The sequence below is a fragment of the Hemiscyllium ocellatum genome, chromosome 35 (assembly GCF_020745735.1).
Source record: "Hemiscyllium ocellatum isolate sHemOce1 chromosome 35, sHemOce1.pat.X.cur, whole genome shotgun sequence".
In the NCBI taxonomy this organism is placed as follows: Eukaryota; Metazoa; Chordata; class Chondrichthyes; order Orectolobiformes; family Hemiscylliidae; genus Hemiscyllium; species Hemiscyllium ocellatum.
In genome coordinates this window covers 18,648,095-18,720,183 of record NC_083435.1, presented here as the reverse complement: position 1 = coordinate 18,720,183, position 72,089 = coordinate 18,648,095, and the positions used below count along the sequence as shown (strand labels likewise).

Sequence of the window (72,089 nt, the reverse complement as noted above, 5' to 3'; positions counted from 1 at the left end):
TCCCCTTTTATATCCCTATTTCTCCTGTAGCACTATTAAAACTTCCTTTGTCTTTTGCCCTGGGCAGTCTGTTCCACTTGCTCCTCCTCCCCCTCTGCCTCCAGCACTTTCCAGCCCTTTCAATTTCGGAAAAATGAGTCATACCAGTTTACATGCTTCTCTCCACAGATGCTGCAAGACCTGTGGAGGATCTCCAGCACCTCTATTCTTGTTTTTAATTTCAGGTTTCCATTATCTGCACAATTTCGCTGTTCACAAGATAGAGAAAATTGCTTTATCTCCTTCCCAATCTCAAGCTTCCTGACAGTCCAGGAGTGATGCCCCCTGCTGGCTGAGAGAGTAAGGTGAGGTTGGAGAAGCTGAAGATGTTCTCCCTGGAACCATGGAGGTTGAGGGGCGATCAGGCAGAGGTGTACAGTGTGAGATGGTGACAGGTTTAGATAAAGCTCCTCCTGTCAGCTCCCCTGCACAAGGACTGTATGTCAGTACAGGGAGCAGGGACAGAGACTCTGCTTATCTAAGGTTCTCACAGACAACTCAAAGAGGCATAGAGATGTAGAGCACGGAAACAGCCCCTTTGGTCCAACTCATCCATGTTGACCAGATATCTTAAATTAACCTAGTCCCATTTGCCAGCACTTGTCTCATATCCCTCTAAACTCCTCCTATTCATATCCCCATCTAGATGCCTTTTAAATATTGTAAGTGTACCAGCCTTCACTACTTCTGAGGTAATGGTATCTGGTCGGCATGGACGATTTGGACTGAATGGTCTGTTTCCATGCTATACATCTCTAAGAGTCCCTCTGGCAACTCATTCCATACATGCACCACCTTCTATGTGAAAAAGTTGCCCCTTAGGACCCTTGTAAATCTTTGCCCTCTCACTTTAAACATATGCCTTCTAATTTTGGACTCCCCACCCTCAGGAAAAGGACCTTGGTTATTTATCCTATCCATGCCCCTCATGGTTTTACAAATCCCTATAAGGTCACCCCTCATCCTCCAACACTCCAGGGAAATAGCCTCAATCTATTCAGGCTCTCCCTACAGTTCAAACTCTCCAGTCCCAGCAACATCCCTTGGATACCTTTTCTGTACCCTTTCAAGTTTAACAACATCCCTCCTATAGCAGTGAGACCAGCAGTATTCCAAAAGACTCATTATACATTCTCCTGTTGATTTGGCAACAAACAGGATATAAACAGCAGTGTTAATAATGAAATTAAGTTTATATTTAAGGAGGGTGATGTGGAGGAGCTGCTGTTGGACTGGGGTGGACATTAAAAAAATCATGCAACACCAGGTCATAATCCAACAGGTTTATTTGGAAGTTTGTACTTACAAATAAAAGTGTTGAACTATAACCTGGTGTTGTGTGATTTTTTAACTTTGAAGGACAATGGGAGACTAGTGAAGAGAACACTGGGGAAGAAGAGACTGAGTGAAGGGAAGGCTGGGCTATAGAATGGACAAATATAGTATTACAGCAACGGAATGTGGTTATCCTTTATACTACAATTTTGGGGTCAGACATTCATCTCTGAGAAGTGTGTGAAGGTTAGAGGGCTGATTAACCACACTCACATAAAGTAGAGTAATAATGTTATGTTATCTCTTTCATTCATTATATCCCACAAAACCACTGTCAAAACCATGCAGATTCCAAAAATACTATAACCATAAGGACCATATAGTCACATGAAGAACTGAGGGTGTAATAAATATTGTTCCATCGGCAGTACACAATTCAACAAAAGCACAAATGGGGAGGTCAACGATGAAGGATTGGAGATAGCCTGTCTTGAGATTTCCAGAATGTTATCTCAAAGAAAAAGTCATTTTAATCACGTTTATATTGTAAAATCTTTGGCTATAATGCTATTTTAAAAACAGAGCAGTTGACCTGACAATTCTATTATCAACAACAATGACTGATCCAGCAATACATCCTTAGTTATTCTCACATCTCCGGTATGCTCTGGAAATAGTTCATAAAAATATTCACCATGTTCCAACTTCCCCCTCACACAGACACTGACCCCCATCCAACTCCCCCCTCACACTCAGACAATGACCCCCATCCAACACCCCCTCACGCACAGACACCGACTCCCACCCAACACCCCTCACACAAAGACACTGACTCCCATCCAACACCCCCTCACACAGACACTGACCCTCATCTAACTCCCCCTCACATGCAGAGACTGACCCCCATCCAACACCCCCTCACACACAGACACCGACTCCCATCCAATACCCCCTCACACAAAGACACTGACTCCCATCCAACACCCCCTCACACAGACACTGACCCTCATCTAACTCCCCCTCACATGCAGAGACTGACCCCCATCCAACACCCCCTCACACACAGACACCGACTCCCATCCAACACCCCCTCACACAAAGACACTGACTCCCATCCAACACCCCCTCACACACAGACACTGACCCTCATCTAACTCCCCCTCACATGCAGAGACTGACCCCCATCCAACACCCCCCTCACACACAGACACTGAGCCCCATCCAGCTCCCCCCCTCACACACAGACACCGACTTCCATCCAACACCCCCCTCACACAAAGACACTGACTCCCATCCAACACCCCCTTACACACAGACACGGACCCTCATCTAACTCCCCCTCACATGCAGAGACTGACCCCCATCCAACACCCCCCTCACACACAGACACCGACTCCCATCCAACACCCCCTCACACAAAGACACTGACTCCCATCCAACACCCCCTCACACACAGACACTGACCCTCATCTAACTCCCCCTCACATGCAGAGACTGACCCCCATCCAACACCCCCCTCACACACAGACACTGAGCCCCATCCAGCTCCCCCCCTCACACACAGACACCGACTTCCATCCAACACCCCCCTCACACAAAGACACTGACTCCCATCCAACACCCCCTTACACACAGACACGGACCCTCATCTAACTCCCCCTCACATGCAGAGACTGACCCCCATCCAACACCCCCCTCACACACAGACACCGACTCCCATCCAACACCCCCTCACACAAAGACACTGACTTCCATCCAACACCCCCCTCACACACAGACACCGACTCCCATCCAACACCCCCTCACACACAGACACCGACTCCCATCCAACACCCCCTCACACACAGACACCGACTCCCATCCAACACCCCCTCACACAAAGACACTGACTCCCATCCAACACCCCCTCACACACAGACACGGACCCTCATCTAACTCCCCCTCACATGCAGAGACTGACCCCCATCCAACACCCCCCTCACACACAGACACTGACTCCCAACCAACACCCCCTCACACACAGACACTGACTCCCAACCAACACCCCCTCACACGCAGACACTGACCCCCATCCAACACCCCCTCACACGCAGACATTGACCCCCATCCAACACCCCCCTCACACGCAGACACTGACCCCAATCCAACACCCCCTCACACGCAGACACTGACCCCCATCCAACACCCCCTCACACAAAGACACTGACTCCCATCCAACACCCCCTCACACAAAGACACTGACTCCCATCCAACACCCCCTCACACACAGACACGGACCCTCATCCAACACCCCCTCACACTCAGACACTGACCCCAATCCAACACCCCCTCACACGCAGACACTGACCCCAATCCAACATCCCCCTCACACTCAGACACTGACCCCCATCCAACTCCTCCCTCACATTCAGACAATGACCCCCATTCAACACCCCTTCACATGCAGACATTGACCCCCATCCAACTCCCTCCTCACACACAGACACTGACCCCATCTACTCCCCCCTCACACACTGACCCCCATCCAACTCCTCCCTCACACTCAGACACTGACCCCCATCCAACTCCCTCCTCACACTCAGACACTGACCCCCATCCAACTCCCTCCTCACACACAGACACTGACCCACATCCAACACCCCCCTCACACTCAGACACTGACCCCCATCCAACTCCCTCCTCACACACAGACACTGACCCACATACAACTCCCCCTTCACACTCAGACACTGACCCACATACAACTCCCCCCTCACACCCAGACACTGACCCCCATCCAACTCCCTCCTCACACACAGACACTGACCCCCATCCAACTCCCTCCTCACACACAGACACTGACCCACATACAACTCCCCCCTCACACGCAGACACTGACCCCAATCCAACACCCCCTCACACGCAGACACTGACCCCCATCCAACACCCCCTCACACAAAGACACTGACTCCCATCCAACACCCCCTCACACAAAGACACTGACTCCCATCCAACACCCCCTCACACACAGACACGGACCCTCATCCAACACCCCCTCACACTCAGACACTGACCCCAATCCAACACCCCCTCACACGCAGACACTGACCCCAATCCAACATCCCCCTCACACTCAGACACTGACCCCCATCCAACTCCTCCCTCACATTCAGACAATGACCCCCATTCAACACCCCTTCACATGCAGACATTGACCCCCATCCAACTCCCTCCTCACACACAGACACTGACCCCATCTACTCCCCCCTCACACACTGACCCCCATCCAACTCCTCCCTCACACTCAGACACTGACCCCCATCCAACTCCCTCCTCACACTCAGACACTGACCCCCATCCAACTCCCTCCTCACACACAGACACTGACCCACATCCAACACCCCCCTCACACTCAGACACTGACCCCCATCCAACTCCCTCCTCACACACAGACACTGACCCACATACAACTCCCCCTTCACACTCAGACACTGACCCACATACAACTCCCCCCTCACACCCAGACACTGACCCCCATCCAACTCCCTCCTCACACACAGACACTGACCCCCATCCAACTCCCTCCTCACACACAGACACTGACCCACATACAACTCCCCCCTCACACCCAGACACTGATCCCCTCCAACTCCACCCTCACACCCAGACACTGACCCCCATCCAACTCCCTCCTCACACACAGACACTGACCCACATACAACACCCGCCTCACACACAGGCACTGACCCCCATCCAACTCCTCCCTCACACTCAGACACTTACCCCATCTACTTCCCCTTCACACACAAACGCTGACTCACATACAGCTCTCTCCCCTTATACAGATGCTGAATCCTCCTCTTGCACCATTTGTGCCCTGCTCCACATGAAGAAGAAACGACATCAATTCATTTGTGTTCGTCATTCAGGGTCAATTGATAATTGGCGCCGGCCTGTCGAGGATTGTGTCATGTGAAGCTGGGAGCTGAGTCTTTGAGGTGACTCATGATTTCTCAAATCCAAGTCCCCTCTCCATTTTGTGCAGTTGTAAAACTTTACAACTCTGGTTTAATTCGGTGTTTGTTCCAACGTCTGAGCACATGTTTTAATGACTTCTACATTTCCATTCCAGACATGATCCTGTCTTTAGTCCATTGACTCCTTCTTTCATCCACCTATGTAGCTCCCCCTTAAAGAATGGGCCATGATCCAACAATCTTCCCAACAATTAGTTTCCGTTAGGTCATCTCTCTGTTGATGCTTTCAGAACCTTGTGTTTTCCGATGTTTAGTAGTGGGTGCTGTATGCATCACCCACTCACCTCCAGAGGCCTCACTATTGGCATCGTGGTAGTGTTATTAGACTAGGGACTAAGTACATCACTTAATATTCAGGGGAGAGAGTTCAAATCGCAATTGGTGCTGGTTGGTGGAATTTGAATTCAAATAATTCAGAATCTGGGCGAAAAGTCTATTTTGCTGCAGGACTCTCAGATTGTTGTAAAGTCTTACCCTTAGGTAAAGAGTCTTGCATGTGACTTTACTGCTCTCACGACCGTACCTGTGATGGTGTATTCCGATAATCCCTTGCAGTATGATCAGTGGTCATGGGACAAACGAGGGATTATGCTTTTGTCCTCGGATGCAGGGGAACTGCTCGTGTGTAGGCGCCCTAACTCCCTAACGGGAGGTGAAAGTGAGGACTGCAGATGCTGGCAGTAGGTGGCGATGTAGACTGCCCTTTCTTCAGATTCCTTCACCGAGGCTCATTCTCCAGATGTTTTGCTGTCAACTTGTCTCTCGGGAGTCAAATGGTCGGAGCCGCACATCCGAAGGAGCTTCAGCGCAATTGTCTTCATAAATTGTGTTTTAAAATTGTTCAGATTTTTTTTCCCCTCCTGCTACAGTTATAAGGAGAAATATATTGCGAATGGTCATAAAAGTGATACAATCTATGGTTTAACACTCGGGCACGAATCCCTTATCTGTTGCCTGGATTCTTTCATTTTATAACTTAATACCACACAGAGCAATTATCACTTGTGCTGAAACATAGGAGGAGGAGGCCATTTGACCCCTTGAGCCTGTTCAATATGACCATGGCTGATTATCCAACTCGATACTGTTCTCACTGTCTCTCCCATATCCTTTGATCGCTTTAGCCCTAAGGTCTAATTCTAACTCAATTTGGAGTCATAGAGCATGGAAACAGACCCTTTGGTCCAACTCGTCCATGCCAACCAGGTTTCCCAAACTAAACTAATCCCATTTGCCTGTGTTTATGCCATAACCCTCCAAACCAATGCTTTGGTTTCAACCGCTTTCTGAGGCAGAGAATTCCGTGAGGAGAAATGTCTTCACCCAACAGTAGGGAGCCTGTGGGATTCTCTTCCACAGAAAGCAGCTGAAGCCAAAGCATTGAGTGTTTTCAAGAAGGAGTTAGATATATCCCAGCGAGGCACTGTGTTGAGAGTGTGCTGCATCATATCCTAAACGATTCCAACTCGCAATGAAAGGATGTACTGGATGCCGAGAAAGTGGGTGAACAGGAACAGGAGGAAGGCAGAAGCTTCCCAGTGTACAAAAGAGAGCTCAGCTGCATTGGGTTTGATAGGTTGGACAGGAGCTGACTTTGACACCCAGTTCCATTAGGTGAAGGCTGGGAAACGCAACTTCAAATAGTCATCGGTCATCATGCCAAGGTGCACTGTTGCTTACACTGCGAGGTGGTAACTCCAGCCTCTAGTCAACTGGCTTGTATTGACTTCTGATAACTTGAAAGAAAAGCTCACCTTTGGAAATGTTCAAATGCTCGCCTGTCTGTGACGGTCCTCCAATGGACAATCACAAGCTGCTGGTGTGAATTAGACACAGTGGTAGGATGGGATGTGGCTAAGGACAAGAACGTTAGTGATTAAACAGCAAACATAGCATGAAAGTGGTGGATGCACGTACCAGGAAGTATTGTGGGTCTTCCAGAACAAGGAGTTGACCCTAGCCGAATGCTGCAGACTGTTACATCCCAAGGTCCAGGACTACGTGCTGAGGAACACACTAAAGCTTGGGGCAGCTGCTACCAAGGGGCAGTGGGGAAAGACCACAATCTGAGGGCTTCAGGCTGAAGGGAAATAGGGGCCTCAGATGCACATAAACATAATCCTGTACAAGGAACAGATGTCTTTGGTTTTTTTGAGTCCAACTCCAATGTTTGTTCTGTTTTCTTATATGCTATTGTTCAAAACTGAACTGCTTTAGTAACTACGTTTGTACATATAATTTTTTAATGAATGAAGTATATTTTTGGAATAAAGACAAAGTACCAGGAGGTAGCTATCGTGCTGCATAATGTGCTTTGGGTCAGTACGTTGCCAGTCTAGGGTAACTCCAAATTGCCAATTCTTGGCTGGTCTTCACCAAAATTTAAAATCAGTGATAGCGCAGTCTATTCAGGTGAGTGTTAGACATGTTCAACTAAGGTGAGGGGCTAGAATGAGGCTTGCATTGGAAGTGAGGGGTGTTATCTCTAAGATTCCTCTTTTTTAATAGATATTTTTATTGAAAGAAAGATTTTTTATAAAATTACAGAAAAAAGTTTCAACACCAACAAACGAGAAAAAAAGAGACATTACTCTATATGTATATAACAGCAAAAGAAAAAAACACAACAATACTCATATGCAAAGTAGGCAGATCAGTAAAGATAATAAATAAACAGCTCAGCACAACAAAGCATTAGCTCCCAACCTCTGAGAGCGTTAAAAATAAGGTTCCTTTTTAAACAAGTTACAGACAACTCCGACCACAATGTTACGAATGAATTTTAACCCGGTGTCCCACAATACCAAAGCAGTTAAATCACTACAAAGACAGGAGCCAGTACCAAACAAAACAGTCTCAACTTTATTAGGAACAAAGTTCTAATCCTATTTGGTCCCTTAAGGTTGCAATGCTTCCTGAATCTCTTGTAGAATTACTGTGTGTGTGTGTGTGTGTGTGTGTGTGTGTGTGCACGTGCTCTCCTCCTTTCTCTCTGAATGGTCAGCTGGTCTCTACCTCTCGCCAGGCTGGTCTGCTCAGAAGACCTCAGACGGTCCCAGTGCAGTTCCAAGAGATTGCAAGGGAGGTCTGTGGGTAAACCCTGTTTTCTGAAATTTTCTACCATTCTGGTGAGTCAGGGAGATACACTTAATAGTTTGAAACGGTTAAAAACACCAGGTTAGACTCATAGAGATGTACAGCATGGAAACAGACCCTTTGGTCCAACCTGTCCATGCCGACCAGATATCCCAATCCAATCCAGTCCCATCTGCCAAGCACCCAACCCATACCCTCCAAACCCTTCCTATTCATATACCCATCCAAATGCCTCTTAAATGTTGCAATTGTACCAGCCTTCACCACATCCTCTAGCAGCTCATTCCATACACGTACCACCCTCTGCATGAAAAAGTTGCCCCTTGGGTCTCTTTTATATCTTTCCCCTCTCACCCTCAACCTATACCCTCTAATTCTGGACTCCCCCAACCCAGGAAAAAGACTTTGTCTATTTATCCTATCCATGCCCCTCATTATTTTATAAACCTCTATAAGGTCACCCCTCAGCCTCTGACGCTCCAGGAAAAACAGCCCCAGCCTGTTCAACCTCTCCCTATAGCTCATAATCTCCAACAGGTTTATTTGGAAGGTCTCCTTGGATGAAGGAGTGGCACTCAGAAAGCTAGTACCTCCAAATAAGCCTGTTGGACTATAACTTGGTGTTGTGTGATTTTTAACCTTGTCCACCCCACTCCAATACTGGCACCTCCAAGTCATAGTTTGAAACAGAGTCAATCATTTGGATGGCATGCTAGTGTTAGTTTCTTTATGCAGCAGACCTTTCTGAATGAGCTGTCTTTTGTTTTGTGGATAGGTCTGGCCAGAACACATTATGCTAATGCAATTAGCATTTGCCTGCTGTGTTTGCACTGTGGTTGGTGTGTGGATTTTGTGAATTCAGAATACTTGGCCAGTGTACCCAGCATCCCTTGCTGTCCAGCCAAGTTAACAATCTATCTGTGTTTTACACGGGGGCATGGTTGATAGTTTTTTTTTGTAGATATTTTTATTGAAATTTAACATTCTTGCAAATTTACAAAAATAAACAAAACTCTCAAATACAAACATTGATGTACAATTAAATCATATATACAATAGTCATAATTTAACAAAGAAAAGAGAAAGAAAGAAAACAAAAAAAGAAAAAAAACCGAAAAAAGTAAGGAAAAAAAACTCAACTTTCTACTAATCTAACCTATAACTAACCAGAGTGTATACATAAGTCTCTTACATGCTCGAAATGTATGAACATCAAATATAATAAAACCCGTATTCGCGCAGGATTCCTCTCCCAAGGGGCCCCGGAGCAGCCCGGTCTGAAATCTTCACTAAATAAAAGCCCTTGTTAGGATAGCCGAAATATCTGCATTTATATAATTCAAAAAGGGCTGCCATATTTTATAAAATAATTCAGTCTTTCGGTGCACCATATTTGTGAGGAAGTCAAGGGGGATATATTCCATAATTAATCCGTGCCAATTTGAAAGTCCAGGGGGGCCCTCAGCCACCCAGTTCACCAAAATATTTTTCCTTGCACAGAAAGAGAGAATAGAAAATAGTCTCTTCCCATGCATATCCAGAGATGAGAGGTTCGAAAAGCCCAAAAGGAGAGATACAGGGTCCACCCTAATTTCCGTTCCTAAAATTTCTGTCAGGGTATTTGCCACTTTAGTCCAGTATCTGCGGATTTTCTGACAAGTCCACAGACAATGTACAAGAGTACCCACCTCTATTTTGCATTTGGGACACATTGGAGATGCTCCTGCCTTAAATTTTGCCAGTCGAGCCGGAGCTATATGGGCCCTATGAAGTATCTTTAGTTGGATAGCCTGAGTTCTGTTACAGATAGCAATTCTTCTAGCATTTCCCCAAATGTCATTCCACATATCCTCAGAGATTTCTAGCCCCAAGTCCTGCTCCCATGTTTTAAGCAGGTCATCCATGTCTCCTGAGACTCCATCATGTAGTAAATGGTATATAGTACTAACGGAGGATGCCCCCGCTGGTCGTAAGACATTACGTTCTCTGTCTGATTTATAAAGACTATCTATTAATGTAGTCTTCCTCTGTATATAATCTCGAACTTGGAAGTATCGAAAGAGATCCCCATTAGGTATTCCGAATTTCAGACGCAGCTGCTCAAAGGACATCAGGATCCCATCTTTAAATAGGTCCCCTAAGCATGAGATGCCCCTGGATCTCCAGAGTTTAAAGGTGGCATCTGTAATCCCCGGTTGGAATCCCCATGCGCCTACTATTGGTGCATGGGGGGGATGTTTTATGTGAGTTACCCTCATTTTGCCGCATTATATTCCAGGCCTTAATTGTGTTTAATATTATGGGATTTTTACAGTGGTCTGTAATGATTTTCCTCTTATCTGAAAATAAAAGGTTAATAAGTGGGTATTTTACTTGGGAGGCTTCGATATCCAGCCAAATTGATTGTGGATCAGATGAAACCCAATCAGCTATGTAACTTAGTAGGGAGCTTAACTGATATTTCCTAAAGTCTGGGAAGTCCAGTCCTCCCCTTGCCTGTGGAAGCTGTAGCTTCTTCAGCTTAATAAGGGGCCGTCTATGGTTCCAAATAAAAGAGCCCAACCAGCCATATAATTTACGTAGGGCTAGCCTTGGCAGCATCAGCGGGAGCATTCTCATAGGATATAAGAGACGGGGCAGAACATTCATTTTAATTAATGCTATTCTCCCTAGCCAGGAAATCGGAAGGTCTCTCCATCGCTGGAGGTCCTGCCTTATCCTTTCCATTAATTGTACAAAATTAGCCCTATACAGCTGATCAAATACTGGCGTGATAAAAATACCTAAATATAAGAAGCCCTCCAGGGACCAACGGAAGGGAAAAGGGGATCCGTCCATTAAGTGGGGTATCATAGCCAGACCACCCATTGGCATGGCTTCCGATTTTGAAAAATTAATTTTATAGCCTGAGAATGCACTAAATGTATTAATAACTTGAATTAGACGAGGCACTGACATTAAAGGATTACTGAGGAATAAGAGAACGTCATCTGCATAGAGGGTAATTTTGTGTTTACCTGTACCAATCCTCGGGGCCATTATATTAGGATCAGTCCGGATGGCTTCTGCTAATGGTTCGATTATCAGTGTAAACAACAATGGTGAGAGAGGACATCCTTGACGGCAGCCCCTACCCACACTGAAGCCATCCGATCTTAACCCATTAGTAATAACAGCTGCTTTGGGGTCATTATACAATGTTGAAACCCATTTGGTAAACACCTGTCCAACGCCAAACCTTTCCAATGTGTAAAATAAATATGACCATTCAACCCTATCAAATGCCTTTTCCGCATCCAATGAAATTACTACTCCTGGTATCTTTCCCTGATGACAGGCTTGGATCATATTCAAGACCCTTCTGATATTATTGGATGATCTGCGGCCCTTAATAAATCCCGTCTGGTCCTCCTTTATAATATATGGCAGTACCCTTTCTAGTCTTAGTGCTAACATTTTTGAGAGAATTTTAAAGTCTACATTTAGTAAGGATATTGGTCTGTAAGATGCACAATCTTCTGGGTCTTTTCCTTTTTTGAGGATAAGAGAAATATTTGCTTCTTTCAGCGTGGGCGGGAGACAGACCTGACTATGCGCAAAATTATACATATCCATAAGTGGGTCAACCAATATTCCTGTAAATTCTTTATAGAATTCAGCTTGAAAACCATCCGGGCCCGGTGCTTTTCCGCTCTGAAGTTGCCTAATTGCCTCAAGTATTTCTTGGACTGTTAAAGGGGTATTTAGGGCCGACACCTGTTCCGGAGTCAGGCCCGGGAAGGTCAAATTTTTAAAAATGACTGCATCCTCCTAATCCTATCTTCACAATCCTGCGATCTATATAGTTCAGAATAAAATTCTTTAAAGGTCGCATTGATCTTTTTATGATCATGAGTCAGGGTACCTGTACTTTCCTTGATGGTCGGAATAGTTTGAGGGGCTTTCTTTTTCTTTGCAAGAAATGCTAAGTATCTACCCGGTTTGTCGCCATATTCATATAATCTTTGTTTCGCAAATAATATTTCCCTTTTAGCCGTTTGAGTAAGCGCGGTGTTTAAAGCTGTCCTAAGAGCTGTAATCCTCTGCAATTTTGTGATAGAAGGTCTATCAGCGTATGCTGTTTCGGCTGCTTTTAGGCGAGCTTCGAGCAGACGCTGTTGCTCTCCCTTCATTTTCCTCTGGGTCGCTGAATAGGAGATGATCAAACCTCGTGCATAAGCTTTGATGGTCTCCCACATCATTGACGGATTGCTAGCCGTACCAGTATTAATTTCTAAAAAAGTTTTAAGTTCTTGGGAGAAGTACTTTAAAAATTTGCTATCTTTTATCAGGAAGGGGTCCATACGCCAATGCCGAGCAGATGTCCCATTGTTCTTTACCTTAGTTTCCATGTATACAGCGGCATGGTCAGAGATTGCTATAGTACCTATTTTACAGGTTGCTATAGAGTTTAGAAAAATCGATGGGGCAAAAAACATATCAATTCTTGTGTGACATTTATGTGGATTAGAGTAGAAAGAAAAATCTCTACCCTGTGGATGGAGACATCTCCATACATCTACCAATCCTAATTCTTTATTCAGGTCCGCCAGTTGTCTAGATCTGGGAGATACTCCAGCGGCACTCTTGGGAATCCTGTCTATTTCCGGATCCATAATACAATTAAAGTCTCCCCCTATAATTGTATGACGGGCACCAAAGGCCATCAGTTTTGAAAAAGCTTCCGTTATGAATTTAAAGGGGTGTGCCGGGGGGCAGTATACATTTAAGATCCCATATTCCTCTCCATTTATGAGGGCTTTAATCAAAATATATCGTCCAGATTCGTCTTTTATCTGATTTAGAATTTTCAAAGGGAAGTTCTTCCGGACAAGGATAACGACTCCCCTGCTTTTTGAATTAAAAGAGGAAAAAAAGGCCTGATCAAATCCGCCCTGTCGTAATTTTAAGTGTTCTTTATCCGACAGGTGTGTCTCCTGTAGGAGAGCTATATCAACTCTCTCCTTCTTAAGATTTGATAATATTTTCTTCCTTTTAACTGGCGAATTACTCCCCCTGACATTCCAGGTGCACCACTTAACCGACTGTTCAGCCATAATCATCTGGACAGATCCGAGACCCCTCGGGAGGGGAAACCCTATCTAGAACATCCCGAGCATGGAGCATACAAGATTTACAAAAGTAAAGATTCTCTGATACACTCAAAACAATATAACAAAAAACTCTTTCTAAGTATAAAAAATATAAAACATTCCGAATTGGAGATTTTCTCCCTTGTTCCCAGGGAGCGTCACTTCCTCTCCCACAGTCCATCTTACCCTCTTCCAACCAGTGCCCCACCCTTGACCCAGGTGTTCCTCAATAAAATGAGGAGTATTCAAATATAATATAAAGCTAGAGTTAACAGTGAACACCCCACCCCCACCCACACCCACATCTAAATATATTTGGGAATATTAATACCATATATAACTATAAGATTACAATCTCAACACGTAATACTTAAATATAATACCACAAAATAACAGGGGAAAGAAAAACAACCCCGCTCCTAAAAACAGAAGTAAAATAGAATAAGGTAACCACCTCCCCCCATCAACATTAACCAAACGCCCCAACATATATATATACATACACACATAGGGGGAAAGATAAGAAAAGATGAAGGGATGTAAACCAAAATAATGGGAAAGGCAGACCAGCGTCCACACTCTCTTACAGCTTATTTAAGAGAGTCCAAGAATTCCTTAGCCTTCTCCGGTGATCCGAAGTTATATATGGATCCTTCGTGGCTAAGGCGTAGCGTCGCTGGATATCGTAAGGAGTACTGGATATTTAAGTCCCTTAAACGCTTCTTCGCCTCATCGAATGCCTTCCTCTTTCGGACCAAAGCTGGGGAGAAGTCCTGGAACAGCATGATCCTGGATCCTTTGTGGGTCATAGCTTGGGGATCTTTTCCCAGATTTCTTGAGGCTTCCAGGAGCATCTGCCTCTCCCTATAGCTCTGCAGCTGGAACAGGACCGGGCGTGGGCGCTGGGTTGAGCCGGGCCCACGTACTGTGACCCGGTAGGCCCATTCTACCCTTACCTGGCCTGATCCAGCCTGCAGATTTAAAAGTTGTGGCAGCCAATGCTCTAAGAATGCTGTCAGCTGGCCTCCCTCTTCCTGCTCGGGAAGGCCCAACAACCGAATATTTTTTCTACGACATCGATTTTCGAGGTCATCAATGTGGTTTTCTAGGTTCTGGACTCGATTCTCGAGAAAACGGATGTGGTCGGCTGTTGATTTTATCCCAATCTCTGAGGCTGCGGCCTTCGACTCCACCTCTCTGACTCGGCACTCCAATTCCTGAATGTCTCTGCCCTGCTTCTGCAGCTCGGCTGATAGTGCTTCTCTGCTCTGCCGAGACTCATCGATAAAAGCATCAATCTTCGCCTCCCACCTGGCAAACATCTCCTCAAAGCTCATCTTCATTGGTAAATCTCCTGAAGTAGCTGAAGACACCTTTGTTGCAGCTGAAGAGGGAGAGGGTGGGGGAAGGGGTCCCTGCTTTCTTAGAGCCGCCTGTTCTCTTCCCTTTACTCATTTTCCAGCTAGTATTTGTGGGCGGCACGGTGGCACAGTGGTTAGCACTGCTGCCTCACAGCGCCTGAGACCCGGGTTCAAATCCCGACTCAGGCGACTGACTGTGTGGAGTTTGCACGTTCTCCCCGTGTCTGCGTGGGTTTCCTCCGGGTGCTCCGGTTTCCTCCCACTGTCCAAAGATGTGCGGGTCAGGTGAATTGGCCATGCTAAATTGCCCGTAGTGTTAGGTAAGGGGTAAATGTAGGGGTATGGGTGGGGAGCGCTTCGGCGGGTCGGTGTGGACTTGTTGGGCCGAAGGGCCTGTTTCCACACTGTAAGTCTAATCTAATCTAATCTAATCTATTAGACTATTTAAATGTACTAATAGGTAACTACTTAAGGTTAACAACTATTATAAATGGTTTAGTGAGTGTGGTGGGGGTGGATAGCCCACTTTTCCCAAGTTTTGGGTAGAGCACTGTGGACTCAGTCTTGCTGGGTCGCCGCCATCTTGGATCCCCCATGGTTGATAGTTAATGGGACGATATGGCAAGAAACCTGACCAGGCCTCACTGAGAAAAACCCTTCCTGAATTTTGCAAAATTGATGTTTCTAGCCAAAGTATTGTAAGATTCACCTTCATGCATGATATTTCACTGACAACTCTCTGTTCAAGGGAGTGAAAGGGGATCAGAGTTCTCAAACAACTTCTGTTTGTTTCAGTCACTGCAGATAGTCCCACAGATCTGGATCCATCCAATCCAACACATTTTTTTAAAATATGCTTTATCCATATAAGAAATGTTTACACATATAGTCATGAATGCAGTACTGTTCTGTACAGTAGCACATCAAGGAAACAAACAAACACATCCACCCAAACTAAAGGCCATCAGCAGCTACAAATGATGTAGAGGAGCCGGTGTTGGACTGGGGTGGACAAAGTTAAAGCTCACACAACACTAGGTTATAGTCCAAGAGGTTTATTTGAAAGCACTAGCTTTCGAAAGGAACAGCACTGTAAAAGCTCCAGTTTCCAAATAAAGCTGTTGGACTATAACCTGGTGTGCAATATTTTAATTTAGCAGCTACAAAAGCATTCTGCCTCCTTAAGCTAATTCACACACCTTTAAATGACAATGAGAAGAGTCTGACCCAGCGTGACTTTCATTCCAACAGATGCCTAGGGCAACTTTCAAGTCACATGACTCTAACTTAAGGGAAATAATCTCTCATTCTGCCTCAGAAAATTACTGCTGACACTCCACTGATCTCATTTTTTATTTCAAAAATATACTTTATTCATCAAATTATTTTGATATCTATACAATTGGTGATGCCATTCATACAAATACATTCCATTTCTTTTCATACAGAGGTCGGAATTAATTGTTCGTATATACAAGTCTCTGTGTTGACCATCCAGATATTTAGCTGAGGTGTCAGCAGGGCCCAATTACCTGTTCTTCTTAGGCAGGCAAATCTTACACGGTGGTCTTTCCCTACTGCGCCTTGGCGGCAGCTGCCCCAAGTTTCCAAGCGTCCCTCAACATGTAGTTCTGGACCTTGGAATGTGCCAGTCTGCAACACTCAGTCGGGGTCAACTCCTTCAGCTGGAAGATCAACAGGTTTTGGGACCCTCCACTGATGTCATTGCCCAATGCTAGTAATGTAATAAAACTGTCACCCTATCACTGAAGTTTTACAGTCACAGAGATGTACAGCACGGAAACAGATCTTTCAGTCCAATGCACCCATGTTGACCAGATATCCTAAATTAATCTCATCCCATTTGCCAACATTTGCCCCACATCCATCTAAACCCTTCCTATTCATGTACCCATCCAAATGCCTCTTAAATGCTGTAATTGTACCAGCTTCCACCACTCCCTTTGGCAGCTCATTCCATACACACACCATCCTCTGTGTGAAAAAGTTGCCCCTTAAGTCCCTTTTATATCTTTCCCCTCTCACCCTATACCTATGCCCTCTAGTTCTAGACCCACACTCCAGGGAAAAGATCTCGTGTATTTACCCGATCAGTTGGCTGGACAGCTGCCTTGCGATGCAGAGTGATGCTAAAAAGAACGGGCTCAACTTCTGCACTGACTGAGGTCACTACAAAGGACTCTCCTTGTCAAACTTACCCCTTGCCTGAGGAGTGGTGACCCTCAGGTTAAACCACCAACACTTATCTCTGGGACTTCCTATTGGTTTCATCTTGACATCAATTAGCATCAACCAACATGCAATTGTTTTCATTCACAAATTTCCTTTCATCTTTTACCAACCAGAGATTCAATCTAAAGTCTCACCCAGTTGTCACCACCCATGTACTTTGTTTGATTTTGTTATCAAACTTGATGTTTTAAAGTCTTGAGTTCCCAATGATGAATTATCCAAGTTTGTATGAGACTCAACCATAAACAAGACTGAATACTTCTCCTCTACATTGGGGAGACAGGATGCCAATCTGCATATCGTTTCAGAAAACCTCTCTGGGACACCCACACAAACCAACCCCACCGTCCTGTGGCTGGTCACTTCAACCCCCCAGCCCACTCCGCCAAGGACATGCAGGTCCCGGGACTCCTCCATTGCCAAACCCTAACCACCCGATGCCTGGATGAAGAATGTCTCATCTTCCACCTTGGGACCCCACAACCACATGGGATCAATGTGGATTTCACCAGTTTCCTCATTTCCCCTCCCCCCACCTTATCCCAATCCCAAGCCTCCAACTTAGCACCGCCCTCTTGACCTGTCCATTGTCTTGCCCGTCTATCCACTCCACACTCTTCTCCAACCTGTCACCTTCTCCCCCATCTCCATCTACTATTGTATTGTCAGCTACCTTCACCCCAGCCCGAACTCCCTCCCATTTATCTCTCAGCCCCCCGACCCACAAGCCTCATTCTTGATGAAGGGCTTAAGCCTGAACTGTCGCTTCTCCTGCTCCTCAGATGCCGCCTGACTTGCTGTACTTCTTCAGCACCACACTCTCGACTCTGATCTCCAGCATTTGCCATCCCTACTTTCTCCCAAATGGTTCAGATGGTCAACTCAAAAGGTTTATTTAACATTGAGCAGTCAAAACATTACAAGTTAAGGATGATAGGTGATAGAATTCAAAGTAACAGTAAAAAGAGAAAACTCAACTTAAGAACAGATTTTCATGACTAAAGGCAACAAACCTGACCAACCTTTAAAAAGTACATGGATGATCCCTTGAAATTTCATAACATTCGAGGCTATGGGCCAAGAGCTGGAAAATGAGAGTAGATTAGATTCCTTACGGAAACACGTCCTTCAGCCCAACAAGTCTACACCGACCCTCCGAAGAGTGACCCACCCAGACCCTTTCCCCTATATGTACTCTGACTAATATACCTAACACAATGGGCAATTTAGCATGGTCAATTCACCTAGCTTGCACATCTTTAGTGAGAAAGGTTGGCACAGACCCACTGAACTGAAAGGACTCTGTATGCTCTGACTCCACGACTTCCTCAGGTGATCAAAATGAAGCCTCTCTCCCATTCCATAACAAAATGGCTGCCTCTCAACCTCCATTTTATATATTTTCCAAACAACATTTCTATACACAACTCTGGAGAAGGTGGGATTTGGTCCTGTGCTTCCTGACTCAGAGATAAGGACACTACTGTTGCACCACAAGTGACCCTCCCTACCTCGATTTCATAATTTTATTTTAAATTTAACCTATTTTTATAATCTACCTGTTCACATTTTATTAGACACCTCTGGTGGTAGCTGGGACTTGATCTTGGGCCTCTTGGCTCAAGATAGGGGCACGACCACTGCACCACAAGTGCCCTACCTCCCTCCATTTTAGATCGTTAACTGGCCTTTTTCTGACCTCACATCAGCCTTTCAAATGGTAAGTGATTAACCCAACTTGCTGTTTAATTTCAATTGGCTTCTGACATTCACAAACAGCTTTTCTTACTTCTATGTGTATTTTCCCCACACAACGAGAGATATTTTGTAATTTCAGAAATATTACAATGAACTCCTGGAATCCAGACTTCCTGGCTGAGAGGAATGGCTGTTACCATTGCACCACAAGATCTTCCCAATGCAGTGCTGTGTTGGCTGTACTCAGAATGTTTCCATCTAATTTTTCTATATTCCTTGAATAACGACCTATTCTTTACCCTATTTAATGAGATGTGACAAATTCATTCATGGTTTTATCTTAACATTTCGCTGGCCTGGAAATCACCATTTTACAAAATAAGGATCCACATTTGTGGACGGCACGGTGGCACAGTGTTTAGCACTGCTGTCTCACAGCGCCTGAGACCTGGGTTCAATTCCTGACTCAGGCGACTGACTGTGTGGAGTTTGCACGTTCTTCCTGTGTCTGTGTGGGTTTGCTCCAGTTTCCTCCCACAGTCCAAAGATGTGCAGGTCAGGTGAATTGGCCATGCTAAATTGCCTGTAGTGTTTCGAGTACACTACCACTGCACCACAAGTGCCCTACCTCCCTCCATTTTAGATCGTTAACTGTAGTGTTTCGAGTACACTTTCGAGGAGCTATGAACCTGCATTCCAAGGTCTCTTTGTTGAGCAACACTCCCCAGGACCTTACCATTAAGTGTATAAGTCCTGTTCTGTTTTGCTTTTCCAAAATGCAGCACATCGCATTTACTAAAATTAAACTCCATCTGCTACTCCTCAGCTCATTGGACCATCTGATCAAGATCCCGATGTACTCTGAGATAACCTTCATCACTGTCCACAACACCTCCAATTTCTGTATTTAGTTCTTGTCACTATGTGACGCAAAGAGGTGTGAGGTGCCTCAGTGAGTGCAGAGGTGATTGACGATAATCATAGACTTGTGACAACATAATACGAGGCCATTTGGCCCTTTGTGTCTGTGCCAGGTTCCCAATGAGTAGTTCAGTTACTTAGTGCCATTCCCTCCATCCTCCCCATAACCTGACACATTTTTCCTTTTCAGATAACAGTCCCTTTGAAAGCTGCAACTGAACTTTCCTCCACCACACTCTCAGGCAGTGAATTCCAGACCCTAATCTCTGTGTCAGAGAGATTTTCCTCCTGTCACTTTGGTTTGTTTTCTTGTTTTAAACCCATACTCTCCACGTTGATTCTTTCATGAGGGGGAGGCCGAACTAGTGTCCAACACAAGTTCAACACAGAAGTTTCGTTCTGGTCCTCTGTGCTCCTACTAATAAAACCCAGGACACTGTACATTTTATTAACTGTGCTCTCAGCCTGTTCTGCCAGCTTCAATTACCTATGCAATCACACTTCTCAGTCTTCCTGCTTCCCTTTAAAGTTGTACCCTTTAGTTTACATTGTGTGTCCATGTACTTCCTGCCAAAATAGATCATGCCATGTTTCTCCCCTGTCACTCATTCACTTATTCCACAAATGTGTGTACTCATACTTTATAAGGCTTCCACATTTTGGCATGGTGGTTCAGTGCTTAGCACTACTGCCTCACATTGCCAAGGTCCTAGGTTCAATTCCAGCCTTGGACGACTGCCTCTGCAAAGTTTGCACAATCTCCTGGACTTGTGTCTGTGTGGACTTGCTCTGGTTTCCTTCCACAATCCAAAGATGTGCAGGTTAGGTGAATTGACTATGCTAAATTGCCTGTAGTGTTCAGGGATGTGTAGGTTAAATGAATTTGTTAGGAGTAAATGTAGAGTAATAAAGTAAAGGAAATGGGTTTGTTTGGGTTGTTCTTCGGAGGGCCAGTGTGGACGGGTTGGGCCAAAGGGCCTGTTTCCACACTGTATGGAGCCAAATTTCATACAATCTTCACATTTTAAAACTGTACCTCCCGAGATCCAAGTCATTAACATGTTAGAAAGAGCAAAAGTTCCAACACTGATTACTGGGGAGCTCTGGTACCAGTGGCTTTGAGGTGAAGGAGTATCTGGTCAGCATGAACGGGTTGGACCGAAGGGTCTGTTTCCATGCTGTACATCTCTATGACTCTATGGAGAAGTCAGGGTTGTTCCCCTTGGAGCAAAGCAGATTGAGGTGTACAGAACAACTGAACAAATTGAAAAGAGGACTCAGGAAATCAGGTTAATGAATGTTTATATCATGTGGACACAGAGAGGGGCTAGATTTATCACTGGGATGTCTAAAACTACAGATTCCTCACAGATTTATACCCAATATATGCATTGCAATTCACACCTTTCTGCTGTCGTCTCATGGTCTCCATGGTATGGTGGTTATCACCTTCCCTTCACATAGTAAAGATCACCAGTTCAAAAGCACCATGAACGCTCAGATATCAGCAATGGGAACATGCATGCTCTGTTTATCTCTGTAGCTAGTTGACCATACAGAGGATGATAGTGTCCCTACCTCTGAATGTCTAGAGATCTGAGTGCGAGTCCCATCTGCTCTGTAAGTGTGTAATAGCACCTCTGAGTAGATTAATTCAAAGATACCAATATAAGCCTCATCTCTGCTACATCTGAGACTGGTAATGTCTTGGTACTATAATGTGGTTTGCTAGTCTTTTGACACCTGTAGCAGCCAGTTGCTTTGTGATTACTGACAGTATGGGTAACGTTTTAATCCTTAAGCCCTTGGTAGTACGAAGAATCCAAGAGAAGGGGGATGGAGGTGTGAAGAAGAAAAACCTGTAGCTGAGGGAGGAATACAGTAACCTAGAGCTTGGGGAGGGGAAATACAGTAACCTGGAGCTGGGGGGGGGGGGGGGGGGGGGGTGGGGGAGGGGGAATACAGTAACCTGGAGCTGGGAGAGAGGAGGGAATAAAGTAACTTAGAGCTGGGGGTGGGGAGGGGGAATACAGTAACCTGGAGCTGGGGAGGGGAGGGGGAATATAGTAACCTGGAGCTGGAGGAGGGGGAAATAAAGTAACCTGGAGCTGGGGGAAGGAGGTATTTAATCTGGATTCTAGGGATGGGGATGTAGCAGGAAGTGGTAACTGGAGGGTGAGGCGATGAGTTGGAGTGGGTTCCTCAGCACAGGATCTGTCAGCTCAGCCTGAGATCTGGCGGGGGGAGGGATTACTGTCGATTCCGGGGTGAGCCTCACCCCGCCCCTCGCTCTCTCTCTCCCTGCCTGGTTATCCTCTCTCCGCGGCGGGAAAGCCAGAGCTGACTCTGGATCGCTGCCCCCTCAGCCCAGCCCAGGCGCCTGGGTTTGTTTTTCCCCAGAAAGCGGACGGAACATCCCGGGGACCGAGGATGGATCCCCGATCTCCTCCGGTGCTGCTGCTGCTCGGCTTCCTCCGGGGGATCGCTGCAGGAGGTGAGGACCTGCCCTCATTGGGGTTGGGACGGGGATTGAATTCCCCGCAGGATCTGCAGGGAAAGGGGCTTCGACAATCCCAGGCGAATCCCAGTCTCCTCCCGGAGCGAGCCGTGAGCAGCTCAGGCTCCAGAATCTCCTTCTGTGTGTCTCTGCAGAGACATGTTCAGGATCGAGAAGGCGCTGTTTAATTCCCGTCACGTTGGGGCTTGCCAAGACAGGAAATGTAAGTCGTCTTGTGTTCCCTCCTGGGTCAGGCAGGTTCCCCCGCCACCCCCACCCCCGACGGGGCATTCCTCTCCCTCCCAGGGCTCTTCAACTACACCTGTTCCCTCATCCCGGTCATTGCAGGAAGTTCCCAGCCAAACCTCTACCGCTCACCCCATTCCCTACACTACAGGACTAATCCCTCCCTTCCTGATCTCCACGGCCCTTCTCCTTCCGACCACCCCCTCTCTTCCGACCACCCCCCTGTGCCTTTTAACCCCCCATCTCTGTGCCCCTTCACCCCTCCACACTCTCTGTGCCCCTTCACTCCAACCCACTCTCTCTGTGACCCTTCACCACTCCCATTCTTTCTGTGCCACTTCACCTTCCCACCCTCTCTGTGCCCCTTCATCCTCCCACCCTCTCTGTGCCCTTTCACCCCCACCCTCTCTGTGCCCCTTCATCCTCCCACCCTCTCTGTGACCCTTCACCCCCACCCTCTCTGTGCCCCTTCATCCTCCCACCCTCTCTGTGCCGCTTCATCCCCACCCTCTCTGTGCCCCTTCACCTTCCCACCCTTTCTGTGCCCCTTCATTCCTCCACACTTTGTGCCCCTTCATTCCTCCACACTTTCTGTGCCCCTTCACCTCCCCACCCTCTCTGTGCCCCTTCATTCCTCCACACTTTCTGTGCCCCTTCATTCCTCCACACTTTCTGTGCCCCTTCACCTACCCACCCTCTCTGTGCCCCTTCATCCCTGTGAGAAACTAAGCTCACACACTTCAATAATTTCGGTCCGAGACAAAATCTGAATCAGTAGTGTCGTTCATTTTACTCTTGCAAGAGGGTGTGATGTCCACTGTCTGTCTACAAGGCAAGGGACACACACACACCAAATTCAACGAATACTCCATATTTATATAATTCGGTTTCTATATTTTTTTTATTTCATTGCTCCTCCCCTGTTTACATCCTACACTTCCCTAAGAACGGCACCCATTACTCCTGTTTATCTCTTGCCTTATCCAGCCTTGTCTGTGACAAAATGCTTATTTCTGGCCTCTCAAGGCCGTTTGACCTCATCCTGCTCTGGGTCATTGTTAGACCTTTCCTTACCATTATCTACTCCCTCCATCTGTGCCTCCCCTCTCATACTGATCGTTGAGACCCTTTTAATTGGGGTTTGTTCCTGTGTTTCTGTAAAAGTGGGAAACAGATGTTTATACCTATTGTTTGTACAGGCGTATCTAGCTTAACTGCCTCCCCTCACAGCACCTTATCTATTCGCCTGTAATATCTACCATTGTTTTGCAGTCACGTTTCATTCTTGCATACACTTTTAGCTAATAGAAAAAAACAATTATACATTTCCTCCACATAGTTTCCATTCTTGTTGACTCACCTCTTGGCTGAAACAATTACACACTGGTGTGAGTTCATTTGCTTTGTATAAGTAATTATAATTGCAGAAGTAACACTACTTTACCTATATCCCACACCCCCATTCTCTCTGTGCCCCTTAACACCCCCATCCTCTCTGTGCCCCTTCACCTCCCTACCCTCTCTGTGCCCCTTCACCTCCCCACCCTCTCTGTGCCCCTTCACCCTCCCACTCTCTCTGTGCCCCTCCACCCCCCCACATTCTCTCTGTGCCCCTTCACCACTCCCATTCTCTCTGTGCCCCTTCATCCCCCTCTCCCCCTCTCTGTGCCCCTTCACCCCCTCCCACTCTCTCTGTGCCTCTTCACTCCCACCCTCTCTGTGCCCCTTTCCCTCATTCTCTCTGTGCCCCTTCACTCCCACCCTCTCTGTGCCCCTTTCCCTCATGCTCTCTGTGCCCCTTCACCCCCACTCTGTGCCCCTTCACCCTCCCACTCTCTCTGTGCTCCTTCACCCCCCATTCTCTCTGTGCCCCTTCCCCCACTCCATTTTCCTCCCCATTCTCTCTGACCATTCACACCCCTCACTCTCTCCACGCCCCTTCACCCCATGCCTTTTTCCATTTCTTCCCATGCTCCTTCACCCTCCTCCCTGTGTTCCTACCACTTCCTTCCCCATGCTCCTTTGCCCCTCCATCTCCCCATGCCTCTTTCTCCAATAGTCCTTTTCCATTGCCCCTCCATCTCCCTAATAGCCCTTTCCCCTTGCCCCTTGCCCTTCTCGGTGCCCCTTCTCCCCATCTCTCTAAAAGATGCAGTGGCCATTTCAGCCTTGGGCTAGCTCCTCCTCATTAAAACATGTTTATTGGTCATGGTGACATTTCTGCTTTGTGGGATCTTGCTGTGTGAAAATTGACTGTCATGTTTCCTATCAGTGACTTCACTTCATGAAACACTTTGCTGGCTCTGAAAGAGATTTTGCAGAGCCAAAATGAGAGTTTTGTCATTTATATTTTCTGAATAACTTAAGCTTCACTTCTATCGTTAAAATGTTGTCCGAAATCCTCAGCTGATCTGGCAGCATCTTTGGAGAGAAACAGAGTTAACATCTTAGGCCTTTTCATTTAGTATTGTAGAACGATGGAAAATATAAATGCCAGTTGTGAGGGGAACAGTGTTATGGACTAGGCCAGACCATCAAAATATTCTTAAGCAGGCAGCCCAGACCATAACTTTGCAATTTGTTCCAGTAAGTGAACAGTTAAAAGTACCGGGATTAGGTTAGCTATGTTCATTACCAGGTTTTAAGCAGACAAAAACTTATTCACAAAATTACACAAAGAACAGAATAAAGAACCCTGACAGAATTCAGTCTATCCAAACTAGACTTAATTATGCTGTTGCAAATATATGCAACAGTCCCAATAACAAACCCCCTTAAAAAAAACAGTAAAATTGGAACAAATGCTTACAGGTTTAAGTTAGAAAGGCCGAAGGAGAGAGAGAGAGAGTTTTGTAGCCTGTTTCCACACAGCTGAACTCCTAACTAGTTCTGGAGTGAACTACTCAGCTAGAGAGCTGACCACTCCCCTTTCATTGTACAGGTCACTTCTGAAACATGACCACTTTGGCCTGATGTCTCACCTATTCACATAGAAACAAAAGACCTCATGAAATCCTTTATCATCTCTGTACCAAACTTGACTAATCGGAGCGAGGAGAGTTTTATGGCCCCTCTGAAAAAAAAGATCAAGGACACAGTATCATTGAGAAAAGGAACAGTTTTTAGAAAAAAATCGAGGAGCTTTGTGACACCTCCCCCCTTTAAAAAAAACCCATCAATATCAAAAGAGGGCTTCATTTTTTAAATACTACCAAAACAAACTGGTTAGTAGTCTAGAACACACATGTACACTGTACTAACTATAAACATGCATAACCACATGCAAATTCAGGCCGTGGTACACCCCTTACCGAACGCCAGCGTATCTCATTCGAGTCTTGCTATTGCATCGGCAGTCCCATTTTCGCAACCTGCCACATGCACAATTGTCAAACTGAATGGCTGCAACAACAAGCTCCATCTGAACAGTCTAGCATTGTTGTCCTTAAAGTTTTCCACAAATGTTATGGTCAGTGTATACGATTGTCTCAGATGCATTGCTGGTAATATAAACACTGAAATGTTGCAATGCAGACACCAAACTTAAAGTCCGTTCTCCATCGTTGAATATTTCTGTTGATGAATGTTCAAACTTCCTGAAAAAATACCCGATGGGTCTTCAGAACATAGAACATAGAAAAGTACAGCACAGAACAGGCCCTTAGGCCCACAATGTTGTGCCGAAGTTTAATCCTAATGTAAAATATAATAACTTAACCTGCATACCCCTCAACTCACTGCTGTCCATGTGCATGGCCAGCAGTCACTTAAATGTCCCTAATGACTCTGCTTCCACCACCGCCGCTGGCAATGCATTCACAACCCTCTGACATCCCCTCTATACCTTTCTCTTAATATCTTAAAACTATCACCCCTCGTACCAGTCAATCCTGCCTTGGGGAAATGTCTCTGGCTATTGACTCTATCGATTCCTTTCATTATCTTATATACCTCGATCAGGTCTCCTCTCTTCCACCTTTCTATCCCCTCATCATCCTCCTGCAGGGCACTGCACCAACACCCACCTCACTGGCATCGATAGCCACCTTGAAAGGCTTGGTGTCATCCAGTGTGGTGAATACCGAGCAGTGGTTAATACAGTTTTCAGGCCGTCAAATGCCTTTTCACTGTCCACTGAAACTTCTTGGCCTTTTTTAACAGTTTGGTGAGTGGAGCAGCCACATTGCTCTCATTTGGTAGAAACTTTTGGCAAAATCCACTCAACCCCAGGAACATGCTCTTTTTGTCGACAGTGTGGGAAATTAGCCCATTACTTTCGTTTTCACATCCCGTGTGGCCATTTGTGCATACTCAATAACATGGCCCAAGAAGGTGACTTGGGCTTTGGCAAATTCACTTTTAGCTGGGTTTACCACCAAGCCTGCCTTCCGAAGTCAATCAAACAAGTCCGAGAAATGCTGTAAATGTTCCTTCCATGAGTGGCTAAAAATCACCAGGTCATCAATATACACCACACAGTTGGGTAATCCAGCAATGACCTTATTAGTCAGTCTCTGAAATGTGGCTGGAACGTTTTTCATACCAAATGGCATGACTTTGAGCTGATATAGAGCTGAAAATATGTTGCTGGTTAAAACACAGCAGGCCAGGCAGCATCCTAGGAACAGGAAATTCAACGTTTTGGGCCAGAGCCCTTCATCAGGGATTCCTGAAAACACATTTTCAGCTCTGATCTCCAGCATCTGCAGACCTCACTTTTTACTTTGAGCTAATATAGTCCATTTGACCTTACAAAATCCGAAAGTGCTTTTGCTCTCTCTGACAGAGGCATTTGCCAGTAGCCTCTGAGCAAGTCCAACTTAGAAATGTGAGTTGCTTGTCCCACTTTTTTGGCACAGTCCTCCAACCGTGGAATTGGATATGCATTATTCTTTGTAACGGCGTTGACTTTGAGATAGTCCACCCAGAACCGTTGGGTACCATCTGGCTTTGGCACCATGACTATGGATGAGCTCCAGTCACTGTAACTCACTCCGATTATGCCATCTTGGACCATGCATTATATCTCCTTCTGAATCTGTGCCAACCTTAGAGGGTTATACCTATAAGGATGTTGTTTAATCGGAACAACATCTCCTATCTCTACCTCATGTACTATTAGGTTCGTACTTCCCAGTTTATTTCTGCATATCTACCCATGTGATAGTAATAACTCTTTCAGTTTATTTGATTTTCTTGTGGAAGGTAACTCAATAGTTTATCCCAATTTTTGACAACTTCCTCATTGTCCAAATTGATTTGAGGAATGTCCAATTCAGAATCCTCTGAACATGGTTCTTCCTTCTGTGCTGTAATCATTAACACCTTCTCCTCTTGCTTTCCTTCCCTTTCAAAATACCTTTTGAGTACATTCCCATGACTCTGTGAGATTTCTTCCTGTCTGGAGTCCTTATCAAGTAGTTCACCTCACTCAATTTCCCCTCAATTTGATACAGTCCGCTAAACTTGGTTTTTGAAGGCTCACTTGTTACTGGAAGTAACACCAATACTTTATCCCCAATTGCAAATTGGTGATTTCTTAGCCACTTCCTGTTTCATTGGATGCTGTGATACTTTTAAATGCTGTCTCACCATTTAATGTCCAACTCAATTTAATCAATCTCTAAAATTTGACACATAGTCAAATGGGTGGTCTCTGAGTTCTGACTTATTAATTTCTCCTTAATCGATTTTAACAGTCCTCTTACTTAATGTCCAAAAATTAATTCAAATGGACTGAATTTCGTCAATTCATTCAATGTATCTCTGATTGGCATAAAGTACAAACAGAATTCCCGAATCCCAGCCATCTGGATAATCCTGACCGTCAGCCCTCAGCATGGTCTATAGTGTTTGATGCCATCTCCCTAGTGCTCCCTGCGATTCTGGATGGCATGTGGTAGATTTGAATTACTTTATTCCCACATTATCTATAACCTCCTTGAATAGTTTAGATAATTTAATTCTTGATCTGGTCGGATCTCTATTGGTAGTCCATATCTCATAAAGGATGTGAGTAATCCTTCTACAACCCTTTTAGCTGTGATATTGTGTAATGGGATTACCCCTGGAAATCTAGTCGATACGCCCATGATTGTTAATAAATACGTATTCCCACGTTTTGTTTGAGGTGAGGCACCTATGCAATCAATCAAGACTTGTGGGAGGTTCCTCAAATGCTGGAATAGGTATTAACGGTGTACGTTTTGTTACTGCCTGTGGTTTTCCGAAAAGCTGACATGTATGACACATCTGGCAAAATTCAACTACACCCTTGTGTAGTCCAGGCCAGTAAAAATGTCTTTGTATTTTAGCCTGTGTTTTCCTCCCCCCTAAATGACCTCCAAGTGGTCGCTCATATGCCACTTGCAGCACCTCTTTTCGATACCCCATTGGCAAAACAATCTGATGAATCTCTGTTCATTTCTGATTTGCTTGAATGCGTGACGGTCTCCATTTCCTCATTAAGACATCATTCGTTAAGTAATAGCACATAGGACTGCCTTTTGACATAACTGCTTTAACTCCTCATCTTTTTGCTGTAATTCAATCAGCTTAGCAGAGCTAAAGATGCTAGCATGTTTACCTATTTGCTCCTGCTCTGTCCCACTGATCTGATCAAAGAGAGTTTCGGATAACTCGACGTCAGCTTCCTTATCTGTGCCTTTTGATCTCTCCTGTTTCAGCTTGTGCCTCTCTGATCTTGTGACCAACAATCAGGGACAATTCCTGAATAAACTTACTGCATTGCTTCAGTTGCCTGTGTCTCCACTGGCTTTTCAACTAGAGTAGGCAGCACGCCTACCAGCGATATCATTTGCAAGGACAAATTGTACTCCTGGAGCTGAGAGTTTGTCCAGTACTCCTACCACCAATTCTCCACTCTTCTCTGGAGTCTCTGGCCTCACTTTACATAACTGAGCACTTTTTGTCTCACCATGAATTTCTGTTACCAGTACCTTTCCTGACAATAGTCCTTCAGGAGTACATATCTCCTCATCCTTCAGCATCACAAACTGAGAGGATCCTGTGTCCCTTAATACTGTAACCTCCTTATTTATTACTGTTTATTATTTATGTGAATAAACATTACACTTGCATTTATATTTTTTAAGCAAATCTGGCACTTCCTCCGTAACCAGCCTCTGATCATCGTGTACACTCTGAGGCAGTTGTGCTTTTTGTACTAGTCCAACAAAACTCCCAGGTTTATCCAGTTTTCTTACATCTGGCTTTCTCCTAATCTACCAACACTGTGATTTTGTGTGACCCACTTTATTAACAATGAAATCACCAGAGCTTTTTAACTTCTCTGTCCCCCTGAAGGGTTTACTTTTTTACCCTAGGGTGAGTTATCCTTCTGATCTTCACTGAGATCTACCTTTCCCTCTCTACGAGGATCTCTCTTTGCATCAGTTTCTATCCCCGTGGACTGAAATTGATTGTGAAAGCCAAACTGTGTTTTATGGACCAGCTCATAATCATCAGCCGCCTCAGCTGCTAACCTTGCGGTTTTAACTCTGCTGTTCCACATGAGTTTGCACTACTTCCTCACTGCACCTACCCTCAGCTTTTATCTCCTTTTAAGCTGACTTTCCTTTTGAAGTATCAGTTTCTGAAGTTCAATCACTCTCTCTTTTTCTGTCTGTTCTGCTGCTCTCACTTTTTCCTTCTCTTCAGACTGTTTCATTTCTGTTGCCCTTTCTTTATCGCTCACCTCTAACTTAAGCTGCTTCATTTACAATGAAATTTTTGCCATCACTACAGATTCTGATGGTTTCTCCAGCAATAATTGCTGAGCTGCTGCTGTAATTATCTCTCCTTTCCTCACAGAAGTAGGCCGTTCCAATTCCAACTTCTCTGCTAATTCCTGCAGCTTGGTCTTATTCCCCTTTTGTAAAACTTCCAAAGTCACTGCATCCACTTCCAGAAAACGTTTGGCGACTGAAAGAGCCATTACTATCCAAGCTTTTGTCTGCCCAACTAAACCAACGCCCGAAATAAAGATACTAGCACCCATCACTCACGATTTAAAATCCCGCAAAGTGCTCCAGTCTGTTATGGACCAGGCCAGACCACTCAAAACATTCTTAAGCAGGCAGCCCACACCATAACTTTGCAATTTGTTCCGGTAGGTGTACAGTGAAAATTACCCAGAGTAATTTAGCTGGGTTGACTAAACCAAACATTGATTCACAAAATTACACAATGAAACACAAAGAACAGAATAAAGGACCCCGACAGAACTCAGTCCATCTAAATTAGACTTAATTATGCCATTCCGAATATACACAGCAGTCCCAATAAGCAAACCCTCTTAAAAAACAGTGAAAATGGGACAAACGCTTACAGGTTGAAGTTAGAAGGGCAGGAGGAGGAGAGAGAGAGAGAGAGTTCAGCAGCCTGGTTCCACGCCGCTGAACTCCTAACTAGTTCTGGACTGAACAGTTCAGCTAGAGAGCTGACCACACCCCTTTCATTATACAGGTCACTTCTAAAAGATGACCACTTCATGTTTTAGAAGTGGCATGAAGTCTCAGCTGTTTACATAGAAACAAAAGGCCTCTTGAAATCCTTTTTCATCTCTGTACCAAATTAGTCTGAATGGAGCCAGGAGAGTTTTATGACCCCGTCTGAAAAAAATCCAGGACACAGTATCCTTGAGAAAAGGATCAGCTTTTAGAAAGAAGGGACCAGGTTGTGACACCTAGAAGAACAAAACAATGCTGGAAAACTATGTTCTAATCAACTCATTTAGAGGTGTTATTACTTGAACCTGGGTCCTCCTGCCTCAGAGGTAGAGATGCTACCACTGTTCCACAATAATGCTGCATTCCAGTGCTTCACTGTCACATGTTAATGGATTACATTTGTTTTTACTTTTCATGTCAATCAGCTGGAGGGACCGAGGTGTTGGCTGCTATTGGTTCATCAGTTTTACTGGATCCTGAACACGGAGCTAATCTCAGCAACAGTCAGGTTGAATGGACGTTCACCGGCAGTGATGGAAAACTTGTCACTATTCTGGATTATGCACCAAATTCCCCAATACAAAAACCGAATGATGCCTTCAAATCCCGTTTACATTTTAATACAACCAATGGATCAGTGACGTTGACCAATCTGAATTCCAGTGACCAAGGAGTTTATACCATCACTGTGGGTAGTAACTGGAAGAGGAGTATGGATCTGAAACTCATTGGTAAGCGATTTCAATACTTTTATCACTTGAACTGAATTTATTGTCACGTGTACCGAGGCACAGTGAAAAGCTTTGCCTTGCGAGCAATGCAGGCTGATCACAGAGTTCAATAGCACAGATAAGTAAATGATAGGTAAGCAGCAGCAAAAACAAAAACACAGGTACAAGCGAATGTTAAGAGTTTGTGAGTCCAATCAGTATTCTAACAACAGTTGGGTAGAAACTGTTGTGAAAGTGGCTGGTGCGTGTGTTCAAGCCTCTGCACCTTCTCCCCAATGGTAGAGGTTGTAGAAAAAAGATTGAAAGTGATGCAGGTCAAACAGTCGGCCTGGGACTTGGAAGTTTCAGTTGACTGAGCATCAGTAGCTTCTGGCTGTGTATTTACTGTAGAGAGTGTGTGTGTATGTGTGTGTGTGTATATGTGTGGATGTGTGCTTGCATGTGTATGTGTGGGTGGGTATGTCTGTGTTTGTGTATGCGCTAAAAGCATATGCTGCATAAACGCTCTAGGTCTAAGTTTAAATCTTTGCCGTTTTGGTTTGGATTCTCCCACCAGGTGTAGTTGTGCCCTAATCCAGTCAGGAAACATCACAGAGTTTGATGAGGTTGGGACAGGAAAGCCTTTTCAACAAATCACGCACACAAGCATTCGAATAAGGCCATTCAGCCCCTTCTACCTTCTCCACCATCCGACTAGGGTCACAGCTGATACCTTTGAGCTTTGAATTTGACCGTCCCATCTGGCCCTGATAACACACAGGTCCCCTGCTAATCAAAGCACTCTCCACCTCCTCCTTAAAACTATCCACTGACTGACCCCTTCATCCCCTTTGGATCTGCATTCCAAAGTCACTCAATCTTCTGGGAGAAAAGATAATCTCCTTATGAAAGGCTGAGCCCTAACTTTAAAACAGTGCTGCATAGCTCTGAAAACGGGAAGCAAGATCTTACCTTCAACCCAATCGCACCTTTCCTATCTGAAATCTGGTAAAACCTGACAGTGTCGATGTAATGGGGACCGCATCGTGGTATTGGGGACGATGCCGTGGTAATGAGGACGGCGTCGTGGTATTGAGGACAGCGTCGTGGTAATGGGGACGGTGTCGTGGTAATGGGGACGGTGTTGTGGTATTGGGGACAGTGTCGTGGTATTGGGGACAGTGTCGTGGTAAAGGGGACGGTGTCTGGTAATGGGGACAGCGTTGTGGTATTGGAAACGGTGTCATGGTAATGGGGACAGTGTCGTGGTAATGGGGACGGTGTCGTGGTAATGGGGACGGTGTCGTGGTATTGGGGGCGGTGTCGTGGTAATGGGGACGATGTCGTGGTAATGGGGACGGTGTCATGGTAATGGGGACGGTGTCGTGGTATTGAGGAGGGTGTCGTGGTACTGGGGACGGTGTCGTAATGGGGACGACATCGTGGTAATTAGATTAGATTTACAGTGTGGAAACAGGCTCTTCGGCCCAACAAGTCCACACCGACCCGCCGAAGCGCAACCCACTCATACCCCTACATTTAACCCTTACCTAACACTACGGGCAATTTAGCATGGCCAATTCACCTGACCCGCACATCTTTGGACTGTGGGAGGAAACCGGAGCACCCGGAGGAAACCCACGCAGACACGGGGAGAACGTGCAAACTCCACACAGTCAGTCGCCTGAGTCGGGAATTGAACCCGGTTCTCAGGCGCTGTGAGGCAACAATGCTAACCACTGTGTCACCGTGCCACCCACGGTAATGGGGACGGTGTCGTGGTAATGGGGACGGTGTCGTGGTATTGAGGACGGTGTCGTAGTAATGGGGACGGTGTCGTAATGGGGACAGCGTCGTGGTAATGGGGAAGGTGTCGTGGTAATGGGGACGGTGTCGTGGTAATGGGGACGGTGTCGTGGTATTGGGGATGGCGTCGTTGTAATGGGGACGACATCGTGGTAATGGGGACGATGTCGTGGTATTGGGGACGGTGTCGTGGTAATGGGGACAGCGTCGCAGTAATGGGGACAGCGTCGTGGTAGTGGGGACGGTGTCGTGGTCATGGGGACGGTGTCGTGGTCATGGGGACGGTGTCATGGTAATGGGGACGGTGTCGTGGTATTGGGGACGGTGTCGTGGTATTGAGGACGGTGTCGTGGTATTGTGGACGGTGTCGTGGTAAAGGGGACGGTGTCGTAGTAATGGGGACGGTGTCGTGGTATTGGGGACGGTGTCATGGTAATGGGGACGGTGAAGCGGTAATGGGGACGATGTTGTGATATTGGGACGGTGTCATGGTATTGGGGACGGTGTCGTGGTAAAGGGGACGGTGTCGTGGTAATGGGGACAGTCTCGTGGTATTGGGGACAGTGTCGTGGTATTGGGGATAGTGTCGTGGTATTGTGGACGGTGTCGTGGTAAAGGGGACGGTGTTGTGGTAATGGGGACGGTGTCGTGGTATTGAGGAGGGTGTCGTGGTACTGGGGACGGTGTCGTAATGGGGACAGTGTCGTGGTAATGGGGACGACATCGTGGTAATTAGATTAGATTTACAGTGTGAAAACAGGCCCTTCGGCCCAACAAGTCCACACCGACTCGCCGAAGCGCAACCCACTCATACCCCTACATTTAACCCTTACCTAACACTACGGGCAATTTAGCACGGCCAATTCACCTGACCCGCACATCTTTGGACTGTGGGAGGAAACCGGAGCACCCGGAGGAAACCCACGCAGACACGGGGAGAACGTGCAAACTCCACACAGTCAGTCGCCTGAGTCGGGAATTGAACCCGGTTCTCAGGCGCTGTGAGGCAACAATGCTAACCACTGTGTCACCGTGCCACCCACGGTAATGGGGACGGTGTCGTGGTAATGGGGACGGTGTCGTGGTATTGAGGACGGTGTCGTAGTAATGGGGACGGTGTCGTAATGGGGACAGCGTCGTGGTAATGGGGAAGGTGTCGTGGTAATGGGGACGGTGTCGTGGTAATGGGGACGGTGTCGTGGTAATGGGGACGGTGTCGTGGTATTGGGGACGGTGTCGTAATGGGGACAGCGTCGTGGTAATGGGGAAGGTGTCGTGGTAATGGGGACGGTGTCGTGGTAATGGGGACGGTGTCGTGGTATTGGGGACAGTGTCATGGTAATGGGGACGGTGAAGCGGTAATGGGGACGATGTTGTGATATTGGGACGGTGTCATGGTATTGGGGACGGTGTCGTGGTAAAGGGGACGGTGTCGTGGTAATGGGGACAGTCTCGTGGTATTGGGGACAGTGTCGTGGTATTGGGGATAGTGTCGTGGTATTGTGGACGGTGTCGTGGTAAAGGGGACGGTGTTGTGGTAATGGGGACGGTATCGTGGTAATGGGGACAGTGTCATGGTAATGGGAACGGTGAAGCGGTAATGGGGACGGTGTCGTGGTATTGGGGACGGTGTCGTGGTATTGGGGACAGTGTCGTGGTAAAGGGGACGGTGTTGTGGTAATGGGGACGGTGTCGTGGTAATGGGGACAGTGTCATGATAATGGGGGCGGTGACACGGTAATGGGGACGGTGTCGTGGTATTGGGGACGGTGTCGTGGTATTGGGGACGGTGTTGTGGTATTGGAGACAGTGTCGTGGTATTGGGGACAGTGTCATGGTAATGGGGACAGTGTCATGGTAATGGGAACGGTGAAGCGGTAATGGGGACGGTGTCGTGGTATTGGGGACGGTGTCGTGGTATTGGGGACAGTGTCGTGGTAAAGGGGACGGTGTTGTGGTAATGGGGACGGTGTCGTGGTAATGGGGACAGTGTCATGATAATGGGGGCGGTGACACGGTAATAGGGACGGTGTCGTGGTATTGGGGACGATGTTGTGGTAATGGGGATGGTGTCGTGGTAATGTGGACGGTGTCGTAGTATTGGGGACAGTGTCGTGGTAATGGGGACAGTATCGTGGTAATGGGGACGGTGTCGTGGTATTGGGGACGGTGTCGTGGTATTGGGGACGGTGTCGTGGTATTGGAGACAGTGTCGTGGTATTGGGGACAGTGTCATGGTAATGGGGACAGTGTCATGGTAATGGGAACGGTGAAGCGGTAATGGGGACGGTGTCGTGGTATTGGGGACGGTGTCGTGGTATTGGGGACAGTGTCGTGGTAAAGGGGACGGTGTTGTGGTAATGGGGACGGTGTCGTGGTAATGGGGACAGTGTCATGATAATGGGGGCGGTGACACGGTAATGGGGACGGTGTCGTGGTATTGGGGACGATGTTGTGGTAATGGGGACGGTGTTGTGGTAATGGGGACGGTGTCGTGGTAATGTGGACGGTGTCGTAGTATTGGGGACAGTGTCGTGGTAATGGGGACGGTGTCGTGGTAATGGGGACGGTGTCGTGGTATTGTTTGTGGACAACCAGGAACATGAATTTGACTGGGAAAACACTACCATCATAGGACAAGCCAGACAGAGAACAGCCAGGGAATTCCTAGAGGCATGGCATTCATCCACAAACTCCATTAACAGACACATAGACCTGGACCCAATATACAAACCACTACAGCTGAAACTGACACACGGAAGCGGCAAGAACAGCCATCAACAGACACATCGACCCGGACCCCACATACAAACTACTACAGCTGAAACTGACACCCGGAAGCGGCAAGAACAAACCACTATAAATACTGGAAGAAACATCAAAGCAGCGCTTCACAGGAGGCTCCAATAGCACTGATGATGTTCCCTAGCCAGGGAACGAAACGTTTGCAGCAAAAACTTCCAGCTCAGCGAACAGAACCACAACAACGGACACCCGAGCTACAAATCTTCAACCAGACTTTAAACACTTACGGGAAAGGATTTTGCCAGAATAGACGCTTGATGAACATGGCAGATGTTTAAGAAAATTATTTCGGAAAAAAAAAGAGAAAAAAAACAGGGGACATATTAATGGGAAACCAGGAAATGGCAGATTTGAATAAATACTTTGCATCTGTTTTCATGGTGGAGGACTTGAATGACAATTAATTCCAAAAGTAATAGGTCATCAAGGGGAGGGGCAAGAAATAAATATAATAATTATCACTAGAGAAAGCACACCAGGAAATCTCATGGGACTAAAGACCGATAAGTCCACTGAACCAAATAAATTGCATGCTGGGATAAGTGGATATCCTAGGAGCAGTCTTCCAATGATTCTCATATAATGGAAAAATCCAGGAAGATTGGAAAACTACCGAATGTAATGTCTTATTCAAAAAGAGAGGGAGAGTAAAAACAAGTAACTTTAAGCCAGTCAGCTTAACATCTATCATCAGGAACATTTTAATGTCAATTACAAAGGATTGAATGGAGTCTTTATAAATGTATAATATAACCCAGTAGAGTCAGCATGACTTCACAAAGGGATAAGCCACTGTAGTCCCAGAGGACCTATGAGATAGAGCTGACAGGTTGTTGTTTAATGTCTAGATTCGAGTGGTGCTGGAAAAGCACAGCAGGTTAAGCAGTATCCGAGGAGCAGGAGAATTGATGTTTCGGGCAAAAGCTCTTCATCGATTTTCCTGCTCCTCAGATGCTATTCCTGATGAAGGGCTTTTGCCCAAAAAGTTGATTTTCCTGCTCCTGGGATGCTGCCTAACCTGCTGTGCTTTTCCAGCACCACTCTAATCTTGACTCGAATCTCCAGTGTCTGCAGTACCGACTTCTGCCAGGTTGTTGTTTAACCTCAGCCATGGGCAACGGTCAGGAGGTGGGATCGTCATGGTAACCTCAGCCAGTTGGAGAATTGGACCCACATTTGGCATCATTCTGGCCCTTGCAAACCAGCTTAGATTGTCAAGCTTAGATTCCCTACAGTGTGGAAACAGGCCTTTCAGCCCAACAAGTCCACACCGACCCTTCGAATAGCAACCCACCCAGACCCATTCCCCAACATTACCCCTGACTAATGCAACTAACACTATGGGCAATTTAGCATGGCCAATTCACCTGACCTGCACATCTTTGGACTGTGGGAGGAAACTGGAGCATCCGGAGGAAACCCACGCAGACACGGGGAGAATGTGCAGACTCCACACAGACAGTTGCCTGAGGCGGGAATTGAACGCGGGCCTCTGGCACTGTGAGGCAACAGTACTAACCATACGATTCCAGTTAGGGGAGAGGATTCAAAGGTTATTGTGTACAGATGGTAATATGGCATCTGGAACACAAACGGATCAATCATCCTCTTATTGAAAAACAGAGCAAGTTCACCATCACGATTTCCGCTCCTAAGTCAGATGGTTGTTTCTATCAGGTTTGAATCAGTCAAACCTGGAAGCGGGACGGGCTGCCGGGTGAGTGTTTGAGTTAGGCTGATGTCAGGGGCAAGATGGAGAGTGAGTGAAGGCAGTCGTTGTGATATGTGGGACTTAGAATCCATAGAATCGCTACAGTGTAGAAACAGGCCCAACAAGTCTATGCTGACCCTCTGAAGAGTAACCCACCCAGACCCATTCCCCTACCCTACTGCTCTACAATAAATGCAACAGAGGATCCATCTAGACTTCCTTTCACCTGAACAAAGCAGTGAGGAAACATTAGGCTGTTTTGTCCATCTAGAATCATGGAATCCTGACAGTGTGAAAACAGGCCGTTCAGGCCAAACAAGTCCAAACCCTCCCAAGTTTATCCCACACAAACTCATTCCCCTACATTTACCCCTGACTACACGACGGTTGGAGGAAGAGCGCCTCATCTTCCGCAAGGGATGAACTCAGATTTCTCCAGTTTCCTCATTTCCCCTCCCCCCACCTTGTCTCAGTCGATTCCCTCGAACTCAGTACCGCCTTCCTAACCTGCAATCTTCTTCCTGACCTCTCCGCCCCCACCCCACTCCGGCCTATCACCCTCACCTTGACCTCCTTCCACCTATCACATCTCCATTGCCTCTCCCCAAGTCCCTCCTCCCTACCTTTTATCTTAGCCTGCTGGACACACTTTCCTCATTCCTGATGAAGGGCTTATGCCCGAGACGTCGATTCTCCTGCTCCTTGGATGCTGCCTGACCTGCTGCGCTTTTCCAGCAACACATTTTCAGCTCTGATCTCCAGCATCTGCAGACCTCACTTTCTCCCCTGACTAATGTACCAAGCCTGCAAATCCCTCAACACTACAGCATGGCCAATTCACCAACCTGCACACCTTTAGACTGTGGGAGGAAACTGGAGCACCCAAAGAAAATCTGTGCAGACACGGGGAGAATGTGCAAACTCCACACGGACAGTCATCTGAGGCTGGAATCGAACCTGAGTCCCTGGTGCTGTGAGGCAGTAGTGCTAAGCACTGAGCTACCATGCCATCCCTTGGAGCTTAAGTCCATGGAACATGGTATGTTTAAAGAACAATGCTTGTGAGTGGCACAGCTGCCTCACGGTGCCAGGGACCCAGGCTCGATTCCAGCCTCAACGACCGTCTGTTTGGGGAGTTTGCACATTCTCCCTGTGTCTGCGTGGTTTTCCTCCGGGGTGCTCCGGTTTCTCCCGCAGTCCAAAGATGTGCAGGTCAGGGTGGAATAGCAGTGGTTTGGGTCAGTGCAGACTTGATGGACCCAATGCTGTCTTCCACACTATAAGGGGGGTCTCAGGTGGGTTTTCAGGCGCTGTAAAATTTTCAGGAAGTGGCCCAGCTTTCCCGAATGTCAAAGCCACACCCGTGCTTCCAATCCTCTTCCCCCCCACAGCCTCTCTGTCTGTTATTAAAGGCAGTATCTGTTGGAAGAAGCCACCCCAATCAACTGCACTGGCCTCTGGAGCTCCTCGTAGGTAGACCTCCAATATTGTGCCTATGGGCACTGTACATCGTGGGTATTTGACATACCTCTGTGAGTCAGCATTTTCAACACTAGCGTCCATAGGGAGGGAGAGCTCGTCAGCAGAACGAGATTTGTGGGTGGCCTTCTCATCAGTTACTCCCTGAGCCAAAAGGATGTGCACACACTGGCAATCATACTAACCCTGTGTCATGATCTGATCTGTTGTTCGTGAAGAGTTGGAAATAGTTGAGGTGAGCAGGTTTTGAAACTGTGTCTGCATTCCCAGTCAAGGACAGTGTATTATTTTTTCCGGTGGATTTGAAACGTTAAAGCTTTTGGTCCCTCTTTAGCTTGTTGTGTGCACTAGGTGCAGACCAAAGGTAGGCAGAAGTGGGTACTGCAGATTAGAGTCAAGAGTAGAGTGGTGCTGGAAAAGTACAGCAGGTCACGCAGCATCTGAGGAGCAGCAAAATCAGGGCTTTTGCCCAAAATGTCGATTTTTGTGCTCCTTGGATGCTGCCTGACCTGCTGTGCTTTTCCAGCACCACTCTGACCTTCACGCAGGCCAAAGATATGCAGGTTAGGGTGGATTGGCCACAGTATCCAGGAATGTCCAGGCGAGGTGGATTAACCACAGGAAATGCAGGGTTACATGGGTAGGGGAAGAGGTGAGTCTGGGCATGGGATGTTGTTGAGAGGGTCGTCCTGGACTCGATGGGCTGAATGTGAAGATCTGAACCCCTCCCTCAACCTCCTCCCTTGGATTGGGGGGGGGTCTCTCTGTTCCACGATTAGTCAATAAACAGTAGCCATTCGTCTGGTTCTGTAAGATTTCACACTTTATTCAATCTCGGCTGGGCTCAGTAACACAGAGGTTAAACACTTCTGTGTTCCTTGGAGAAACTGCGCATATGGCTGAAGACAAAGACATTTTTATAAATTTTTTTGAGAGAAGTCCAGAGCATTCAGACAATTACCAATCAATTTTAATAAAATGGCTTTACTGACAGTAACTTAGCCCAAAGATATTTCCTGGGAACCAACCTTACTTTTCACATCCTAGCACACCCCTACCTTGCGAAAATAGTCTCTGCACCTGAATTGAAAATGTGTTGCTGGTTAAAGCACAGCAGGTTAGGTAGCATCCAAGGAACAGGAAATTCGACGTTTCGGGCCAGAGCCCTTCATCCTGATGAAGGGCTCTGGCCCGAAACGTCGAATTTCCTATTCCTTGGATGCTGCCTAACCTGCTGTGCTTTAACCAGCAACACATTTTCAGCTCTGATCTCCAGCATCTGCAGACCTCACTTTTTACTCTGCACCTGAATTTGCAAGGTCAGTTAGGATGGCCAGTCATGTCTTATCCAGTCTAGTTATTTCTACGCTGTAAAGGAAGCATTGTCTGTTAATCTTTGTTGAGACGGACTATGGTCAGTTCAGCTTTTCGCAGAGTTAAAAGCCATTTTATGCAACTTTAAGCAAAATTGTCAATTTGCAGCCCAGAAGCCATTTTGTCATGTTACTTGCAATAAGAAGCCATTTTATTGCTGCCTGTGTTAAAAAAAAAGAGCATGTATTAAATGGGTTGTTCCTGACTACAATTAGTTACTGCAGCCTGTATTCAGATTTCAGATCCTCAAATGTAGTGATTCTGTGTAGCAAACCTCTGTCATAAATGCAAGAAATTGTGATGTTTGTAAGCGATCAATTCAACTGAGAAGAGTGTGTGTGCTGTCGAGCTGTTTGTCTCTTTGAAGTGTGCCTTGATACTGAAAACATTGGGATCCATTGTTCTATAACCTTGGGAACTATTGTTTTATAATACATGATGAAGTATGATTACATGAACATAATGTGAAGCAATAATGTTATCTCCTTTTCAGAGCTGTTTAATTGCGTTCAGGAATACTGTCTGCACATTTGCTCACATTAATTTGACCTGTAAATGATATCTAGTTTGTACAGGGTTCTGACGCTTGTCCTGTACCCTTGCAGCAGGAAGTGTGCTGTTTCTTAACCACGAAGAGACCTTTTACTATCCTTAAACGATTGCAAAAGTTCCTGTTTATATTTTTAAAATCTGGTTTGGCTCACACAATGACGTGCTTCTAATATTTCCATTTCAGGCCTTACAGGTCTGCACCATAGCAATTTGGCATTTTCTGTCGCGGCCTTGGTTACTGTTAGTATCACACTGATCACTGCTGTTGCATCCTTTATGGAGAGAAAGTCAAGCATGAACAAGGACATAACAAAACGTGAGTGAAAATTGTTCTTGCATAGTTTTATATTGAAGGTTCAAAACTTAGAACTTAACACCACAGGTCCTGCAAAACCTTGGAAAATGATACCCGTGCCCCGTTCAGTATCAAACCCCCATTCTGAGAATCGATCCTTTGATTGGGTGAACATTCTCTGCTCGAGTACTATTGATATCAGTTTGCATATTTTTCCAGGGCGCCAGTTTATTCGAGAGAAGATGCAGCATTTGTTGAAGGCTGCACCGGTGTTATCGTTCATCTTCTTTTCTGTTGCGTGCGCATGTTGGATGCTGAATGAAGGTATCGTATGCTCGCTCCCTCGTATTTTTCTCATTTCTTAGCAACTGCATTTCCAGCGTTCTTCAGACACGCTGGGCTGGATGTTAGGGCACACGGTGGTCACCAGCTAAAAGATTGGCAGGGTTTGGTTGGGGGGGAGGGAGATGGGAAAACCTACCTACATTGTCGCTGCTGTTCCACAGCAATTTAACACCGGGAGCAGTATTAATGGCCCTTGGGGCAAGACTTCTGCTCTTATTTCAGCAGGATGTCTTGCCTCAGAGAGCAGTTGTCCAATTCACTCACTGGCAGCTCTGTTCCAGAACAGAGTCCAGACTCCAGACAGTCCATGAGGAAGAGGAGCCCAGAGAGTCTGGATTGACTGGTAACTCCAGGGTATCACCAGTACAGACCCCAGTGAGAGAGAGGTCGGAGGGGGAGATTTGAGAGACTGGGCTGAGGGTAAAAGGGGGCTGTAGGATTTTGAGGAGCACCTGTGGTACACCTGTGTCCCCTGCAGCCGTTACAGTAAAGTTACTGCAAAGCATGGGCCTTCCCGTGGGTAAACAAAGTTGGCAGAGATGGGCCGAGGCTCCTTAGACCAACGGCAAGGAGGGAAGAAAGCCATTTGATGCCAGACAGGGGTCAGGTTCCAGAAAGGCACCAAGCTGGCTTCAAAGCAGAAAACAGAAGTGGTTAAGAGGATGGCACAGTGGCTCAGTGGTTAGCACTGCTGTCTCACAGCACCAAGGACCCGAGTTTGATTCCCTCCTCGGACAACTGTCTGCGTGGAGTTTGCATGTTCTCCCCGTGTTTGCGTGGGTTTCCTCCCTCAGTCCAAAGATGTGCAGGTTAGGTGGATTGGCCGTGCTAAATTGCCCACAGTGTTCAGGGATGTGCAGGTTTACGTCGGTTAGCCAAGGGAAATGCAGGGATAGGGTGTGGGGACTGGATGGGTTGCTGTCCGACTGTCGCTGGTGACACAGTGGAGCCAGTGGCATTTTTTCACACAGTAAGGATTCTGTGTTTCCAAGAACAGTGACAGAGTCTAGCTGAAAGTGGAAAATGATGGAGAGCCGTGTTCTGACAGCACTGCACACCACTGAGAGCCTTGAGAGGGTGGTTTGTGGGTGAGATGAGGTGCCTTAGTGATCATCTTCTATATTTGCATATAATGTTGGGAGCTGCAATTTCTGTAAAGATGCTTTTTGACTTTTTTGGTTCGCTTTTTGCTTGAAGTGCAGTCTGAATACGAGGAAAGCTCACCAGCCCTTGAGCATTACTCAAGAAAAGGAGACTTACTGTTACTCCCTTTGAGATGTGGTATTCTTGCATTTGTCCTGATGAGTGCAGGATGAAACAGCTCAATAGCATGTACTTTGTTTAATTATTCATTGGACGAGTGCATCACTGGCTAGGCCAGTGTTTTTTGCCTATCCCTAATTGACCAGAGGGCTGTGGATCTGGAGTCACTTGTAGACCAGACTGGGTAAGACCGGCAGTTACCTTTCCTAAAGGACATTAGTGAATGAGATAGGTTTTTTTACCCCTAACAATTGACATCATTAGATGATGATCTAATTTTTTGGAATTAACATTAGAGTGTTAATTCCAAATATTTGTAGAATTCAAATTCCACCATCTGTGGCAGCGGTTTCGAACCCTGGACCCAGAACATTGCCTGGGTCTCTGGATTAACAGTCCAGCGATAATACCACTAGGCCATTGCCTCCCCTATTCCTCAGGAATGTTCAAATTCTGTACTACCAAGCTTCTGAACTTCTTAGGAAATGGGCTCCTTTTACCTTTAACTGAGAGGGAGTAAGGGACCTTGGCTCTCCATCTCACTGGAAAGAGAGTTCTTTCCTTCATGAAGTGCTGTCTCAGTGCTTTGCTGAATTGGAGCTTACCTTATTTAGATTAGATTGGATTAGATTACCAAAAGTGTGGAAACAGGCTCTTCGGCCCAACAAGTCCACACCGACCCTCCAAAGAGTAACCCATCCAGACACATTACCCACTAACTAATGCACCTAACACTATGGGCAATTTAGTATGGCCAGTTCACCTGACCCGCACATCTTTGGACTGTGGGAGGAAACCGGAGCACCCAGAGGACACCCACGCAGAATGTGCAGGGGATTATGTGCTCAGCTCTCTGAAATGGAGCTTCACTCTCAGACCTTCTGACCTTGGTTTATTATTTTTGCGAAACACCAAGGCTGGCTGTACCACACGTCCATGAGGGAGACTGCCTGATTTTCACTAACTGAAATGGATGGAGAATGGACTGGGCTTCAACAGGAATGTGCCCCTACTCCCATCCAGCTTTCCTGGGCTCGGTGCTCCTGAGCAATCCAGATCCAGGAAGAGGAAGTCTTCCCCCAAGCATTGCTTCACCAGTTGCATTCCCTGGAGGCAGACAGGCCGGGGTTTATTTGGTTGTCCGTGTGTGTGTTGTTTATTCCCCCCCCCCCCACCGATGTTGCTCTCTGACTCTTCCTGTTTCATTTGTTCACAGTTTGCCTGGACAAGTCCCGTACACTAACTTCAGTAGCTCCAATCATCAGGAATTCTATTCCGTTTGTTGGTGTAATAGGACATGCGGGTAAGTGCTTCATTGTAAAGTCGGAGCCGGCAAATGGTTTCCGAAAGCAACAACCCACAAAGAATCATGCAGTTTGAAGAGGCCAGTCACAGCCGTGGGTTTAGAGTTGAGAGCGTGGTGCTGGAAAAGTGCAGCCAGTCAGGCAGCATCCGAGAATCAGGAGCAGGAAGATTCTCCTGCTCCTCGGATGCTGCCTGACCTGCTGCGCTTTTCCAGCAGCACGCTCTCGCCTCTGATCTCCAGCATCTGCAGTCCTCACTCTCTCTCCCAGCCGTAGGTTTAAACTTGCTGTTGAATGAAGAGGGAGATCGTCAGGAAATCCTTGACTTTGAGAACTGTTCCAGCAAGCTATACTTTTATTTAAAAGAAAGTTTCCATTTAAAAGATCAGCGTGTCGCTGGCCAGTGTGGCATTTACTTTCTGTGTGAAGGTCGAATTGAGCTGGCTTTTTGAACCACTGCATCCCGTTCACTGGAGCTGGTGTTGTTCTGTTCTCCTCAAAGTAGGGACCATTGCATCATCTCAGGGAGAAAATAAAGCATTGTGATTCTGCTTAGGATTACTCTAGCAACACACCGATACAGATTTAAAGGGCCACGTGCCTGCCTTCTCTTCTTTGAAGACCTAAAATTAGGTTAAACAGGCCCTGATTGTAACAGAAAGGAAGTGAGCACTGCAGATGCTAGAGATCAGAGTCAGAGAGTGGGGTGCTGGAAAAACACAGCCGGTCAGGCAGCATCTGAGGAGCAGCAGAATCGATGTTTTGAGCATTCCTTATGCTCGAAATGTTGACTTTTCCAGCACCCCTCTATTTGGCACTGTATCAGAAACGCAAATGAACAATTGAAGGAAACTTGCAAAAGACGAACTGGAAACTTAGGAACTCTAAAAAATGTTGACCGCGATGGGTGATGGGCTCCAGTCCCGCTCAGTGCCCACTAGTCTCAAAAACACTCCTCGTACTCTGTCTTCATGGACTCCTGACCGTGGACATTAACAGTAAAAGAGGGGCAGTCAGTCCAGCATGGTGACCTTTTCCAGGGGCTACTGCCTGGACTAGTTATATATTTACACTCTGATCTTTGGCCTCCCGGTTTCCCACAACCTCCCGATACAGGGTGCCTGTAGATCAGGAGCGTGGGGCTGAAATTCATCCAGAAACTCGGGAGCAGCCCCTTTCCAAAAATTAAGGAGGGGGTTGCAATTGCAACGTTCAACATAAATGTGAATGACCTTTTCCCCCCACCCCAGGCCACAAATACTACACGTGGCCTAGCAACCAGTGTACTTATTGCTGACTGTATTCTTTTTTTGTAAGAATCCATCAGTCTGTAATTTCATAATTGCCTGAAGTTAAGTCTAATTTTCACAGTTATCCCTTTGTTGACCTTTGTAATTTTGTGCGTCTTTTGTTCTTTCAGCAGGGCACTTGGGAATCACTGGAATTCTGTTTGCGTTTTTGATTCTCCATCTCGCAGTGATACTTTCAAATTGTCATTTCATCAGTGACAAACGCATATTGAGTAAGATCATCGCGAACAAAGGTAAGTTAATAATTGTCGTTATTAATCTCAGTCTTAACAACATCTTTCCTTCAACTGAATGAAATTTTCATCGGCAAAGTCCCATTAATTTTATCCCAGTACACCGCACCTAATGCCCTATGATTTGAAGACTTTTCCTTTGAGCCCTATCAGCCTATTGCAGTTGGCGTGTTGGTGAGATCTCTATGGCCGTGTCACCCCACAGATAACTTTAATCAACCCATGACTGAGGCAGTGAGCTTTCATAAACTTCAGTTTTATTCCCTCTCTGTTTTCAAGATGCAGTCGTTTTGTTTGGGAGTGAGATGTGGCAGGACAGCCACAGTTTATGCGGCTGTCACTCATGTTACTCTAACATAGAGTCATAGGGATGTACAGCATGGAAACAGACCCTTCGATCCAACCTGTCCATGCTGACCAGATATCCCAACCCAATCTAGTCCAACCTGCCAGCACCCGGCCCATATCCCTCCAAACCCTTCCTATTCATATACCCATCCAGATGCCTCTTAAATGTTGCAATTGTACCAGCCTCCACCACTTCCTCTGGCAGCTCATTCCATACATGTACTATCCTCTGCGTGAAAAAGTTGCCCCTTAGGTCCCTTTTAAATCTTGCCCCTCCCACCCAAAATCTATGCCCTCTAGTTCTGGACTAGAGGAAGAGACTTTGTCTATTTACCCTACCCATGCCCCGCATGCTTTTATAACCCTCTACAAGGTCACCCATCAGCCTCTGACGCTCCAGGGAAAACAGCCCCAGCCTGTTCAGCCTCTCCCTGTAGCTCAAATCCTCCAACCCTGGCAATATCCTTGTAAATCCTTTCAAGTTTCACAACATCTTTCCTACAGGAGGGAGACCAGAATTGCGTGTAATATTCCAACAATGGTCTAACCAATGTCCTTACAGCCACAACATGGCCTGTTGAATGGTGGAGGAGATTCAAGGGAATGGATGGGTTACACAATAAACAGGGTAACTGTCCAAAGAACATTAGTCAATGTATGTCTTGGTGGGACTGGTGTTATCCTTTATGTTTTCCAACTGCCCACGCTGATTTTCACATCCTAACTGTGATTCGCTGTCTAAAGCTACACAGATAACTCGACAGCCTTGTTATTGTTTCTACTCACCAGGGCCTCCATTCTCTTGCTATTTTGTTCTGCACTTCTATTAATGTTATCCCAAGTATATTTGGTCCATTGTCGAACAGCTTTACATGCTCGCACTTGCCTTTCCAGGAAGTGTTGGGTTAATAGCTGGTTATTCACTGGTGACTCATGTCTTTTGCTTTAAATGTACATCCTGACCCACTAAAATAGAACGAAGAACTGAGGATCCTTGTAAATCTTTTCTGAACTCTTTGAGGTTTCACAACATCTTTCCGAGAGGAAGGAGACCAGGATTGCAGGCAATATTTCAACAGTGACCTAACCAATGCCCTGTACAGCCGCAACATGACCTCCCAATTCCTCAATACTCTGACCAAAAAGGGAAAGCATACCAAACGCCTTCTTCACTATCCTATCTGGGGCCAGGCAATGTGCAGGTGCAGCAAGCTGGGGATGTAAACCGACTAGAGTCTCTCTGAGATGTTTGGGAAGCCCTTTCTCTCATTAGTCAGGTCAGCATGTTGCTGGCCTGCCTCTGATGAGACAGGCTGCTAAACCCGCTCATTGAATGGGTGAAATCTTGCTGTCGGATAAAACGCCTGTTTCCAACATGCAGATATTCCCAGGGTTGGGAGATTCATCACAAAGAGTCCAAAGTGATGGGTGGAGTTGATATATCAACAGCCCCTGAGATAACCTGTCACTGGAAAAGGTCTTCATCTGTGTGAAATAAATGATGTTTGAGGTAAATACACAAGCAGAATCTGTCCAGACTGGAAGGGGGCCATTCAGCCCATCGTGTCCAGACTGAATCTCCAAAGGTCATCCAGGCAGACCCACCCTATCCCTGTAACCTCACATTTCCCATGGGATGGCCACCTAGCCTGCACAATCCCACACACCATGGGACAATTTAGCATGGCCAATCCACCAAAGCTACATGTCTTTGGACTGTGCCAGGAAACCGGAGCGCCTGGAGAAAACCCATAGGGAGAATGTGCAAACTCCACATAGAAAGTTGCCCAAGGCTGGAATCAAACCCAGGTCCCTGGCGCTGTAAGGCAGCAGTGCTAACCACTGAGCCACTGTACTGCCCCAGAAGTGAAGTAAGATCGGAGTGGAAATCTAGAGTTAAGGTGTGGTTCATCATCACAGAATTATTGAATTATTACAGTGCAGAGGAAGCTATTCAGCCCGTCATGCCTACACCAGCTGTGTTATCCAGCCTGGCTGTACTATCCAGTGCTAACTTCCTGCCTTTTCCCCCTATCCTTACATACCATTGCAATTGATTATTGCTATAATAAGCTCATACGATGTAGTAGCAATTGTAAGCCATTTCAGTCATAGAGGCGTACAGCACAGAAACTGCCCATTCAGTCCAGTTTGTCCATGGCAAACGTAATCCCAAACTATTGAGTAACCCAAACAAATCCAGCCTCAGTCCTGATGAAGGACTTTTTGCCCGAAACGTTGATTTTCCTGCTCCTCGGATGCTGCCTGACCTGCTGTGCTTTTCCAGCACCACTCAAATCTTGACTCGAATCTCCAGCATCTGCAGTACCCATTTCTGCCTATAATCCCAAACTAGACTAATTCCAGCTGCCTGCTCCTGGCCCAAATCCCTCCCAACTTTTCCTGCTCGTACTTTGTGGAAAAGGGTGGTGCTGGAAAAGTTCAGCAGGTTAGGAAGCATCCAACGAGCAGGAGCATCGAAGTTTTGGGGATCAGCTCTTCATCAGGAATCACATTCCCAATGAAGGGATTATGCTGAAAACGTGGCCTCTCCTGCTTCTCGATTGCTGCCTGACCTGCTGTGGCTTTTCCAGCGCCACCATTTTCCGACTCGGATTCTCCAGCATAAGCAGTCTTCACTTTCTCCGATTCATGTACTTATCCAAATACATTTTAAATGTAACTGTGCCTATGCCCACCACTTCCTGAGGAAGTTGATTTCACACACGAACCACCCTCTGTGTAAAATATTTACCCCTCATGTCGCTATCCTCTCAGCTTGAACTCTGTCCCCGTGCGTCGAATCTGTTCTGTCATTCAGTGAGATCGTGGCTGATCCTCAACTCCACTTTCCTGCCTCATCTCCATAACCCTCGATCCTCTTCATAATTAAATAATGAATTCTTGAGAGAGGAAGAACCCGAAAGAGTAATATTATTACCGTTAAATCACAATCTGAGAGACTGGTGACAAATTGGAATCAGGTGGAAATAGTAGGTTTTTAAAGCTCAGCTCTGGTTTTCCAACTGTTTTAAATAATGTTCCAGAGCTTGGTTTGTGGATGGTGGGATGAGGTGGTTCAGTGATTGTCTTCTGGTGAATTAGACTGAACAGCGCTGTGCACTGCCAACTGGCTGATTTAAACTCACATTTCTTCACAACTTCAGGCAGTACGTAGCCAATTGTGAACCCTTTGAAAACAGTGGTCAAATTATATACAACTGGCCCGACAAGCATTATACATAGTTTCTTGAAAGTGGCATCACAGGTAGACAGGGTGGTGAAGAAGACGTTGGGCTTGCTTGCTTTCATTGGTGAGAGCATTGAGTATAGGAGTTGGGATTGGACAGAACATTAGGGAGGCCACTTTTGCAGTACTGCATCCAGTTCTGGTCGCTGTAGGAAGGGTATAGTTAAATTGGAAAGGGTGTACAACCAATTTACAAGGACGTCACTGGGACTGGAAGGTTTTAGTTATAAGGAGAGGCTGGATAGGCCGGGATTTGTTTCCCTGGAGCATAGGAGGTTGAGGGATGTCCTTATGAAGGATTACAACATTGTGGGGTCCATAAGTCAGGTGATTAGCAAAGGTCTTTTCCCCAGGGTGGGAAGATTCAAACCAAGAGGATGTATGTTTAAAGTGAGAGGGAAAAGATTAAAAAAGGGACCTGAGGGGCAACCTTTCCACGCAGAGAGTGGTGCCCATGTGGAATGAGCTGCCAGAGGAAGTGGTGGAGGCTGGTACAATTACAGCATTTAAAAGGCATCTGGATGGGTACCTGAATAGGAAGGGCTGAGAGGGATATGGGCCACAGGTAGGCAAAGGGACTAATTAATCTGAGAAACCTGGTGGGTATGGAAGAGTCAGACTGAAGGGTCTGTTTGCATGCTGTATGACTCCAAATAAATGATTGTGGTGATATTTGAGAGACAATCATTGCCGGGACAGCAGCAAGTTCACCTGCTCTTCTTGTAGAAATACCACGTATTACGTTCAAATGAGTCCTGATGTAGAGGTACCGGTGTTGGGCGAGGATGGACAAAGTTTAAAATCACACAACATCAGGTTATAGTCCAACAGGTTTATTTGCTACCACACAACCACCTGAAGAAGCAGCAGCGCTCCGAAAGCTAGTGCTTCCAAATAAACCTGGTGGACTATAACTGGTGTGTGATTTTTAACTTTATTCAAATGAGTAGAAGCAAGGGACTTCAGACGATCATCTCATCCCAAAGACAGCATCTCTGACAGGATAGTGTTCCTGCAGTACTGCACTGAAATGCTTGCCTCGATGACATGCTCCATCTCTGGAGCTGGGCTTGAACATGTATTTTGGGGTTTAATGTTCCTCTTGTTGCAATTGTTTGATCCTCATGACGCATAAATAGAGTCATAGAGATGTACAACACGGAAACAGACCCTTCGGTCCAACTCATCCATGCCGACCGGATATCCTAACCTACTCTCGTCCCATTTGCCAGCACTTGGCCTATATCCCTCTAAACCCTTCCTCTTCATTTACCCATCCAGATGCCTTTTAAGTGTTTTAATTGTACCAGCCTCCACCACTTCCTCTGGCAGCTCACTCCATACCATCTGCATGAAAAAGTTGCCCCTTAGGTCTCCTTTGTATCCTTCCCCTCTCACCCTAAACCTATGCCCTCTAGTTCTGAACTCCCCCACCCCAGGGAAAAAACCTTGTCTATTTATCTTATCCATGCCCCTCATAATTTTCTAAAGCTCTATAAGGTCACCCCTCAGCCATGATGCACCAGGGAAAACAGCTCCAGCCTATTCAGCCTCTCCCTATCGCAGAAGAGCTGGCGCGTAGCACACACCAAGGCGGCGGAGGCCCCTGATTTATCATATGGGCTCTGTCATATGCTTGCTCCTTCCTGTTGGATTTTATGCAATTCACACATTGAAATGATCCAATCATCACCGTGACGGGAACAGTAAATTCTCCCCTGTGCTTTCCTTGACCAGTTGTAGTACTCTGGGGCACAGTTGTAAACGGATCGGATCTGTGTGTGTATGTTTCTGTCTCCATGATCCTTCTCTTCCTCCTGTTCCCAGTGTGCCAAGGTATTCTGAATGTCAGCACAGTGTGTGGGCCAAGTATCCTCATCAGAGAAATCATGAAACAAGTCGGTGAGTGTGGACTGATAAAACCAATGAATATAACATCCCGTCAGGAGTTGTATCTTTAGGAGTTATTGAAGTTTTCACTGAAACCCATTGAATAGTGTCATCTGCTCATTGCTCAATCAATTAAATCTATTGCCCTTACTGAATGTGGCCATTTTTCACAGTTGCCAATCAAGATGCAATGGCAAGGTATTTCCATGCTTTATAAGTTCTTCTAAACTTTCCCTTCATGTTTGAGTGACTTTTCTTCAACACATCCATCCTAGCACAAGGCAAACAGAGACAGCATGAGAATTCCCAGAAGTATGGTATTCCAACCAGAACTCTGTCAACAAACACCTTGACTTGGACCCCATTTACCACCGTCTGAGAAAAAGAACAGGAAATGATGTCACCACATGATGTGATGTCACCAAAGGAAATTACATCATCAACCCTAGGAAACTCAAACATATAAATAGAAAGCGGGTTACACCACCAGTACATCATTCGGAGGCTCACTGAAGATGTCACCTATTACGATGACGAAATGTCTGAAAATGAACCTTCGAGTTCAGTGAGCAAACCTACATCCATAACTTTTCTTCACATTGAAAAACCGCATTCATCGAAGGAAGCATTTTCTGTATTCATTCTGTCATCTCCTTAGAATGTGTACAATCTTTCTCAGCAGTGATTCCCAGTGACCCATCCCTTGATCCTAATGGCCTTTAGTTTCTTAAGAGATTTTCTTCTAATCCCTTCATCAGCTTATTTACATACTTGTGAAGGATCCCACCTTATACTCTAACCTACTTTCCTTCAATTCAGCCCAAGTCTTATACTACTGAATCTAGCTGGCTTTAACACATTATGATTATCTGCCTTTCATTTGTGATCACTTTCCCATAATGCATGTCACATTTCTAATTTGTGATCACTTTCCCATAATGCATGTCACATCAGCTGATTTCTGACCACGTGTGAGACATTTGTTATCATTTGATGTTGAGGTATGTCTGAAACGTGTAGGTTTGGGGACTGAGCAGAGGATGACAGGCTTGGCTTTCCACTCTCTCGATAATCACAGCTCTATGTCACGTTATCATCGACACCAAGCAATAGGTGGGGGGGGGGGGGCGGGGTTGGTGCAGGGAATGAGGAGTGCAGGTGATTAAATTCCCTACAGTGTGGAAACAGACCCTTTGGCCCAAAAGGTCCACACTGACCCTCTGAAGAGTTACCCACCTAGACTCACGGGCAATTTAACATGGCCAATTCACCCTAACCTGTCCATCTTTAGATTGTGAGAGGAAACCAGAGCGCCCGGAGAAAACCCACACAGAGAGAACATGCCAATCCATACAGACAGTCACCTGAAGCTGGAATCGAACCTAGGTCCCTGGTGCTGTGAGACAGCAGTACTAACCACTGAGCCACCGTGCTGCCCTGGAGGCATGGTCAATTCTGTCATCAAAGAAGCAAAAAGCTCAGATTGAATGTAAGGTTGGATGAGGTAAGAGAGCAGTAAGGCCACTCAATCTGGAGGCAACCGTTTGACAGTAGTTCCCTTCTACACGAAGAATTGAAGGCCTCTTAACTCCAGTGTACTCTTGGCCAGTTCAGTCAGGGGGATGCCTGAGATTAAGTTGTCACCTTGGGTCCAGGCTGGGTGCCTGGTCAGAAAGGTCCTGAGTAGGGTGAACATTTCAATGTAATACTCTCTCCTTCAGCCAACAAAAAGGAAAACACTCATCTTAACCCACTAGGGGTTTGTGGACACCAATGTATTTGAAGGCTAGGAACTCAATATAGATCAAAATCCTGGAACAACCTCCCTAAGGGCAACATGTGCCAACCTACATCAAAAGGACTGCAGTGGCTCAAGGAGGCAGCTCACCACCACCTTCTCATGGGGCAACTAGGGACAGGCGATAAATACTTACCCAGCCCCATGAGAGAATAAACAATAAACTCTCATCGGATTTAACATAAGCTTAATATTTCAAATCGTTGTACTGTGGTGATTTATGGTGTTTATTTTTTAAGACATTAATTATTGACCTTTCTATTAGCGTAATTTCATCAATTAAATACAACTCTAAATCCCTACTGAGGAAGACAGTGCACCTTCATTTATCTGTTTTCTAAGTGTTCCAGGGAATGCCAGGTGCAATGAATTCTGTTCACTCCGACAGTTAACTGAGGGAGAATGAAACAAACTTTAGACGAATTGACCCTCGCCTCCATTCAAACAGCAGAGAATGGATTGCTGTTGTAGACACTTTCCTCCTCAGTGTCCACTGTCGGGCTGATTCCCGAAAGCAGCCAAACGCATGTTCAGCTACGGGCTGACCCAGAACCCAATTCCATTCAACAGACAGAAACAGCGGGAGCACCCACCTGGATTTAAAATGGACACTTCCAGTAAGAACACGTTTTCACTGACACTCTGGAAAGAAAGTGCTGAAGTTGAACGTCTACCTGGCTGTTACTACTGGCTATACATTCCCACTCAATAGGAGTCACTGATTGACTGGTCATAAGCAGACCTCCTGCTTCATTGGCCACATTGTGTCAGTTTTGTTTGTAATGACGACAGCGCGTGTGATCCTCCTGCTGAGGTGAAGCTTTCCATCTCCACGAAGAAAATGTTGGTTGATTTCCGGAGATATTCTCACTCTGGTACTTTCCTTGGAGAGTTACTTCACACATTCCAAATCCCTTTGTTTCCTTATTTGGCTTTTATTTGAAAACAAACACTAATATTTGAATGTGACCCATTACGAATGATGGGAAAGATCGTCAGCTGAATGTTTTGGCTTCGATTTTCATCTTATGCATCCCTAGGTGTCAACTCTGGGAACTTCAAAGGATAGAAAATAAGAGCTTGATTAGGCCTTTCAGCCCATCAAACCTGCCCCACCAGTCACAGAGTCATAGAGATGTACAGCACAGAAACAGGTCCTTTGGTTCGACCAGATATCCCAACTCAATCTAGTCCCACCTGCCAGCTCCCGGCCCATATCCCTCCAAACCCTTCCTATTCATATACCCATCCAGATGCCTTTTAAATGCTACAATTGTACCAGCCTCCACCACTTCCTCTGGCAGCTCATTCCATACAAGCACCACCATCTGCTTGAAAAAGTTGCCCCTTAGGTCCCTTTTATATCTTTCCCCTCTCACCGTAAACCTATGCCCTCTAGTTCTGGACTCCCCCACCCCAGGGGAAAAAGCTTTGTCTATTTATCCTATCCATGCCCCTCATGATTTTCTAAACCTCTATAAGGTCACCCCATAGCCTCCGACGCTCTAGGGAAAACAGCCCCAGCCTATTCAACCTTTCCCTATAGCTCAGGAACACAATCATAATTGATTCTCTGTCTCAATAAATCACCTCCATGCTCTCCCTTGATATTGTAAGTCATGCAAACAGTACATTACTCACAAATGGAACTAGATTGGGTTTGGATATCTGGTCGGCATGGATGAGTTGGACTAAGGGGTCTGTTGCTGTGCTGTACATCTCTATTACTCAACTCAAATAATGAAACATTCGCACATATCAAAAATAGCAGGGGTGCTTAAAGGGCCTGGCTTTAATCTATACCCCTATCCTCTATACTACTCAGTCCTGAGGCTCCAATGGCTGTGTTTGCCAGTAGCATTTTGTGTTTGTGTATTTTAAAAAATTCTTCCTAACCTAACTACTTCCCTTGAATGGAAATAAATAAGAAATGAATCTTGTGGTTGTTGCTCATTAGGATAGCTGAAACTTATTACTTTATTCTAATCCTAGTTTGAGATTGATGTGGGATTGACTTATGCTAACTCATGTCACACCTAACATTTCCTCGAACAGTGTATTTGACGTTTCTAATGACCTGAGCGTTGCAAGAATTTATTGTATTTATTCAGAATAGATTCCATCAGCTTCCCAACTAATTTCCTGATTGGAACTTGAATTCTAATTGATCTGTGTTCACAGATAGCGATTGTGGTTCAACAACCATTCTACAATCAACGATAATTCCAACTGTGGTGATGACATTGATTAATCTTGTTGTTGTTGTGACCTTTTTACCTCTTACAAAAAGTAAGTAATGACAGCTGAAGTTGGTTCAGATTTATTATTGTGAACATGCAGTTGTTGTGTGCAGAAACCTTGACTGGGTTTCCCTCTTTGCCATCTCCTGATGTAGTGCAGATTGGAACATCCCAAACTCCTCATAGATTCCCTACAGTGTGGGAGCAGGCCATTGAGCCCATCGAGCTCACACCAACCTTCTGGAGAGCATCCCTCCCACCCTGTACCCCTGCATTTCCCATGGCTAATGCACCTAGCCTGCATATCCGTGGACATGACAGGCAATTTAACACGGCCAATCCACTTAACGTGCATATCTATGGACCGTGTGAGGAAACCGGAGCACCCGGAGGAAACCCGCACAGACACGGGGAGAATGTACAAACTCCACACAGACAGTTGCCCGAGGCTGGAATCAAACCCAGATCCCTGGTGCTGTGAGGCAGTAGTGCTAACCACCATGCCGCCCATGACCATCCACCTAATTGATTAGAAACAGATATGAGCTGAGAATGTGGCATTTACTGAAGTTGCCTCATTTGTGTCAGGAAGATTGGAGAATCTTTGTCAAGGCTATTCAGTCATTTTGTGTTCACTGCCATTTTGTGAACTGTAGTTCCCTCTCCTCATTGGTACTGTTAGTTTTGTCTTTAATCAATGAGTTTACCTTAACCGCACAATAGTAATGTCTACTCTGCCTTAAACAGATCGAGTGAAGTCACCATAGCCCTTGTGTACCATATGGCTGCACTATCATGAGAGAGATGACTGGTGGTGATGTAACCTGAGGGTCTCCACATCTCAGGTGAGGGGAGAGCGGTTGGGAGGGAGAGTCCTTCGTGGTAACCTCAGCCAGTGTAGGAATTGACCCCCTGTTGTTGGTGTTAACCAACTGAACTAACCGACACCACCAATTCTGAGGAAGGGTCACTGGATCTGAAATGGTGACTCTCCTCCTCTCTTTCTCCATCCCCCCACAGTCGCTGCCTGACCTGCTGAGTTTCTTCCAGCAATTTCTGTTTTTGTTTCTGATTTCCAGTATCTGCAGTCCTTTCAGATTTAAAACCTTTGCTTAGTTAATCTTTACATCAATATAATTTATTGTGTATTCACGTCAACAGGTAGCGAAAGGGCCAACCAACTGACTGGAACTCCTGCAAGTACTGGTTTCAGAGATTCTGATCAGCATCAATATACTGTAAGTATTAAACTCCAAAAGCAGTGACCAGTTTCATAAATGTGGTGCAAGTGGAAGATTCCCTTTTTATTTTGCCATTTGCTCAGCGGGTGGGAAAAGCTGGAGTTACTACTGAGCTCATCGGGAAGAGAGGCATTTGATCCGAGGGATGTACAGATTACGAGAGTTGTCCCTCTTAAACTATCCCCTCCATTAAGTGTTCAAAAGGGGAATTAATCAAATCCTTGAGGCAAAGTATAAACAAGTTTACATACAAGCATTGAATGCCAGGAAAGTGTGAATATCTTGCGAATTCTCCTTTCCCGATTACAGCAAATGATCTCTCGGAAATGATACAAGTGGAGGGAAAGGTGAGATGCTGCATTAAAACACCTGTATTGTAATATGGTCCACAGTCAACACGTTTCTTAATATTAGATAGGACAAACATTACACCTCCTTACAAAGTAACCGTGATAAATCAATCTGGTTGAGATCTCCAGGGAAAAAAAACTTGGCTTTTAAAAAGAGTCAAACAAAATTCACTTGAAGAAGTTGGACTAATAACCGATTATACTTTTTTTTGTATGTTTACATTTTTTTTATAAAAGGTGTTCATGGGCATTAAATAAATTTACTTTTGACTTTCTGTAGAAGGTGAGGGAAACACCCTCAAGTCCAGGAGCACAGCCATCACCAAACGAGTGACTTAAATCTGGGATCACTGCAAAAGAACACTTTAAACCTTGGTGCATTGCTGCGATCAACATACTACCTGAAATGTGGGCTGTAAACACTGAGAAATTGATTTGCTTGCGGCTCGTTTCAGGAAGGAAATCTGTATCTTCCTTGGTCTGACCTAAATGTGACTGAGTCTGGGCAATGTGGTGTTATCATGTCATCAATAAAATAAGCATGGACTGCAGCGAAAGTCAAGAGCTCTAAGGATATTTTAAATTGCTAATTCTTGTTTGAACTTGTTTTATACTGGACACTTTTTTTGATACTTTATATCTGTGCTTGTGTGTGTGCTTGCTGTTGGGACTTTTTCTCTGGGTCAAATAGGTAATAAAATTCTTCATTCTTTCACTCAGGAGGAGCTTAGAATGTGCTCGTTTATTTTGATGTCGTAAATTATGTTTTAATTTTAGTCTGGTATAGGTTTGTGCTGAAATGGATTTAAAATCTATGTTGTGGCCGACTAAAGGAGTTAAAAAGAAGGCGAGGTCGTTCACCCTTGCTCACCTGTTTGAAGCTAAGTATAAACGATTGGTTATTCTGGTTAGAAACACTGGGTAGGCCATTCAGCCCATCGTGCCCACCTCACTGTACCACTCAGTTAGATCATCACTGATCACCTGTGTCAGTGCCACTTGGCTGCATTATCTTTATATCCTTGATGCTATTAGCCTCCAGAAATTCATCAACTTCTGTCCTGAACACGCTCAATGATCAATCTTCCACAGGGGTTAGCCAATTACAAAGATTCTCCAGCCTATGAATGAAGAGATTTCTCCTCATCTAAGTCTCAAACAGATTATCCCATTGTTATGATCTCCTTTGCTGTTGTGATGACCAGTCAGGGAAAACATCTGTCGAGTACGATGAGAATTCTGTAAGTTTTATTGAGATTGCCTTTTATTCTCTGAAACCCGATGGAATACCAAATCCAATTTCTTGCCTCAAAAGAAAATCCCATTTTCTCGGGATTGGTTTGTGTCCCTGTTCCTCTTTGACTTTATATCCTTCCTTCGATAAGGAGACCCACACTGTAAGGAATAGTCCAGATGCATTCTTATTCAGGCTGTTGGAATGCTATCCTTTATTCCGAGGGGAATGAAACTTAAAGGTAAGTGCGAGGGGAGAGAGGAGGAGCGAGTGGAACAGAGATGGTAAAGGTATGCAGAACAAAAAGTCCATACATCTTGGTCAAAGGACCAAGGTCTCCTCAATCCACAGGCAGCAGCCCCGCATCTACTGATATCTGGCCCGTGCCTGCCTGTCCATATCAACGTGGTACATCACCAATCCATTGACAATACATTTCTGCACTGTCTTGCTGCACTTTGGGGCTCACTGGCACCTATTATTACAATGCTCCAGTAAGGATACTGTGCTCAGGACAGGTAAGTGGACTGGACTCAACTACATCAGACATTTGTTTGGGTGCCTGCTCAGTTTGTTCACCAGGATGCTCCCTTCATTCCTGCATTGCTTTGTGTTGGAGAACAGGCATAAAGCCGGGTAGTTGGTCACTACCTGTCAGGTAGTCACCAGTCAAGAAGGAGTGACTATGTTACCAATCTCTCACTTACACCACGTGGCAAACACGTGACGCATAATTCCACCAAATGCTCACCGGGGCTTAAAGTCAGATGGCAGTGGCCCTCAGTGATGTCAAGGGAGACATCCTTTAGTCAGAGGGCCCCAAAACATCAAGCAAGTCAAGGGTGGCCTGTGATATCAATTCAGAGGATTGGGGATGGTCAGCCACCTGTTCTGGTGGTCAGAGCAACAATCCTCTCCATTTCAGTCCCAAGGAGACAAATCTCAGTGTGGAAGAATTGACTAACATGGACACAAAACTGCCATTTTGTCACAAAGCGATTTTTGCAGTCAGATTTCTAGCCATAGTGCTGTCTGAGAGCTGGCTGAGGCATTCTGCTTTGATAAGCCTGACCCTGCAGCTACAGGCTGTCTCGGCTCCTCAGTGCCATTAGTGCTGCTCTAGAGAATGATGTGTTGTTGCTCTCTGTCCCTTATTGGTTATTCGAGCCCCGCTAAACCTGGAGTGTAAGGTAACGTTCAGTTTTGAAGACATTAAGACATGTAGTCTGGACAATACATGGGAGCCTTATAACTGTCCCAAAGTTGCGTAATTAATGGGCAGTGGGCTTATATTTTACTATATAACTTGTGAACACTCTGTATTTCATTGGAATTGCGTTGTTCTTTGTTCTGAATGAAGATGGCTATGGAATAAAAGCTCAAGGTCTCCTCTCCTGACTACTTTGTTTTAAAGGATTCAGCACAAGATTTATTTTTCCCTGACGTTCAGGCAGCTCACCATGCGTCTTGACTCTTCCTAACCTGTTCTGGGCTGCTTTCTCTTGGAATGAGAGAAAGGGAGGGAACAAGTTAAGTAAATGTGGGAGGCACAGGTGTCAGTGCTGGTGCGGGTTGGGGAAAGGTAGGTGGACCGCATTCAGGGTCAGTGGTGTAGCAGGGTCGGGGTGAGTGAGGGAAGATCTTCTGTGTAATGGTGAGAGGGGTCCAGCATGGGGCGAGGTGGAAGGCTTGTGCAGTAGCAGGTACAGAGTGAGTGAGGGGTAGCAGAGAGAATATGGGGACACTTACCCTGGCAGAGCGGGGATGGGAACCTCAGAGCAGACAGCAAATGTCTGATGTTGTGGCCTTCACAAATGCCCCGGGGGTGGAGGAAATCCCTCCCATGCACATTCCATCTCCCAGCAACTCCAGGTCACTGCCTGCAAAGTGGAACAGTAACCCCCCATCACCTTAACCAGTCTTGTCCTGGGCAAATGTTGTAAGTACAGTTCTAGACTGACGGTGCTTGACCTGGGTGCACAATGACCCTTTTTTTTGCACGTGTGCCAGGGATCCCAGGGCATCCAGAGATATCCCAGAAATGCCGAGTAGTTCCAGTTATGTGGAATGGAAGAATCAGGCTACATTGGACAAGAGAGAGTTGCCAAAGCTGTGGGATCGGTTGTTAATGAGGTGAGTTCGGGATGAAAATAAACCCTGTCAGGTGAAAGTGAGGATGCAGATGCTGGAGATTAGAGTGGTGCTGGAAATGCACAGCATCCAAGGAGCAGGAAAATCGATGATTCGGGCAGGAGTCCTTCATCAGGGGAAGCCTCAGGGGTGCAGAGATAAATAGGAGGAGGTGTGGGGCTGGGAGAAGGGAGCTGGGAGTGCAGTAGGTGGATGGACGTGGGGGTGAAGGTGATAGGTCAGAGAGGAGGGTGGAGCGGATAGGTGGGAAGGGAGATTGGCAGGTAAGACAGGTCATGAGGATGGTGCTGAGCTGGAAGGTTGGAACTGGGGTGAGGTGGGGGAAGGGGAAATGAGAAAACTGGTGAAGTCCACATTGATGCCCTAGGGCTGAAGGGTTCCGAGGCAGAAGATGAGGTGTTCTTCCTCCAGGCGTCGGGTGGTGAAGTAACATCTCCAGGACACCCACACCAATCAACCCCACCACACCATGGCTGAAAATTTCAACTCCCCCTCCCACTCTGCCAAGGACATGCAGGTCCTTGGCCTCCTCCACCGCCACTCCCTCACCACCCTACGCCACTCTGAAAAAGAACCTTTAATCCCAACTCTCTGCCTTCTGTCAGATAGCCAATCCTCAATCCATGCCAGTGGCTCACCTCAGACACCATGGGCCCTCACCTTACTCAGCAGCCACCCGTGAGGCACTTTATCAAAGACCTTTTGGAAGTCTAGGTAGATACCATCCACTGTGTTTCCATGGTCTGATCTACTTATTACATCTTCAAAGAATTCTAATAGGTTTGTCAGGCACGACCTCCCCTTACTAAATCCATGCTGACTTGTTCTAATCTGACCTTGCACTTCCAAGAATTTAGAAATCTCATCCTTAATGACGGATTCTAGAACACAACCGAGGTTAGGGTAATTGGCCTATAATTTTCCATCTTTTGTCTTGATTCTTTATTGAACAAGCGAGGTTACAATAGTGATTTTCCAATCATCTGGGACTTTTCCTGACTCCAGTGATTTTTGAAAGATCACAAACAATGCCTCCGCTATTTCCCCAGCCACCTCCCTCAGGACTCTCGGATGTAGCTCATCGGGGCCCTGGAGATTTGTCGATTTTTAGACCTTTTAGCTTTTCTAGCACTTTCTCTTTTGTAATGACTACCATACCCAACTCTGCCCCTTGAATCTCCTTAATTATTGGGATGTTACTCATGTCTTCCACTGTGAAGACTGACACAAAGTATTTATTAAGTTCTTCAGCTATTTCCTTATCTCCCAGCACTAGCCTTCCTGCATCAATTTGGAGCGACCCAATTTCTACTTTTGCCTCACATTTGTTTTTTACATATTAAAAGAAACTTTTACTATCATTTCTAATATTACTGGCTAGCTTACCTTAATATTTGATCTTCTCCTTCCTTATTTCTCTCTTTGTTATCTTCTGTTTATTTTAGTAATCTTCCCAATCTTCTGATTTTCCACTACTCTTGGCCACTTTGTAGGGTCTCTCTTTGTCTATGTTACATTTCCTGAGTTCCATGGCTGTCTAATCCCCCACCCACCCCCCGGGTAATCTTTCATTTCCTTGGGATGTACCTCTGTACTGTGTCCTCAGTTACACCCGGAAACTCCTGCCATTGTTGCTCTACTGTCTTCCCCACTAGGCTCTGCTTCCAGTCGATTTTCATCAGTTCCTCTCATGCCCCTTCCATTACCTTTATTTAACTGTAACACCATTACATCTGATTTTGCCTTCTCTCTTTCAAACTGCAGACTGAACTCTACCATATTATGATCACTGCCTCCTCAGTGGTCCCTTACTTTAAGATCCTTTATAAAGTCTGGCTCATTACATAGAACTATGTCCAGAATAGCCTGCTCCCTTATGGGCTCCAACATAAGCTGTTCCAAAAAGCCATCCTGTAAGCATTCCATGAATTCCCTTTCTTTGGATCCATCGGCAACATTATTCACCCAGTCCACCTGCATATTGAAGTCCCCCATGGTTACCATGACCTTGCCTTTCTGACATGCCCCATCTATTTCCCAGTACATCTTGCACCCCTGGTCCTGCCCACTGCTGGGAGGTCTGTACATAACTCCCATGATGGTTTTTTTTTGTCTTTGTGGTTCCTCAACTCCACCCACACAGACTCCACATCATCTGACCCTATGTCATTCAATGCCATAGATTTAATTTCATTCTTAACTGATAAAGCAAGCCTGCTCCCTCTGCCCACCTCCCTGTCTTTTTGAGAAGTTATAAATCGTTGGATGTTTAACTGCTAGCCCTGAACCCCCTACAATTATGTCTTTGTGATGCCTACCACATTTTCATCATTCACGATGATTTGTGCCATTAACTCATCTACTTTGTTACGAATACTATGAGCATTCAGGTAAAGCACCTTAATGCTAATGTCTTTATCCTCATGACTTCCATCACCTCTAGTAGTATGTCCTAAGTCACCCGAGGGTGGAATCGAACCCAGCTTCCTATCCCTGTGAGGGAGCAGTACTAACCACTGAGCCACTGGGCACTGGTGAACTATGAGGAGGCTGTGAGATTTGAGGGATGATGGAAGCTATGGGCTTGGTTTGGGGAGGGTTAATGGAAATGAGGCCTGAGATTAGGACGACATGAAGAAGTATATGTATCCTGGGATGTGGAAATTGTGGGGGGTGGGGAATTGGGATATCCTCAGGGGAGTAGGAGATATGACAGGAACGGGTAGGAACTTTTAAAAAAAGGTAGTCAGAAATATCATGAATCTACACTCTGGTTCCCTTGCGGAGGGGGGGGGTAATGAACCATGACTCATGCAGAATCTTGGCATGCAACAGATTGAGATAATGCAGAGGCATGTGACTTAATTGGAATTGGTGGTGTGTATCAGGAATGAGCTGCTGTCCTCTTTCCTAAAATAAAAGGAGCAGAGGTGAGCAATAATTAAAAGACATTTGGACAGGAACACGAATAGGAAAGGTTTAGAAGGATATGGACTAAACACAGGAAAATGGAACTAATTTAGTTTGGGAAACGGTCATTTTCCAAAGAGTCTGTATCTGTGTGACTGTGTAAATAGAAACATGACTCAGCAATAAAAAGCAGGGAAGGCTGCAAATTCATCATGTGGGGACAGCAACATTGTTAACTTTTTAACCTTTAATTCTTCTTTCTGAACATTTCTGTTTTTAATTTCGGTTTCCAGCGATGAATTTTATGCTTTTCTAAAAACAAAATTTCAGCTATCCATGTTACTACTTGCTTTCAAGAGATCTGAACATTTCAGATTTGAAAGAACAGTCTGTGAAGAACAGTTATAACTTTTCAACCGACTGTGCTGTTGATGGCTGCTGGGCATCGCACCTTTTACAGAAAGGAAATACCGAGAATTTTTAACTGCCAAGTTTTGCTACAAACCAAGGGATTTCTATTGTATAGTCGTATGTGTGTGTGTGTGTGTTAGAGAGAGAGCACGAGTGAGAGAGACAGCATGTGAGAGAGAGAGAATGTGCGTGTGTGAGAGAGTGGCTGTGTGTTTGTGTGTGTGAGCATGTGTCTGTGTGTATGTGTGTGTGTTAGAGAGAGAGAGCGAGTGAGAGAGAGCGTGTGAGAGAGAGAGTGCATGTGTGAGAGTGTCTTTGTGTGTTTGTGCGAGCGTGTGTGTGTGAGAGACAGAGCTTGTGTGTGTGAGAGAGCATGCTTGTGTGTCTGTGTGTATGTGTGTGTGTGTGTGTGAGAGAGAGAGAGAGAGCATGTTTGTGTGTCTGTCTGTGTCTGTGTGTGTCCATGTCTGTGTGTGTCTGTGTTGTGAGAGACAGAGCTTGTGTGTGAGTGAGTGTGTGTGAGAGAACATGTTTGTGTGTCTATCTGTGTGTGTAGGGGGTTGGTATCAGAGATATTATTCAGGTGAAGGCAGAGTTGGAGGGTTAGAGTTGGAAGGGGATGGGAGTGAATGTGACTGCTCATACCGACTTTGTGACTTCGGGGCCGGTAGCTCAGCCGGATTTGATCCGGCGGTTCTGCCGACTGTCTCGCCTTCGAGGGCGGCCTGTCCCCCGTGTTCAGGCCGGGTTTCATCCATTTCCCAGGGTGGGAAGTGGTCCAAATGGGGATGGGACTGAATGACTGCTCATACCGTCTGTGTGTGTGTGTGTGTGTCTGTGTGTGTAGAGGGTTGCTATCAGAGATATTATTCAGGTGAAGGCAGAGGGTTAGAGTTGGAAGAGGTGAGGGAGAGGGGAATTCAGTCTCTTCCAGTGCACCCTAGCATTACAGATGCCAATCTTCAGCCAATTTGCTTGTCTCCATGTGATATTAAAACTGGTTGGAAACACAGAATACCGCAAGGGCTATGAGCCATGACTTGTCACACCCCTATCCAAGTTGCTCCAGTACATCTTACAACACTGGCATCCACCCCAACAATTGCAAAAATCCAACCTGGCCAGTCACCGCCCCATCAGTCTACTCCAGGAGCATGCATAGGAGGGAGTTAAATGAAACGCTCGCTCTTGTACACGGATGTCAATGAGAGTGGTCAACACTGGTATGATTTTAAGGTTTTGCAGATCTCTATAGTTGGGAAATCTACACCCCATCAGCAGGAATATTTTAACAGTTACAAACACAAAGACGTCAGGGTGATCTGCTGAGGTATGGAAAGCAATACCTGCTGTATGTGTAAAGCTGGGAGCACAAGACCATTGGGTGACACAGGGCACAGTAGAATGGAGCTAAGGTCTTAGATAAGGTTTTCAACGATGAAAGGGGGAGGTTCAATTGAAAGGCAATTTAACAAAAGGAATGAGAAAAAGGAGAGTGGAGGTGCAGGATAATAAAGAGGCCGCTCAAATCGCTCTCACTCACTGAAATGTCAGAACATGAACACACTGAGCTCACGGTTAAAGCTCCCTGTTTTCCATCCCTTCCCTGGAAGGAGAAATCACAAATCCGCCTGTGGGAGCACGGCTCCTCCTCCGAGGAGGCTTGAATAACCAGTCTCTCATTATCACTTCGAGCCACAGAGTTAGAGAGATATGCAGCATGGAAACAGACCTTTCGGTCCAATTCGGCCAGATATCCTAACCTAATCTAGTCTCATTTGCCAGCACGAGGCCCATGTCCCTCCAAACCCTTTCCCTTCATATACCCATCTGGCTGCCTTTTCAATGTTGCAATTGTACCAGCCTCCATCACTTCCTCGGGCAGCTCTCTCCATACATCTCTTCCTTTTCAGTCTTTTTGTTTGAGGTTATGCAATCATAGACAGAGGGAAAGTGTGCAAACTCCACACAGACAGTCGCCCAAGATTGGAACCAGGGGTCCCTGGCACTGTGAGGCAGCCGTGCTAACCACTAAGCCACCATACCACCAGGCTTCCTCAGTCAGGCTTCAAGTCAAGCACCAACTATGCCAATAGGTTACGAGAAATAATTAGTGCAACTACAGGTTGTGCGCAATTTGGCAGACAATAGTTTTTTTTTCCTGACAGCGAACAATGCTTAAAACCAGAAAATAAAGCTTTCCCTGACTTTGTACATCGTGTGGGTCGCTTTTGTACTGTTAATGACACCTTCCATCACTTTACTGATGATGGAGAGTCGACTGATGGGGCATTGTTCACTGCCAGGATAAAAACTATTGTCAAATTGCGCACAACCTGTAGTTGCACTAATTATTTCTCGTAACCCATTGGCATAGTTGGTGCTTGACTTGAAGTCTGACTGAGGAAGCCTGGTGGCCAGGTTGGATTTGTGCTGCTTTTTGCACTGGGGTAGATGTCAGTGTTGTAAGATGTTGTAAGATGTACTGAAGCAGCTTGGGGAGGGGTGTGACAAGTCATGGCTCATAGCCCTTGCAGTATTCTGTGTTCCCAACCAGTTTTGACATCACATGGAGACAAGCGAATTGGCTGAAGGTTGGCATCTGTAATGCTAGGGTGCACTGGAAGAGAGTGAATTCCCCTCTCCCTCACCTCTTCCAATTCTAACCCAAGTCATGGCTCATAGCCCTTGCAGTATTCTGTGTTTCCAACCAGTTTTGATATTGAATTGGCTGAAGACTGGCATCTGTGATGCAAGGGGGCACTGGAAGAGACTGAAATGGACCAACCATTTGGCACTTCTGGCTGAATATTGCTGCGAGTGCTTCAGCTGTACTTTTTACCCAGATGGGCAGGGGCTCTTCTATCACTGAGGATGACGATATTTGTAGAGTCTTCTCTCCTCCAGTCAGTTAATTGTCCACCATCGTTCACAACTGGATGTGGCAGGCTCGCAGAGCTTAGACCTGATCTGTCGGTTGTGAGATCGCTTAACTCTGTCCCTTGCTACTGATGCTGTTTGGCACGCACGTAGTCCTGTTTGGTGGTTTCACCAGGTTGGTACCTCACCTTCAGATATGCCTGGTGCTGCTGCTGGCATGCCCTCCTGCACCTTCTGTTCAACCAGGGTTGATCCCCTGGCTTGATGATAGTGGTTGAATAGCAGATATACCAGGCCATGAGGTGACAGATTGTGCTGGAGTACAGTTCTGCTGCTGTTGATGGCCCAGAGGGCCTCCTGGATGCCCAATGTTGTGTTGCCAGATCTTTGTGAAGTCTGTTCCATTTAGCTCGGGTGATAGTGCCACACAAATCAGGAGAGAATGTTCTCAATGTCAAGGTGGGACTTTATCTCCCTGAGGACTGCACAACGGTTACTCTTAACCGATACTGTCGTAGGCAGATGAACCTGCAATTGGCGGGTTGGTTCCTCCCACGGTTTGCCAGAAACCCAGTCTAGCAGCTGTGTCCTTTAGGACCCGATCAATCTGATCAGTCGTACTGTCTAGTCCCGCTTGGTGGTGGACATCAAAATCCTCCACCCTGCCCTTGCCACTCTCAGTACGTCCCGTAAGTGTTGTTCAACATGGGGGAGTGCCAATTCATCAACGGCAGTAATGAGCAGGAGGTTTCCTTTACCCATGTTTAACCTGAAGCCTGAGACCTCATGAGGTCCGGAGTCAATGCTGAGCATTCCCAGGGCAACTCTTCCACCACCCTCCCCCTCCTCCCCCCACCCCCGACTGTATCCCATCGTGCCACCATCTCTGCCGGCTCTGTCCTGCTGGTGGGACAGGACCTGTCCAGGGACGGGCGGTGGTGGTGTCTGGGACATTGTGTCAGATGTATGATTCCGGGAGCACCACTACGCCAGGCTGTTGTTTGACCCAATCTGTGAGACAGAACTCCACATTCTGGCACTGACTCCCAGGTTGTAATAAGGGGGACTTGACAGGACTGACAGAGCTGGCTTTGCCCCGGTGCCCAGATCAATGCCAAGTGGCCCGTCCAGTTTTGTTTCGACCTTGCAGCCGCCCGAGTGGCTTGCTGGGCCATTTCAGAGGGCACATGGGAGTACCGGCTATCACCGCCTCGATTGGCAGAAGGGAGGGCACAGGAGGAGGGGGCTGCTGGAGAAAGTGGGCTGAGAGTGAGGTGGGCAGGTTTACATAGAGTGGGTTCAAGGAGAGATGGGGACTGCTAATGCGGAAAGGAAGAGTGAGCAGGGGGGTCGAGGGCGTGATAGCATCAAGGGAGCCACTTCTTAGACGGGCTGAACGGCCTCCCCTTTTTGTCCTCGAACAATTCTGCCTTTCAAAACGACACCTTTCGCTTTTGCAAGAACGTTCAATTTCTCTCCCCCCCCCCCCCCCCCCCCAAGTCAGGTCAGTGGTTTTGGGGAGGATCTGTACTCGAGGAGGGGAGGAATCTCCAACCCAACCTCGCCTTCAAATTGGAATTGGCCGGGTTCTGGGAGCTTTCGGGCCAGGGATGGCAGCGCTGGAGGTGTTCCTCCGGGTGAGTTCCCAATGGGTGCTGCCGGCTGCTCTCCTCTTCTCGGGATTCCTCCTTCTCCGGCCCCCCGGAAGGTGAGCCAGGGAAAGCGGCTTAAAACCAGGGCAGGTTCTGGGGGTGGTGGATCTGAGCTGAGTTTCCCCCCGGGGGCACGGTAAGGGGTTTGGGTTAGTAGGGCAGGGTTTGTTTTTGTTAGTCCCTGCGGTGTAAGAAGTTTAGATGTGACCTTAGAGGTTGACAAAACCACGAGGATAAAGTGAAAGGCAGGTGGCTCTCCCCTGGGGAGACAGATTTTGAAGGTGAGTGGAATAAGATTTTTGATGCCAGGGGCAACTTTGGTTTTGCATTGAGAGTTGTTCGTGAATGGACTTCCCGAGGAAGTGGCGCCTGAATGATTTGGGGCAGTGCTTTGAAAGCTAGTGCTTTCAGTTAAACCTGTTGGACTATAACCTGGTGTTGTGTGATTTTCTTTTTAATGTGGCGCATGAAGTTACAGTTACAGCCTAAGACAAGTTCATGAATAGGGAAATGGACCAGGATCAGGCAAGTGGGATTAGGTTTGTTTGGGATTATTGCCTGAAAGGTCTGTTCCTGTGCTGTATGACTCTATAACGCAGGCTGGCGGCAGAGAGATCGGGAGATTTCAATCCCCTAACCATTCGGAGAATTTGTTGTGCTGTCTTCTCCTTTATCCCAAAGTGTCTGATGTCTCTTCTCCTCCAGTTCTGCCCTCCTGAATCTCCCCAGGTTTAACAGCTTCACTGCTGGTGCCTATACCTTCAAGTGTGCCCACTCTCCTGGTCTGAATTTGCCTCTGTCCCTCCCTTTTCAACTTCCAGACCTGTCTCTTGGCACTTTGATGGTTGTTTCCCTCTTCTGAGGGAGTCAAGGATCAAAGGGCATCCACGGAGAATAAGGGATCGCACATTTAGATTCCCGACAGTGTGGAAACAGGCCCTTCGGCCCAACACGTCCACACCGTCCCTCCGAAGAGTAACCACCCAGACCCATTCCCCTGCATTTACCCCGGACTAATGCACCTAACACTGGGCAACTTAGCACTGGATAACCTGCATATCTTTGGATTGTGGGAGGAAACTGGAGGAAACCCGCGCAGACACAGGGAGAATGTGCAAACTCCACACAGTCAGTCGCCTGAGGTGGGAATTGAACCCAGGTCCCTGGCACTGTGAGGCAGCAGTGCCAACCACTGAGCCTCTGGGTTGCCCTAAGACAGAGATGAGAATGAATTTCCCCTCTCTCTCTGACCGTAGAGAATCTGTGGAATTCTTTATCACAGAGGAATGTCAGGGCTGGATTGCAAAATATATTCAAGGCTGAGACGGACAGATTTTCAATCTGCAAGAGAATCCAGACAAACACAGGAAAGTGGGTATGAGAGTTACCAGATCAGCGTGACCTTATTGAATGGCGGAACAGACTCGATGGGCTGAATGGCCTACCTCTACTCCTGTGTTGGATGGTCTTATTCTCAGAATGAGCAGGATTTGGGGAGATAAGTTGCAAATTTTCTCTACATTCAATGTGCGTAATTTTGTTTTACTCTGTGTGAATTTTCTTGGACTGTACGTGGTGTTCCAAAACCAAATTCCGTGCTGGGAATGGTGTCAGCGTGCCCGCTGAAGTGGGCGGAAGCTCCGATCTGACACGTGGCGTTTACGGGATGGGTGTGTGTATAGTATCATAGTAATAGAAGCAGGAGTTGGCCACTTGGCCCATCGAGCCTGTGCCACCTTTAATTAAGATCATCCATTGTCTCAGCTCCTCCTACCCGCATTATCCCTGTAACCATTAACTCCCCCTACTGTGCAAAAACCCATCCAACTGTCTCTTGAATATATTTAATAAAGCTGTCTTTCCTGCTTCCTTGGGCAGAGAATTCCATAGATTCACTCTTCTCAGGGAAAAACAGTTCCTCCTCATCTCTGTCCTAAATCTATTCCCCCTAATCTTGAGGCCATGTCCCTCGTCCTAGTCTCACCCACCAGTAGAAACAACTTACCTGCATTATCTTATCTGTCCCTTTCATAATTTTATAGGTTTCTATAAGATCCCCTCTCATTCTTCTCAATTCTCGTGAGTACAGTCCCCAGTGACTCAACCTCTCCTCATAGGCTAACCCCCTCATCTCCAGAACCAACCTGGGCAACCTCCCCCACACCACCTCCAAGGCCAGTATATCCTTCCTCCAGGAAGGAGACTAGGACTGTGCATAATACGCGAGGCGTGGCCTCACCAACACCTTCTACAATTGCAGCAGTACCTCCCTGCTCTTAAATTCAATCCCTCCAGCAATGAAAGTTAATATTCCATTTACCTTCCTGATTACCCATTGCACCTGCAAATTAACTTTTAATGATTCATGTATGAGCGCTACTAAATCCCTCTGCACAACAGCGTACTGCAAGCTTTCCCCATTTATATAACACACTGATCTACTATTTTTACTTCCAAAGTGGATAACCTCACATTTCCCAACATTGTACCCACTCACTTAACCTATCCAAATCACTCTGCAGACCCTCCACATCCTCTGCCCTTTCCGCTCAATTTAGAGTAATCAGCAAACTTGAATACATTACCGTCTGTCTCCTCGTCCAAATCATTTATGTATATCATGACCAGTTGCTGGCCCTGCACTGACCCCTGTGGCACCTTGCTCACCACTGATCTCCAACCAGAGAAACACCCATTTATCCTAACTCTCTGGTTTCTATTGTTTAGCCAGTCCGCTATCCATTGCCAGTACATTCCCCGTGCATTCTGATCTTATGGGTCAGTCTTTTATACAGCACCTTACCAAATGCCTTCTGGAAATCCAAGTTTATAACATCCACCTGTTCCCCTCCATCCACTGCGTTTGTTACATCCTGCAAGAACTCCAGTAAGTTGGTCAAGCATGACCTTCTGTTCCTGAAACCGTGTTGCGTCTGTCCTTTCTGTCCAGGTTTCACACTCATTCTCCTTTAATGATCGTCTCCAGCGTTTTCCCAACTGCAGATAGTGAGATAACTGGCTAAAGTCACCTGCCTTTTGTCTGCACCCTTTTATGGAAGGGATCTCAGAGCCTGGGGCCTACAGGCAGGCAGTGTGAAATTGGAACTGTGGGTGCTGAGGGGTGGGAAATCAGGGCTGTGCAAAAACCAGAACTGGAGAAATGCCTTATTTGTAAAGTTATAGATCTGGAAATGGTTAGAGACAGGATCCGACCGTGGATAGATTTTACACATGGAAGTAATTTTACCAGGTGTAAGTTATACAGCCCGTGAGATCGTCCTCGCTATTCAGTTTGATAATGATTCACCGAATCCCTGCAGTGTGGAAACAGGCCCTTCAGCCCAACAAGTCCACACCGACCCTCCGAAGAGTAACCCATCCAGATCCTTTCCCTTATCCTATTACTCTACATTTCCTATGGCCAATCCACGCTGACCTGCACATCTTTGGACTGTGGGAGGAAACCGGAGCACCCGGAGGAAACCCATGCAGACACGGGGAGAATGTGATAACTCCACGCAGACAGTCGCCCGAGGCTGGAA

The 72,089-nt window shown here is 46.2% G+C and overlaps 1 protein-coding gene across 3 annotated transcripts; it reads left to right on the top strand.

Moving 5' to 3' along the window:
- Positions 1-22,067: 22,067 nt before the first annotated feature.
- Positions 22,068-59,904, top strand: LOC132832485 (uncharacterized). 3 transcript variants are annotated; one of them, XR_009646947.1, is made up of 10 exons: positions 22,068-22,285; positions 31,431-31,736; positions 41,627-41,758; positions 41,957-42,061; positions 44,562-44,648; positions 46,070-46,192; positions 51,618-51,692; positions 55,660-55,767; positions 56,466-56,563; positions 56,880-56,956. XR_009646947.1 is itself a non-coding variant. In XM_060850540.1 (10 exons), exons 1-10 carry the CDS (start codon positions 22,222-22,224, stop codon positions 57,641-57,643), a joined length of 1,128 nt encoding a protein of 375 aa, XP_060706523.1. In that variant the 5' UTR covers positions 22,068-22,221; the 3' UTR covers positions 57,644-59,904. The 3 variants fall into 3 exon arrangements, 2 of the variants coding, with proteins under 2 accessions (XP_060706523.1, XP_060706522.1); XM_060850540.1 differs by lacking the exon at positions 56,466-56,563 and adding an exon at positions 57,590-59,904 and having other exon boundaries at positions 46,073-46,192; XM_060850539.1 differs by lacking the exon at positions 56,466-56,563 and adding an exon at positions 57,590-59,904.
- Positions 59,905-72,089: the final 12,185 nt, after the last annotated feature.

Excerpts from the sequence above, each read along its gene's own strand:
- LOC132832485 (XM_060850539.1), top strand. The coding sequence starts at position 22,222 with ATGGATCCCCGATCTCCTCCGGTGCTGCTGCTGCTCGGCTTCCTCCGG. Across the intron at positions 44,649-46,069 it reads TGGTGTAATAGGACATGCGG|CAGGGCACTTGGGAATCACT; the intron begins GTAAGTGCTTCA and ends TTGTTCTTTCAG. Across the intron at positions 55,768-56,879 it reads CTTTTTACCTCTTACAAAAA|GTAGCGAAAGGGCCAACCAA; the intron begins GTAAGTAATGAC and ends TCACGTCAACAG.